At 45.1% G+C, this 72,089-nt stretch overlaps 1 protein-coding gene across 1 annotated transcript; it reads right to left on the bottom strand.

Moving 5' to 3' along the window:
• Window positions 1-18,973: 18,973 nt before the first annotated feature.
• On the bottom strand, window positions 18,974-51,415 carry LOC121591924 (polycomb group protein Psc). Its single transcript, XM_041913013.1, has 5 exons — window positions 48,908-51,415; window positions 47,511-47,601; window positions 27,351-27,551; window positions 24,345-24,558; window positions 18,974-24,209 (listed from the first exon to the last, which is right to left on the bottom strand). The coding sequence occupies exons 1-5, from the start codon at window positions 49,266-49,268 to the stop codon at window positions 19,920-19,922; spliced, it is 5,157 nt and encodes a 1,718-aa protein (XP_041768947.1). The 5' UTR covers window positions 49,269-51,415; the 3' UTR covers window positions 18,974-19,919.
• Between the last annotated feature and the right edge of the window lie 20,674 nt (window positions 51,416-72,089).

Genomic DNA, 72,089 nt, shown 5'->3' on the forward strand with positions numbered 1-72,089 from the left:
TGGCTTATGGAACGGAAAGTGCACGCTCGGAATGCGAAATGACACCCAAGGGGGGATGCCAGTTGCAAAAGAAAACCGACGGTGAACGGTGATTAGATTTGCTTCGAGTGAGAAAACATGCCGCCGCTTGCACCCGAGCAATGGGCATGGTGTTGAATGGATGTTTATCAGATTAACTATTGCATGCGCGGCGTTCTGTCTAACGATACAGTGTATCACTTTGAGATATTGAGAGTCACCCGAAAAGGAGCGTTAAATCTGTGACGGAGTGTGCCTGCAACTAATTAGTTGAATGGCGTCGTGCAGGGCTTTTTGGGGGTTTTGGTGAACGTTAATATCCATAATTCATGGTTCATGGCAATAAGATCTTAAAATGTCCCAAATGGGCTATTCAGCATGTCCTGAGTCCCTAAAGATTGGAATTAGCTCCAGGAAACGATGTTATTGAAATGAAATATATGTTTGAGATCGATGAGTTGGTGGACTACGAAAAATGTTCTTCATATCCTGTGTCATAGCTTCGTCTGGAGTTCCTTTGTAGTAGGTATACGTAGCCTATGTTAGTCCTTAAAAGTACTCCGAGAAGCAAAAGATGCGCAATGACGGGATAGAGCACACAGGTTAGGCTCTCAAATTTTATATATTTGAAGGAAATTCTAGAAATCTGACAATTATATACTGTATCACAATTTTTTAAAAATATTTTCAGTTTTTGGATACTTTCACAATGTCTTAAATGTTACACAATACATCTAAAGAAGAGTTATTGCACGACGGCTATACCTAATTTTTGGGAGTAGAATTCCACCCCATAGCAATCTCATTCCCTTCATTACAAAACGAGTTCAATATCAGATCATTCTGTCATGAAAAAGTGTTCAATTTCAAAGCCCTTGCAAGACGTGAAGCGCTTCTCCTTTTTCATCACCGTGAGATTTCCCCTTGATAGGGAGTTTAGAGATGTTGTTGAGGTTTAAGAAATGATATTAATCCCAAGTTATCACCTCGGCAACTAACGACTGAGGTAGTTACAAAAGAAATTATTTATTCTGCTATTTGGTCAGCAGAAGAGTTTTGTAAGATGTAATATGTAAGAAACTGGACAGCAAGATGATGTAATCGATTGTGGCAAGACTTGGTTCTATCCCTATCTCAACCATACGTTCGTGGGTAGAACTAATCTGTACAGTTAGGTGATACAAAAGAGAGTCCAAACTCTACTAGAGCTATCGTGGTAAATGAAACTTCAAAAGAGTGTTCTATGTCAAGTCAAGGACTAAGGCCAAACTATCTTCCGAGCATCTTTAACTGGTTCGGATGAGCATGACGAGGGAATTTCGCGATTCTTTGGTTACTAAGACGCTATGTCGTTGCGATGCTAACGCTTTCGATCGTTGTTCTAGACTACGAAATTAGATGTATATTTTTAGCTCTCCCTCAACTCGTAGATATAATTCAAATACGGTAGACAGTTAGATATTCATCGTCATTCTTTGGCACAACAATTGTTTTTGCTCAAGGCCTGCCTATACTACTAAAAAGGCCTGGCTTTCAGTGACTTATTTATTACCACATAGCAGTTCCCAATCGAGGCTTGAACCCATAACGAGCATGTTGTTAAGTCGTACGAGTTGACGACTGCACCACGAGACCAGTCCCGGATGTATTCTTTACCGGACAATTTAATCGAAATCTCGACTGTCCTGTGCTGCATTCAAGAGTTCAGCTGTAAGCCTGCTGGCTACCAGGAAACATCGTGCTCGGTCAATGTTGGCTATTGATATGCCTCGTACTTCTTTTGGCACCCATGAATCCATGCTGTACATGGGCCTCAGTATTAAACGTTTATTAAAATTTGGCGTCGTTATAAGAGTAGACTACTGGTTACTGGCTCGAAGAAATATGTAACAAACTGTTGCCAGTCACCGTTTGTTCTTTCTAAACCTACATCAAAGTATTAATCAAACGATAGGCCCGGCCCAATATCTGAATCTATACGAAAACTTTACGTATTGACATTCAACAAATGTTTGCTCTATGCTTGAAATGATACGAATCTTATCAACGATATGTTGCAGTGTGAGTCCTTTAAGACTTACCCGTTTAGTAGGCTAATAGACCATTGAAAAGCACATTACACTAGCTTAGTTCCATACTAAGAAGCTAGAATCATTTATGATGACTTAAGCGCTTGCAACATCGTCCTGATAGTAACAAATTTGATGCAAAACAACAAGATGGTCATTACACAAGAATACAACAAATACGAATCGTTTAATCGTATGTCAAACTCATGATAATAAAATAATAAAACAGAACATGTTATCCCAAGACAAGCTGCTTTTGTTGCCCAAGAACATCAGGAAAAGGTGCAGCTTTTTTTAAGCTTCATGTGAATTTAAGCCATTTCACCACAAGACGCAGTACCTCCCGGGGCAAGTGATCAGCTCCATTCTTGTATGCTAATATTGCTAAAAGTTTTCCACCACCACGGCAAAGCTTACAAACTAATGCACACGCAAACACACTCATTCACCACTACCAACCAGTGTGTGTTATGGGCAAAGATTTACCGAACCCCCATTATGTGGCAAGTGCTACATCCATTTGCCAAACCCCGGATGACGAAAATTGCCGATACCAATAACGATAACCGTACGAGCATGGTATTTATTTTTATCATTATGTCCCTCCCCAAGGGCTCCAATTCGCCCACAGAAAGGGCGACGCTGGTGGACGGCCCACCGAACCCGGGGCAGGGAAAATCATTATTTTGACCATAATTTCATTAATTTCCATTTCGACCACACAGCCACACAGCGTAGAGCTTGGATTGGAGCACGTGTGGACACTTTCTCTCTCTCTCTCTCTCTCTCACACACGCTTACGCTCTCTACGGGAGCTGCCGTTGGTAGGCAAAATGCTTTGAAATGTTGCCTCCACGGGGACGTGTGGACAGCCAAACGTGGAGCTGTCGTCTGGATCGGGATCTAGCTTTTTCTAACGAGCGATTTTATAGTTTAGATATTTCCCCTCACGTTGAAAGTATCGATTTTCTTCTACATAGTGCGTTGGGTTTTGGCGCTGGATTTACAATTAACCCGCGCAAAGAACGCACCTGGCCGTGCTAATGCTCATTCTGTCAGCGTGATTATAATTAAAGCTTTCGGGTAATGTATTTTCCACTTTTAATGACAACAGCCAACCAACCAGCAAGGGACACTGGGAGGGAAAATAGCACACTAATTAAATGTAACGCTCACCTATCCATTCCCTGAGCACGGTTTTGGAAGAGTCGCCACCGACGAACGGTGAAGACGACGAACCTTTTTGGGGACGATAATTTGCAAGAAATCTCCACCCCGCCTTCCTTTGCACGCGAGCCCAAAACTCGGCAGACGATTTAAATTCATTTGAATAAACACCGAAATTGAAGATATATTTTATTGCCACACACACACACACCCACAAACTCTCCCGTAAAGCATCACAAAAACCGTGCCGGTGTCGGGATCTCCCAGAACTTTTAGTCTTTTGCCCTTCAGCAACAACAAACCCGGGAGTTCGGAGGCATAAAAAACAGGTTCCCAACCACTACTCTCGGGCGCAAAGCTTTCGGCCCGGCTGCTGCGTTGGCCAGCAGCGTGGCCAGCGTAAATTTGCATGAATAATTTTCATCCATTTGCTGCAGCAGGTTTTTGCGCCGAGCAGCAGCACCAGCAGCAGCAGGGACACACTTGGCATCCCTACCAAGAGCAGCGCTACACGGACTGAGAAAAACTGCCCAGCAAAGCGAAGCTCTCAAGCTCCAGCGTTGTCCAGAGGCACGGCTTGCACCTTGCAGCGGCTTCCGATGGAGATGCGCGTCATGGACACCGGTGGTCCTTCGGGCAGGGACGGCCAGACTTGGACGGCCACACTCAATTGCCTTCTTTTCAGGCTTGTTGCGTTTGCGTTTGCTGGAGGCTGGAGGCGAGCGAGATTTTACTGCAGTCATAAACCATGCCAAGGTCCGGGCGAGCTGTACCTCTTGTGCCACTATATGTCCATACCATCACCATCCGTGTGTGTGTGTGTGTGTGTGTGTGTGTGTGTGTGTGTGTGTATGCGTTTGGGGCGCTCTCTGTTCGGTTCGCTGTGTTCGGTTCGGGCACGGGGAGTCAAATATTTGACACAGCTTCTAACCATTTCGCATCGCACTGCCCGGGGGGCGGGAAACTTTCGGACCGGCAGGTCTGAGTTGCTTAGGTTCCGCTCAGCAAGCTCAAGGTAGGAATGGGAACGGCGGGTTTGCTATCTGGCCGCTTGCAGACGCTTTGCACATCACGACCGGAACGGAGGTTGAGGATGATTTCCTTTCGGTTCGGTTGAAAGGGTTTTTTTGTTTTGTTTTTTCTATGCCTGACACGTACCTTTGCACAGATGTGTTGGCCGTGAAAGCGTTCACAGTGAAAGGTGGACAAAAATGTAAACTTGTCGTTGGGAAAATAAGTTTTAAATTATTTGAAATAGTAATTGAAAAATGCCATTCATAGTGTAGCAGCTGCCCAAGACATAATTCGTTGCTCGATAAGAAAGGAATAATGGAATGATAGAACTCTCATCTTGTTTTTATGTTTTTACTTCACACTTAGCATCTTTGAATAAAACGCCTAATGTTTTAGGTTCTCTTTAATTGCCAATATGATCATAAAAAGCCTTGTTTCAATCTACTTTACGTACAAACTCTCAACTTAATTTTACTTTAGCGAATGAATGGCTTCTTTATTCATTTCATTTTATTATTTTTCATAGTGTGTTTTTTTAACGTTCACGTTTCATTCAATTCATTGTTTTATTAATAATAAAAAAAAACAAATGAAAGGAAAAATAATAAATAATAATAATAACCATTATAATAGTAATAATAATAATAATAATAATAATAATAATAATAATAATAATAATAATAATAATAATAATAATAATAATAATAATAATAATAATAATATAATAATAATAATAATAATAATAATAATAATAATAATAATAATAATAATAATAATAATAATAATAATAATAATAATAATAATAATAATAATAATAATAATAATAATAATAATAATAATAATAATAATAATAATAATAATAATAATAATAATAATAATAATAATAATAATAATAATAATAATAATAATAATAATAATAATAATAACAATAATAATAATAATAATAAACAATAATAACAACAATAATAATAAAAATAATAATAATAATAATAATAATAATAATAATAATAATAATAATAATAATAATAACAACAACAATATAATAAAAATAATAATAATAATAATAATAATAATAATAATAATAATAATAATAATAATAATAATAATAATAGAAATTATAATAATAATAATAATAATAATAATAATAATAATAATAATAATAATAATAATAATAATAATAATAATAATAATAATAACAATAATAATAATAATAATAATAACGATAATAATAATGATAATAAATATATTAATAATAATAAAAATAATAATAACAATAATAAAAATAATAATAAAAATAATAATAACAATAATAAAAATAAGAATATAAATAATAATAATAATAATAATAATAATAATAATAATAATAATAATAATAACAACAACAATAATAATAATAAAAATAATAATAATAATAATAATAATAATAATAATAATAGAAATTATAATAATAATAATAATAATAATAATAATAATAATAATAATAATAATAATAATAATAATAATAATAATAATAATAATAATAATAATAATAATAATAATAATAATAATAATAATAATAACGATAATGATAATGATAATAAATATATTAATAATAATAAAAATAATAATAACAATAATAAAAATAATAATAAAAATAATAATAACAATAATAAAAATAATAATATAAATAATAATAATAAAAATAGTAATAATAATAAAAATAATAATAATAATTCTAATAATAATAATAATTATTATAACAATAATATTTAAAAGTAGTGATAACAATAATACAAGGAAAAATATAAGAATAAATAATTAAAATTAAAATAAAAATAAAGCAAAAATCACGCATGAAATAATAATCTTCATAAATAATTAAATGCAAAATAATGTTTAGATCAAGAACGGAAAAGTTACAAATTGAATAAAGAAGAGAAATGAAAAGAATTTTAGAAAGAGTTTAAATCAAAAAAATCGCTTTAGTAGTTCTGAAAATATCTGAAAAAGCAAATCATGTTTTTCTTTTTTTAATTTTATTTATGTGTTTATCCATTCATTTAACTGAATTGATTAAACAGTAGTTCCATAATGTTTTAAGTTTTTGCTCAGCTTCTTTGTACAATGCTTGTGGTATTTTATTTTTATAAATGATTGTTTGCTTTATGAATTTCGACATACTTTCGAATCGTCTTTGCCTACTTTTGTGTTTTTTCTACTTTATTATTATGAAGTTGTTGTTGTTGAGTTGTTTTGTTCCCAAATTGTTTCTAAATTTACATATTCAACACAAAATCGAAACACATAACCATAGCCATATTTACCCTTGCGAGTCACTTGTTCCTTGTCACCTTACCGAGCCCAAAAGTGAACGAGTGCCTGCATCTAATCTCCCCGAAAGCCCTGAAGATATCTTTCCCAAAAACCGTGATTTCCTACCCTCTGGATGTTGCAGGGTGGATGTTCGCTCTCGCTGAAGATTCCCAGATCAATTCCAGCCCTGAAACGGACAGCTATACCGCCTCTTGACCGACCGACGGTGGCCCGTCGGTAAAGACACTTCAAAGCGGTCAAAACCCAGCATTCACCGTGGCACTCTAGCAATAGGGATTAGAAACTGTGCGGTGGTGGACGTGGAGTTCAAAATTGGTGTGCTAAAAATTTCGTGCAACTCAACAAGAAAACCTTCAACTAAACAAATGGAGAAAGTGTGTCCAGGGGGATGATGCTGCGGACACATTCACAGAGGCGCTGGTCAAACGCATTAACGGTCGCATTTAGCCTTTTACCTTTCACCACTCCAGGTCCAGCTTTCCAGCCTGTCATTTGCATGTGTGTCTCTCGAAGGCTCTTGCTCTCTCTCTCCCTCCAATTCCCTTCAAGATTCGAACGTCATCATGGGAAGGGAGATTACCACGTGGCAAATCCTGTGCCGGCAAACGCCGAAAGGTCATCCCAAAAGGTATCCCAGGCAAGGAATGCATCTGGCAAAACCCCGGGTTGAAGTGCGAATAAAATTTCCTCTCGCAATCTCGCACGCAATTTCTTTGCCTTTTTTTTTGGGTGAACACTGCTTTGTTGTTTTACGTACAACACTTCCTGTCCCATTTGCCGGATGTGTTTCTGGCGTACCCCGGAATGGGCCGAAAGTCCTAAAGGGCGGGTGATTGCGCTCTCTTCCCACCGGGCCCAGTGGTCGGCGTGTGTGGTGTTCGTCGTCGTCGTCATCATTGCTGCTGCTGCTGCTGTGGGCAACGATGATGTGTGCTATCGGGTGTTGGTGCCGTTGTGCCTGTGCAAGAAGAAGCGCCGTGAATTATGGGTCCAGTCCCGTTTGGGGCATTCGCAGACGCAGCCCACACACACACACACACATACGCAGAGGCGCCCGTATTGCGTGCGACCAAATGGTGGCCGAGTGTGTGTGTGTGTGCATATGAAACGCATAAAAATAACGAGCATCACTTTACCACTTAGGTCCAGCCGGGCCAGCCGCCCCAGGTTGGACGAGGCGAACGACGAGAGCGAATGGATGTTGGGATTTTTCCTTCGGAGCAGAAAATGAAAAATTATTCGCCCCAGCCGGGAGTGATGTCCTCCGGGAGGCCCGGGGTTGAGTGTTTCCCCGCAGCAGGAAGGGGACCGGGGAAGAGCAGCATTTTCTTGTTCAAGTTTTTGCTCTGCGTAGTTTTTCCACACACACACACACAAATTCCATGTCAGCGGACGCAGCAGCGGCCCGAAGCGTACTTTAATCTGATACGGGTTTTGGATTTTAAGTTTGTAAGCAGCAGGGGGGGGGGGGGGGTTTGCTTTCTTTTTTTGTCTTTTCTTTTGTTTACTTTTTATTTCAGTACTCTGACGAAGGTATGAATTGTATCGTTGTTTTGCAGTTTTGGCGAAAGTTTTTCTTTTTTTTCTGAATATCTTCTGAATGCTATTTTACCTACGGGAGTGGGATGGCTTTAAAAATGGGGGTTTAAAGTAAAAGTGAGCATATTTACAAAGTAAAGTGTATTTTTGCGAGATCAACAAGGACGATTGTGATAGTAAAACAAGAATACAGGTTCGCCGTTTGTGGCCTTAAATAAATAAAGCCAACAAAAAAAACCATAAGGCTGAGAGCACTCCCTAGTGTATGCAGCATTGAAAAAAGTTTCCGAGCTGTAATAAATTTTCAAATATCACACAATGTTTGTCTTCTCATTCGTCTTCTTGCTCATCGTACCAACGGTATTGCGTCCTAAATAAACACTGCAGCTTTATACAAACTAACGAGACTTCCTCATGTAACCGGCAAGGAGACTTATTTGTTTCTCCTGTTTAATGTTACTAAGTAATATCTCTATACTTGTTATTATTTTCATAGAAAAGAGCCACTGCTTTGCTGTTCAAATCACATATACTGCCCGAAGTGATTGGTACTGCAGAATCAGATACTGGATCTGAAAGGGACTGTCTCATTACTGGCACAGGATCATTATTCGTTCCGGAGCTGTAGCAGGTTTTAGGAGGAATTACTGCTACATTTGGATTCAGCATCAATTCCAGGAGCAGTATGGGCTAAGGATCATTTTTAGGATCAGAATTGATTTGTAATCAGTTCCAGAACGGAAATGTATAATTTAGTGATATTTTCCTGACCCAGTATGAGATCGTTTATCAGTTCCACGACTATTGTAGGCTCCTGGTGAGTTCCAGAATAGATCCATAATCAGTTATAGCATTTGTTTGGATTCAGCGTTAGTTCCAAGAGTAATAAGAGCTCAGAATCAGTTCCTCTAACAAGTATAGATTAAGAATTAGTTGTAGCACCGGTTTGGGTTGGGAATCATATTTAAAATCGTATCAATTCTAAACCTGGAATGCGTTTGGTATCAGTTCCAGAACCGATATGGGTAAATGATCAGTGTCAGAACCAGTATAAGTTAGTGATCACATTCAGACCCAACTTCAAATTCTGCATAATACAATTACGGAACATTTGAAGTGTGTCTATGAAATAGGTATATGAATAATCTGAGAAACTAGCAGAGTGATGCAGGCTAGATCACTATCCAGATGATAACAGAAATGGGATATAAGATGAAATATATGTAGCCCGTTCGTTTCAACGATTGTTATCATTAGCATGATTTTGCTTTATCCATAAAGCGCTTTTGAAGAATGTATGTTACATTGGCTTTAGGAATTTTTCCCTTGTAAGTGTTCATAATTTGATTTTAAAGCTTATTTATTTTAACTTAGTAGATTTTCTTGTAAACGAGACAGCTTTTGAGACTTATTCTCACGAAATATAAGGAAATCCTATAGAACAAAGCCATAACTAACATATATGCGATAGAATAACATAGTAATACATATTAAAAGAGTTCCATGTGATCGTCTTTCTGTTCAAATCTTGCATTAACCACATTTCGGCAAAGGAAAATCGCAGCAAGATCGATCCTATCCTGTGGAATGGATAATAATGTGCAAATGATCGAAATCTTCACCACACTTATTGTCACACACACCACCACCATAGAAGGTTAGTACCCACATAGCCAGCTCGAACTCGATAGCTGATTTGGGGCTGTTTAACGAAAAATCGTTCCGATGTCGTACCAGTTGTGGGTGATTAAGAGATAGACGGTACTTGGTGGAATCATAAAGCTTTTTAACAAGCACACGGTACTCTTTCAAACTTTGCGGCCGATTAGCACTATGTATATGGTTCACGATGGAACTTGAAGGCTTGTTAAGAAAGCGTACCGAACTTGGTGGAACTTTACAGCTTGTTAATGCATGACATTGGTACAAGGTGGCTCTTGTCAAAGTGTCAAAGACTGACTGACGTCAATCATCTCATTGTTGCTGCACAAGTTAGATTCGTTAATTGAAGAAAGAATTTTGAGTGAAGTGACTATAATTGTACAGTAAATTACGTGAAATTTTGTGTAATTCATCAATACAAGGGATTTAATAATATACTTTTTTTTTCTTTTGGCTCAACAACCGTTGCCGGTCAAGGCCTGCCTGTACCACACTACTTGTGGGTTTGGCTTTCAGTGACTTATTGATCCCCCCATAGCAGGATAGTCAGTCCTACGTATGGCGGCACGGTCCATTTGGGGCTTGAACCCATGACGGGCATGTCGTTAAGTCGTACGAGTTGACGACTGTACTATGAGACCGGGTTTAATAATATACACTAGTGCATAAACGAAACAAATCTTGTTGTTTATTTCATCGATGACGCTTGCTTGAAACACAAAGACAAGCAATCCATGGCACCGTGGCATAAGGAAGCTGATTAGACGCTATTTAGAAGCACCACCTGGAACTTTGATGCTGTTTATCTACTACAAAAGGCGAATTCAAGCAGCAATCTTTGGCATGCCAAAATTAGTTGCTTAAGCAAATTTGGCTATTTGGGTAATCTATAAGTAGTATGTAGTAGCAGTAGTAATGAATGAAACTAGTAGATAGAAATAAAATGATACTGGTTATAAATATCAACGGTCAATTCGATCTTACGGCAGATATTCTACGAAAGTCGACTGAAAGCGCCTTAGATGAAGGTTAAGAAAGGGAGAGTGGCTAACTTTGATAATGTTTAGGATTCCCAAATGATATAATTATCTCTTCATTATCGATCGCAATGAAGGGCATATGACCTGACGCCAATCTTTCTCCTAATCCCTAGCTAGACAAGCGATAACATCTTAACTTCTTCTTCTTCTTTGGCTCAACAACCGATGCCGGTCAAGGCCTGCCAACACACTTATGGGGTTGGCTTTCAGTGACTTATTGATTTCTCCCCATAGCAGGATAGTCAGTCCTACATATGGCGGCACGGTCTATTTGGGGCTTGAACCCATGACGGGCATGTTGTTAAGTCGTACGAGTTGACGACTGTACCATGAGACCGGCTTAACATCTTAACAGATAGTGAAAATAATACATTGCTACATTATACACTATTTTGTTATAAACTAACTATTTTTCCTTTAGAAGCTTGTTAGGTTGCAAGGCCACAATATGCGCACGCATTTCTGTACAGAAACAAATAAACTAAAAACCACATTTTTCCCCCGAAAGCTTCCTACAATCTATTATTCCCACCCAAAAAAAAATTAACCAACCCAGCATGCAACAAGCAACTGCCAACAAAATAAAGAAGCATTTCAAACAACAACAAAGCCACACAGCCACAACAAAAAAAAGAATAGAAAATCGCTCAAAACACCGAAAGTGTTTTAATTTGCGCAAATCGACAAAAATTGTTCGCACACTTTTTGATTTCAAATGAAGCAGCCGTAAATGTGAAAGACATTCATCGTGTTGGAACATCGCCGAAAAAAAAAGCAAAAAACCAACCAAAAAAAACAACCAGCGATGAGCGTCCCCAAAACAAAACGAGAAAAACAAGAAGCGAGAGACAGACAACACACACCGAGACACCGGGACAAATGAACGCTTTTAACAGGCAAACATACGCGGGCGGAAGTGCAACATTGACACAAAACTTTTTGGCCACCGCGCGCGCTCACACACACCCACACACCCGCCACGGCCGGGCCAGCATGGTTGCTGTGGAGGGCAAAATGCTGGCTTTGCTATCGATTTCGGTTCCAACCACGTTCACTTCCCGTTTAAGGGTGTTTGTATGTGTATGTGTGGCCCCAAAAAGCGACACTGTCCTGCTGTCCGGTGCCGGGCGAAAAATGTTTAATGATCAAAAAATTCAAATAACTTTTTCCACCCCGCATCCCTTCGTGTCCGGTCATGCTGTACCCCCGGGGTCTTTGTGTGTGCCCCCAGCGTGTCAATGATTTCCACTGATGACGGGGGAGGGTTGGTGGGCGACTGCGATACTGCCGGCTGCTGATGATGATAATAGCAGTGTCGCTGTCGGAACACCAGTTGGCGGGAGAAAACTGTCGCACGGAGCAGTGACGGTGACCACCAGCCCGACGGGGAACGGGAATGATTGGGTAGTGATATTATTATGTATTTGTTTTATACGCGCACGCTGAGAATATGCTGTATGTTGCTCCAACAAATAGTGGCCAAAGTCCCGGACACATAGCCGTGTGTCTCGGACACATGCAAAAGGGAGTACTGACTGCGTGTGTCTGACGCTACACCGAAACACACTCTTGTCCTTGCTTTGCCTAACGACCTCGAAACGGGGACTGGGTAAAAGTTCGAGGTATTGATCTTTCGACAGCATAGCAAAACTACTATTGCGAGAAACGAGAGGGTTCTTTTTGCAAACAAGAAACAAAACAGGGCATCCAAACACTCACATACACACACATAAAGACCAAAACTTCCCTCCAGAAAGCAAGGGGAAGGACCATCATTTCCTCGGTTTCAGGGTTGTAGCGGTGGAGAAAATGGCTCAACTTTGCTAGTGCCGCTGTGCCCTCCGCCAAGTGCTAAATAGAATTTTGATACACGCCATAACAAGAGGCGGCAAAACCGCCCCATTTGATGGGAGAATGTGACTGGGAAGCACTGGTGGTGGAGTGGTTTGGTTCTGAATCGATTTTTATCGAAACATCAAATCGTCTCTGGAACTGGAACTGGGAATGGAGCGCAGGGATGGAAGGTGTCAAATAATAATGAAGAATTTTTCCTTCCCACTCGGCACTTTCGGCAAACGGGGTGAAAATGCTTCGTTTGCTTAAAGGAGTTGTTGCAAATTGTGCAAGAATGTGCTCACCGCCGCAGGGAAAACCCTTTCACCGGCTGGGCTGAAAATATTTGGGCTGAAGAGAGAGATTGGCTTGATGTTGGTGGTAGCAAAAAAAAGGTAGTATCGCTCGGTTCCCCCTCTTTTTTTCTATTCTACACGAGATTGGCTTCAAGAAATATTGCTTTCATAGAGCGTACTTTGTGAGGGGAACAAGAGTGATGAAAGTGCTGGCTGTGAATATTTCATGTTCGACAACCGGTTTAACTTTAACTTAACACTTTTGACCGAAGGGTTAAACCTGATAGCACTACACTACGGCCTTTTGCACCCAGAAACAGAATTGTGTAGCGTAACTGTCTACGAGTGACTCTTTTTGCTAAAAGAGTCAGACGTAGATGTACCAGCGCGCAGACAGATTGTGTGCCAATGAAATTGTTTAATTAAGTAATGTACATCACACACACTATGCGGCCATGCTTTTGATTTCTATTGGCGTCTAATACAGACGGTGAGATATCAATTATATTCTCGTTTAACGCTATAACTCATAACAAATTAAGCTCCAAAATCAAGGCAAACATAACGGTATAGTTGAAGTTGAATATTTAAAATAGAACGAATACAGCCAGTTACAGCATTTTAGGAAGGGAGTGTGTTATAGTAAAATATCGACATACAAATAAGGGTTTTCCAGAAAGATTTGAATGTTCCTAAAGCTGTTCATGATAACAATGATGAGGTCTGCTTGACAGTGGTGGCACTACGTGAACCTACCGGCCACGTCGGACTATAGCCGTAAGACCAGAAATAAATGGTTCAGCCCAAATACTCCAGCCATCGATCTCCACTCGATTCTTTAGCAAGTTCACTACCCTTAGACCGCTTAGAGCCTCATCCAGGCCCTAATGAGGCAAAGTCTTCATTGAAATATTATAAGATTCAGATGTTTAGTTTTTAAATCATACTTACTACCCGTAACCCATTACAGACACCAAGAGACCTGATAATTCTTTGCCAAGTGAAGGATGATCTAATATTTGATTAGCAAACTTCATCATACAAGACTCACCAGAGTTCTGAGTGAAATCTCATTAATTTTTTTAAAGATAATAATGTATAATGAAACTGTGAATTCATATTTAGAGCCAAACGAACAATCCTCTTCTTCTACGTCTTTGAAGATCATTGGTTTTATTTAGTATAATGTTGATGTAATGTAAGATTACTTACTTGTTTGCTTATCTGGAGTTACAATCGCTTTGCAGTCTGTGCAGATCTGCTGCAGGAGTATCCGAAACAGCTCACAGTCAAGCGCCTTCGTCTGTCCATTCCATTAATGTCGCTTCATTGTTCACCATTTGTGCTTCCACACATATACAGGGCAGGTAGCGAGAGGTTCTTCGAGGTGATCTGCTTCCATAGGCTGCAGAATGACTAGTTGGCAACCAGCTCAGCTTCCACACTGTTGTCGTCGATGACCTTTGACCCGAGTTGGGTCATATCTTGTTGGGTGACTTCATAAGTACAGGCGGTCCCCGAGATACACGGTACCTCTTATACGCGGATTCGGAGATACGCGGTCTTCCAAATTTGACAGTTCTTTGAGCAAATTGTACTGATTTGACACATCCACTGTGAAATACCAAATAATTGATCGATTGTGAAATACCATTTCATAAGGTTTAAAACTGTTCAATTCAGTAGAAACATATCAAATAATTAATTTGGTGGCTTAAACAACCCCCTACTTGCAAAATTGCACGAAAATTAGTGATATTTTGGCGGGAAATCACGAGATTCGACTTACGCGGAAATTCGAGATACGCGGTATTTTGCTGCCGTTTTCGGTCCCCATTAACCGTGTATCTCGGGGACCGCCTGTACACCTCTAAATCGATTTGGATTTGCTACTAAGATCACTGGTGGTGTCACCATCTGTTTTTTCTTAGCTTGTAAGGTTTCAAGGTTTATCGGCTAACAGAGGTGCTATTTCAGCTACATGCCGTAGACCAATGATGTCTAAATCATCATCGTATGCCAGGATCTGAGTTGACTTTTAGCAGATAGTATTCCCGATTAGCCGGTCTCATAGTACAGTCGTCAACTCGTACGACTTAACAACATGCCCGTCATGGGTTCAAGCGCCAAATGGACCGTGCCGCCATACGTAGGACTGACTATCCTGCTATGGGGGGATCAATAAGTCACTGAAAGCCAAACCCACAAGTAGTGTGGTACAGGCAGGCGTTGACCGGCAACGGTTGTTGAGCCAAAAGAAGAAGAAGAATTCCCGATATATCAACCCTCGTAAGGTCACGGAAGGTCCTCTCTAGCGCCAAGTTTTATAGAAGATAGGTGGCAGTGACAAAAGACCCTGAGAGTTTTCCATCCACCTTCACCCGATGCATGACGTTGGTCATAGTCATTGTGCTTGTAAGATGTAAGATATGTGCAATAATAAACATCTGAATTCCAATAATTCTTTCACGAGGAAGAAAGAACTCTGGGTAGACTAAAGTTAGGATTACCTTTCTCCTGAAAATCATTAAAATTTTGCGGAAAATCATTCAGATTCTTAGTCATTAATTTAGATAGGACATAAAAGACATTTCTAAACTAAACCATTCAAAAATCGCATCAATTTGTTATGGAGTCTCTAAGCCTGTTGGCCACATTCGCCTCTTCAATATCAAAATGCAAAATTGAAATGAAAATGGTTATGAAACTCTTCAAAATATACAACAAGACGCGCTTTACCCTACGTACATGATTTTCGCCTCATATTGAAGATTGTAAACCTGCACAAAATGAACTTATTACCATTCAGCACAAGTGGTACATCTTGAATCAAACAATTTCTTCCTTTACCTTAACCTCATAACCATTTTCCCCCAAAATTTCCACCACAAAGTTCGCAACCTTATTGCCTTATTGCACCTTTAAGCGAATTCAAAACTTTAAAATTTGTTGAGGGCAAACTTTAATATTAAAAAAGTATCGCCCAGCTGGGTGCGGTATATCGAAAGAAAAGCAGGTCCCGGTAAAGAACTCTACCTCAGCGCAACCGTACCAACCTTGTGGACAGTGTGGATGAAAGCAATACACCAACACACACCAACACACTGTGGGACTCCCCACCGACTTGGAACGGCGCCCGTTAGAAGCGTGATAAACTTCATTTTTCAAACGTTTCAAAAGAAAGAACGCCTCTCTTCTCACGCCTTTCCCGACCCTCTCTGCCAACACAGCCGTTTTCCGTTTTGCTTTCATTTATTCAATACATTTTCTCGGGGGTTTCCATCCACTTTCCCGGGATCGGGTGGAAGTGTTGTGAAAGGGGGGAAAAGAGGGGAGAGGGGGAAGCCACGGTAGTCAAGACAGTCCAATAAACAATGTTCCAATATTATTGCACACGCTCGGAATGATGCGCCGAGGCTGGGTGAAGAAGACACGGGAAGAGAGAGAGAGAGAGAGTGCAGGAAGGCTTACAGCTTCCGAGTCAAGTGGCCACCGGTCCCGCGCGAAGGTAATCACCGGTGCACTGATTACCGGTCGGTCGGTCGGTGGTCACCTTCCAACGGTAGCGCGTGTCGTCGAACGAATCAATCGAAGACGCGAGACGCGAGCTGTCGAAGACGATCCTCAAAGCTTGCGGACGCTTGCTCGGAAGTGCTGCAAGTTCGCGTGAATGAACCGGTGGACACACACAAGGAGGACAGCAGGAGGACGAGCACGAAGGCACGAAATGGAGCATAATACTGCCACCGCAGGATATTACCAGCGCGCAGCGTCGTCTTGCGCCGTCATCTTTCTCGAGTTCATTCGTTTATTCCTGTGCACACCAGGGGGGCGCCAAGGGGCAACGGAGAACGCACACGGAGTGACGGCAAAGCATCCTTCTTTCTTCTCCTCTTCAACGGCTACGAGCGCGAAACTTCAAAAGCTTCCGCAGCGCAACGTGACACGATGAAAGCGAAACCCCCGGCGCGAGCGCACCGTCCGGCGTGCATCATTTAATGAAATGAATGGGGAAGTAGGGTGTCGGAGGGGAGGCAGAAGAAGATAACTCCCCCCCCCCCCCCCCCCCGCACAGCAAGCAGCACACACACACACACACACAACGGGAAAAGGGAATGAGAAGCGGAGAACGCATTCAGCATAATGCTGCTACCGATGTTGCAAAAGATGAAAAGAAGCGAGCTGTTGGTGCATCATATAAAAAGGCTGGTGCGAAAATACCCGCAGCTACCCGAGGGGCCCCTCGGGCGTGTGTGCGAGAGACGGAGAGAGAGAGAGAGAGAGAGAGAGCGAGGGGTGCAACGTGAAATGGAAACCCGTTATTTGGTCGGTTTGTGTCGCGCAAAGCGGGCCAAAAGGGATGGATGGCAGGAAGAGATGTTACTCGCACGCGCGTCCTTCAACCGAAACCGCCCACGGGCCGCACACCACATTTCTGCACATTCGCACAGGCACAGAAAACACAAGCCAAATGATTAAAGCAAAAACAGCTAGTGGAAGAGAGAAGAAGGAGAGAGAAGGAGAGAGAGAACACTCAAAAGAATGGAAAAACGAGCGCTAGAGCTGTGGAGTATCTTGATGAGACCTTGCTCTCTCCAAAGACTGCAAAAATCCTTACTTTCCTAGGGGCAATTAACGGTTGGTCACTACTGTGCCCGCTCTTTCTTCGCCTCCTCTACCTGTCTTGAAAACTGGGCTGAAATGAAAATGACTATTCTACAGCACAAAAAAAAAAAACAAAAGCTTTCTTTCCTTCGGGCGATAGAACAAAACGCGCTTTACATTTCATTTTTAATAATAATAATAATATGTGCATTTATTTGCTGACTTTGCTGTGCGCAGTAAAGGGTGCGCCAGTACTTACACAAGAGATTTCGCGGGGTTTGGGGGGCGGGAAAGGGAGGGGTGTATTATTACGTGTATGAGCTATATTTACATTAATTTACACTCTGCTGCTAAAAAGCCCATATCTCCTGCCGGGTACTGGATGGGGGCGCGTACGACTTATTTGTGTAGATTATGGGTGACACTCACTTGTTCTTGTGAGAGATTATGCTAAAATACACACACACATACAGTCACAGTCACACACACACAGTACAAAACCACGTGTATATGTTGTTTAATGGTATACAAAACTTATGCGCATTAATAGTATACAATGAAATCGATTTTGACGGCATTTAGGATTCCGAATCCGTTTCCCTTTTGCATCTCTTCTACTAACATTACTTTCCTTTCTTTCTCTTTTTTTTTGTTGTTGCGAAAAACATAAGCGAGCTTTTAAACCTAGAACCCCGAAGCTGCTGCGTTCACACCTTCTTTGTGTGTTTCTTTTGCGAATAAGAATATGCCCAATATAGGGAGAGAGAGAGAGAGAGTGAAATGGATGACTTGCATTCGTCATAAATAATCATATAATTCCTCCGGCTACCTGCTCTAAATGCGCCCGGAATGGCCGGTCAACAATGAATCGTAAAACACAACAAGGCTTCTTCTTGCTGCAACAAGAAGAAGAAGAAGAAGAAGAAGAAGAAGAAGAAGCAAAAGCAAGGTTAAATGCCATTCTTCCCCTTCAAGGACGATTATTGATACAGTTCACTCCTATAGATCAGGGTTCTGTTTCTTTTGGAAACTTATTTCGTTACATACTTTTTATAACATTGAGTAATAAATATTGTTAAAATAATAATATTAATAAAAATGCAACTAAAATCGTAACAAAGAAGGGCGGCCTACCTCTTACCGGCTATGGCTTATTGCTAAGCAAAAAAAAGCATATTACTTCATTGATTGTTTTGCGTTCCCTCGCGTTCCTGATACGTTTCGTGTTTGTTTTTTTTTTACAATTCAATTCGATTATCTCTGCTATACGTTTGTGTAGGTTTTGCGTTTTCGTACTTCATTTTGCTTAAATTAAACACTTAATAGTTCACACTTTTCCACTGTCCTTCGCAATGCTTATGTTACATTTTTTTTCTTTTGCTGCTGCTATTTCTTCTTATTGCTACTATTTCTTTTCCTTGTGCCTTTTCGTACGCGATAAAGGCGACCGCTTTTGACCTTTCTTCTACTGCGGTGTTTCTCGTGTATGAATTGCTATAGGCCACTCTAGGCGCCGCGAGATATGATTTAGTGACACAAGGCGCACGCACGCTTCGTTGCAGCAGTTTCTACTAACATAGCTCTTTACCGAACGTAGACACATAGAACGGCACAGCGATAAAATTCGCGCAGCACTATAACACGAGCGACTTTTTAAAGGAATATTAAGGAAGGACGCGTGCTGAAACGAAAAGTACTGGCTTACACATAGGAAAACATCGACCTAGTGTCGAGATGGAGCAAGAGAGCTATTAGCTTTGTCCTTTTTTTTTCAGGGCAACAAACAGGTATGTGTCTCCTTAACATTGCTATTATTTACAGTGCCTGTTTTGTTTTAGCTTCAAAATTTCAAAAAAAAAAAGTAAAATATTGCCCAAACTATAGACTACAGACACATCGCGCGCAGGTAGGTGGGTGTGAAAGGCTTTAAAGTGTAAGGGTGGTAATCAACATTCACAGTGTAACACACACATTTAACAACGACAACTATGCATTCTTATACATCTTAAAAGCTTACTTCTAACAGTTGTTTTTTGGGGGTGACAATTCCACTGGGAATTGATCCTCCTGATCGTTTCTCTTTCGCACATGTGCGAAATACAACACACGCCTCTTCTCGTTTCATCCAAGTGTCCTTTGAAAGGCTTCGTTGTGTGTGTCTGTTACTATAGAAACAAACACACACCCCTGTAAACTGGCACTGTAGCCCGATGGCTGTAGAGCAGCTTGTCTGTTTGATGATGTGTGCACGAAAGGAGGAAGAAAATGAGCCAGCAAAGCCGCCCCATTTGCTTCCCACCTGCCCTGGCACTGCGCGGAAACCCGCATCATCCACAAGCACTCTACAGCTCGATCAGCACCACTCAGGAGGAGTTGCGTGAGGCCGGATTTGGACCACCGCCCCCAATACCGCCCCGCGGACCGTTCAGTCCACCACCTCCTCCTGAACCTCTTGCCCCGCTACCTCCCCCACCGCCACCCTGCTGGCCGGGCGGGATGGCAGTGACGGTGAGCGAGTTCTGCGACACGGCACCACGCGCCGCTCCCATCGGCGACGCCGTAATGGTGACCGAGTCCGAGCCGAGACCGCGCGAGCCCATGCCCGTGGCGCCCGGCTGATGGTGCGCGAACTGCTGCAGCAGGTACGGGAAGGGCAGATTGTTGAAGCACTGGCGGGCAAAGTTTTCGCTCAGTATCTGCGTGAGGGCGGCGTGCTGCTGCTGGTGCGGCGTGCCGAACAGCGGCCGCGAAGGCGGCGCTGAGGAGGAAACGGGCCCTTGCGGGTGTAGCGTGATGTAGTCGGAGTAGTTGCTGCCGAGCAGCTTCGAGCCGGCACCACCAGCGGCGGTACTGGGCGATGCCGCCACGGGTGACGTTTTGACCGGCACGAGCGAGGTCGAGTTGCTGGTGGGGACGATCTTGCGCCGCGGCACGGTGGCGGAGGTGAGCGTGGTGGAGGAGGTGGGCGGTTTCTTCGACGGTGTGGTACCACCGCTGGCCGCAGCCGCCGCTATGGCCGACTTCATCTGGATGTCAAACATCGGGCCCATGCTGGCCATGGAGGGCAGTTGGGAGGGCGGCGTCTTCGATTTCGGCTGCTGGTAGCCGCTGGTGGCGGTCGGGGAGCGCTGGATCGGTGGCGACATTGCCATCCGCCCGTTGGCGAACGATTGCAGCTGCGAGGAGGAGGGTTTCGGTGCGATCGGCACGATCGACTTGGAGCTGGCGGATGACGTCGGCGGTGGCATCGCGCGGGAAGACGCTCCCGAGGGCGGCGACGGGGCCGACTTTGGCCCGCTGGCAGCAGCCCCCTTCGGAATTAAATCAACTTCCCGATAGTTGTTCAGCTTGAGCGTTCCGTTCTCGTTCACGGTCGCGTTCGGCAGCTTAAACTTGTTACCGTTGTTCATCGCGGGAAAGCTGCCCGAGCCTCCACCCTTCGGTGTGCTGGGACGCGACACCGGTGGCATGCTGGGGGGCGGCTTTGATGACGTTTTCGCCGACGACGAAGGTGCAGGTTTGTCGATCAAATCGATAATTTTGCGCTGCAGCGCATCAGCTGGGCGGTTGGCGGGCGCTGGCGCCGCCGAGGACACACTCGTTTTGGGCGGCGCACTGGCCGCCACACTGTAGGTCGGTGCCGGAATGCTCGGTGAGCTCGATTTGCGTGGCATCGGCGATCCGGACAAAGTGGCCGGCGAGCCGGCGGCAGCCGCCCCCTTTCCCGGTGGCGTCCGGCGGCCCGGCTTCGACGCCGTCGTAGTTGTGCTGCTGGTCGGCAACGGCAGCGGCAGCTTCACCTCCGTAATCGGCACCTCCGGCAGGGCCCGTATCTCGATGAAGTTGTTCTTCAGCTGCTTGTTGACGTTCTTGATGCGGGCCGCATCGTCGTCGTCGGTCGCCAGCGTCACCGACAGCCCGTCCGGTATGCCCGACGGGAACTTGTCGGCCGGATTGGGGGCGGCCGACAGTAGGGCCGGCTGCTTCTCCGGCGGCTGTTGCTTTTTGTCGTCCGCGGTGGGACTGAGCGCTGAGGCGGGTCGCTTGTTGCCGGACGCGTTGGGAGTCGTCGTCGCCGCAGCCGGTCGGTCTTGCGGGGGCGAAGGCGATGAGGCTGGGATGGTGCTGGTGATGGAGCCGGGCGGCGAGGTGCTGCCCGTCCTGCGATCGTTCAGCATGTTCTGCAGGTGGCTGTTGTAGGCGAGCGGGTTCGCGTACTTGAACTGCTTGGAGGAGAAGTTCAGGTTCGGGCTGTACTGGGGCGAGTCGGGCGAGTAGCTCGGCGAGCTGGACGAGTAGGAGGGGATGGGCGTGCGGGACCCGGCCGCGGCCGCCTTGCTGTTTAGCAGCGCGTAGTTCAGATAGTTCACCGGGCGTGCCTTCGTCCCCTGGCCTGCTTGGGCCGAGCCGGAAGATTTTGTGGCATTGCCAGTGGGCGCCGCCGCTGCGGATGCGGACGGCTTGGGGGCGGCTTTCGGTCCCGGTACGGCAAAACTGGCGCCCGTCGCTTCCGTCGTCGTGTTGGGCTTCGGCGGCTGCTGCTGCTGTTCTGGCACTGGTTGAGGTCCGTACACCTTCTGGTTCTTCTTTAGATCCTCCGGCCGCAGCTTGCTGATCTCGGTGTCCCGCGGCACAGTTACGGGCGGGGCACTGCTCTGTGGTGGTGGAATGTTGATCGACGGGTTGCTCTGGGCACGCTTCAGCTCGAGCCCCTTCTGCTGCCTGTTGGCACCGGCCGCCACACTGTGGGTGGTCGCGTTCGAGGCCTGTTGCTGTTGGGAACCATTGCTGAGGGGCTGTTGGGCGGGCGGGCTGGCACTCTTTACACCGGCAGTTCCGGCAGCGGAGGTCGGCAGTTTGGTCGGTGCCGTCGGCTTGCGGATGTGCGTTTGCGGGACCTGAGGAACGGCTGGTTTCGGGGCGGTGGTGAGCGCCGGTCGGATCGGGACGGGCGCCGGTTTCTGCGGGACGGGGGCTGGTAGTACCTGCTGGGAGGGTTTCACCGCCGGGATGTTGTTGGCCGACACGATCGGGGGCGGCGGCGGCGGTGGAGGTGTTTTGAACACGAATGGCCGCGGCGAGTCACGCTTGGGCGAGGGGTCTTTCGCTTTGGTCGGCGCAGAAGCAGAGGGCAGCGGTGGTGACGGTTGGCCTGACGCTGCCGCTGCTGTCGTTGTTGGTGGCTTCGGTTTGAGAAAGATCGGCGGCACGATGTGTTCCGATGGGGAGCGAATGTTCTCTGCCACCGTTTTCTCCACGATCGCCTTGATCTCGTCGTTGGAGAGCTTTGGCTTCTTGGGACCGGAACGGGGCACACCACCGCCCGAGGACGCGTCCTTTGCCTTGCGCTTGGTCGTCGTGCCCGTGCCGTTGGAGGCTGGTGGTGACGTGTTATTCGTTGGAGCAGCCACCGGTGGGACACTGGGGGTGGAAGTGGGGGACTTCTTTCCAGCCGGCGCAACACTTTCCACCGCAGCCGGGGGTGTCGTCGTCGTCGCAGTAGTGGCGGCAGACGTTTTCGAAGGAGACGACGACTGTTCCGACGACCTTATCGGGGTCAGCTGGAACGAGTTCAGGAACTGGGACTTCTCGTCGGCAAACTTCTGCTTTGGGGAGGGCGGTGTCGGTGGAGATGGCGGCAGCGGAGGCGGGGAAGGCGTCATGCTTTTCTCCGACTTGCGCGGCATGCCAAACTTCAGCGTCGCCGTCGCCATCTCGGGGCTGCGCTGGTCGATCTTCAGCACAATCGGATGGTGGTGGTGGTGGTGCTGCTGCTGCTGCTGCTTGCCGTCCTCGGGGCTGCTCTTCTTTATCTTTAGCTTGCAGTAGGCAGGCGACGAACCCGACGCGCTGCTGTTCGAACCGTTCTTGGCGCTGTGCAGTCGCTTCGAGTCGGAGCGCTCGGGCTCGGGCACCGCCGACGACTGGGTAGGGCCGGCGCTCAGCTCCACCTTGTAGGGGACGAGGGCCAGCTGCTGATGCTGGTGGTGCTTGGCGCTGCTCTTGCCGCTCTTGCTCTTGCTGCCGACCAGCCCGGTATCCTTCATCTGCTCGATCTTGAACTTGAGCTCGCGCGAGTTCTCCTCCATCTGCTGCAGCGTTGCAAGCGCGTCCTTGCGCTTGCGCTTCGACTTTTCCGACTTGTGGGACGACGACGATTTGGCACCTTCGCTTCCCGGCGAGCTGGCGGAGGAAGAGGACGACGACGACGAAGACGACGAATGGGTACTCGGTTCGTCCGGCTGTGGGCTCTGCAGGATGCTCACGTACGTGTTCTTGTTCAGCCCAATCTTGAGCTTGATTGATTCGTTCTTGCGCGGTTGCGTCGGGGTGGCGGGCGATTCTGGCGCGGGCGTCACTTGCGCTGCCGTCGGCGGTTTGGGCGCATCGGCGCGGGGAGTAGTGTTGGCGATGGTGTTGCTACTGCTACTGCTACTGCTACTGCTATTGCTGTCACTTTCGTTCGATGTCGCCTCCGATACGATCCGATCGAGCCGCACCCGATTCTCCTTATCGTCCTCCTCGTCCACGGACGGTCGCTGCGCTGGCAGGGCAGTGACCAGACTAGGCGAACGGCGCAGCGCTACCTCGGGCAGCTCCACCGGGTTCGATTCCGTCGTGCGAATGCGATAGTAATACTTCATCGGTGCATCCTGCGAGCGCAAACAGAAAGGGGGACAAGAAGGAAACGAAAAACGGTTGGCAAAATGATGACATTTTCACATTGAAAAGGGACAAAAGGATATTAAACAAAAATGAACACAAGAACAAAAAATGAAAACACTTACCCGCTTCCAGGTGTAGATGTACGCCACGTCCATCAGCGTGTAGTAGTCGGGCAGGATGATCGTCTTCACCTTGTACATAATCTCCACGCAGAACTGGCGCTCCGAGATGCCGTACTTGTAGATGATAAACTTCTTCAGCAGCGCGATCGAAAACACCGCCGGGCAGAGCAGATACTTGGCCTTCAGCAGCTCCTCGTTGTCTTCCGCCAGCTCCCTGCACAACGACAAAACGAAGAGAGAGAGATACGTTAAGGACATTCTCTTAATATAATTGTTGGCGAATTTGTGGACAATTTTCTCCCGCCCGCCAAAGCAGAACTTTCAGACCAGTTGGTAAGCAGAGATGCTATTTCTAATTTCCTTCCTCTCTCACTCTCTCTCTCGGCTTCTTCCCTCTGAGCTTCCTCAACTACTAAGAAGGAAGCTGGCGGTATAAATTATCGTTGGCAATAATTTTCGCGTTTTCCAGACATTCCTTTGGATGATATGCTTTTGGAGGTGCTTCGGCGGGATGCGGTAAGATGTCTGGGGAGAGCATCGGCGAGCCGCTTTAAGCAAGCAAAACCTCGGGACGGGAATTTTGCACGTACTACCTCCTACTCCGTCCCCATCCAAACACATCCCTTTCTCTCTACACACACACGGGTGAGAAAATTTTCTGTAAATGTTCATGCCGGGAAAGGTTTATCTTCGTTGGAAGAAGGTTTCCTGAAGGCGGGAAGCAACAACCGAACCGAGGGGGACGTCGGAGGTGGCTAATAGTTATTGTCGGTATAGTCCGCCCTCCTCCTGGTCGGTGGTCCCAGCTCCCAGCCTCGGAGCTCGGAGTGATTCATTGGTATTTACCGAACGTGAAGAGGAAACTCAAATTAAGGAAAATACCGTGTTGAAGACACGTCCAGCGCGTCTAGCGTCCGCCAGGGCGTGTGTCTGGTGGGAGTCTTTGGGGAGGAACGTCTGCCACACTACAAAGAACAACACAACCAAGCGATCAACGGACCAAGGCAGCTCGAGACAGAGCCACAGAGAGAGCGTCGTCGTGTGAATTCTTCTTCCCAAGCAAAACGACCCCAAGGAAATGGCAGCTAACGAGAGCTTCCAGAATCATTTGGTCCGATAAGGAAACCCACACACACCCGCCGTAAGCGAAAAGGGAAAGGAAAATGGGTTTTGATTGTCTGTGTTTGTCTGTGATGTCTTTTCTAGTGGTGGGAGTTCGGAATCGGACCTACCCGATTCCGTGTTCAGCGGATTCAGGTTCCGATTACGGAGTCGATTTCGGATTCGATTCTGGAGCCGATTCCGGCGCCAATTCCGAAGCCGATTCTGGAGCCTATTCCGGAATTGACTTCAGAGCCGATTCCAGAGTTGACTCCAGAGCCGATTCCGAAGTTGACTCCGAAGCCGATTCCGAAGTTGACTCCGGAGCCGATTCCGAAGTTGAATCCGGAGCTGATTCCCGAGTCGGTTCTGGAATCGATTCCGTGATCAGAATCGGCTCAGGAATCGGAATTGACCTGGGAATCGCAATTACTACAATTGAATCGCCCCGATAACGGAATCATAATGAACTCCAGAATTAGAATTAGCTCCGGAATGTGAATTAGTTCTTGAATTCCAAACAATACGTAGTATGATTGAACCCAAACGTCTATTTTTATGACGAAGCCGAAACTGACTCCGTTTGAATCCGATTCTAATTTAGGAGCCAATTTCGATTCCAGAACCGATTCCAGAACCGATTTCGATTCCGGAACCGATTCTGATTCCGGAGCCGATTCTGGAGCCGATTCCGATTCTGGAGACGATTCCGGAACCAATTCCAGAGTTGATTCCAATTCTGGAGCCGATTCCGGAATCGATTCCGAAAACTGATTCCGGACCTACTATCCGGAATCGATTCCAGAAAACTGCGGACCTAGCCAGAATCGATTCCAACAAAAACTTAATTTTTCCCATCACTAGTCCTTTCCTTACCAACTGAGGAGGGTGGTTTCAACACCGCTCAAATTGTGCTCTAAAATATCGATTCGAAATTCCGTGTGTTGAAAATTGAACAGGGAGAAAGGGAAGCGATACAAAGTCTTCAAAAATCATCGGTAACGTTACATCCGCCGCTGATCATGCAAGCTCAATTGCGAGAGACGTAATCAAAATAATCAAACAATCCGACCACCACCAAGGGCGTGTTGTTAGGGTGACGCGCGAGGAATCGTTTCTTTCTTTCCAGTTTTTTCCAATATTTTTTTTTGCCTCCAATTGACAATCCCTCATGAATTATTCGACATCTTTATCATTTTGCTGAAGAAGCAGGAGAATGTTTGTCGTCGCTCCCAAACTGTTCCAACCAAAAACAAGCGAAGAAGAGCAGACGACCCTGCTGCACACTACAGTGGGCGAATTAAATAAACAATTAAATCACCCACCGCAACAACAACAGACAAAAACCCTCCGTAAGCGTATCTTTTTCCATCTTTTTCTCCTTCTTGCGGGGGTGTATCAAAGATCAGGGATCCGTAGATTATATTTTGATACAGCAACGAGGGAGAGAGCGAGCGATGGATCCTAAAATCATAAATAGATCCTTTCTTGCTACATCAGCTCACTACTCCGCGCCAGATGGAGGACACGTACGAAAATCAAAACACTCACACACGTACGACGTAGAAATGCTATTCCTCAGTCCCGCCAGAATGCAATTATCTCCTCTCCTCCGCACAAGGAAGGAGACATTGGAAGCCAAAACCCACGAAAGCGGAACGGCGTGCGACAACAAGACGCGGTAATGATGCTCCGTCTCTCTCCTCGGGTTGCACAAACACAAAAATTAATGAGATGAAAATTGATTCTCAAGCTGTTTTGACGATCTTGCCGCTTCCCTTCCTTGGGGGGATTTTGCTTGCTTGTCTGTATGTATGTGTGTATCACAATATCGACGGTTGCATGCACAGCATCCAGAGCAAAGGCAAAAGGGCATGAAAGTTTGGTGGCGCTGAGGGCACTTACTTTTCCGCGTACTCGAGCGATAGTGAGATCTTCTCGTTCGGGCTGAAGATGAGATACTCGGTGTCCTCGCCGCGCTGCTCCGGCGTCGCGACGGTGGCCATTTCCGGGTGCAGCCGGTAGAAGGCACGCCGCCGGCGCAGCTCATTTTCGTACAGCCGCGGCACCAGCTTGTACACGATCGCCTGCAGCGTTGCATCCGGTCTGAAAGTAGAGAGAGAGCGGGAAGAAAGGAAGATGAAAAAACACAGTTAAATGAGACTGGTGAAAACTGTCGTTGGGTGGGTGTTAAGAAGCGAGAGGAGGAGGAGGAGGAGGACATTTTCAATCTCAGCGAGGGTGATGACGCGTGATGCGGTTGACACACGGACGGATGAAGATGATGATTTTGGTCGTCTTTGAAAGCGTTTGTGGAATGTCTCGCAAGAAGGAGCTCTGCTCTGATCGTGGCTTTGGCATTGGAATGAAATGGAAACGAATTTATCCCGACGCTTCCAACACACACACAAAAACACAGCGCACCAAAGAGAGATAAATGAGACCGACGCTACACACCTTTCGGGGTTTCGGGAATAGCTTCCCCGTCAGCTTATTTCGGGAAGGCGAAATACGGAAGGAACGAAATTAAGAAGTTTTTCCAACCCATTTCCAAACACTACACACTTCGCCCCACCGTTGCTTCCAGTCCACTATCCCAGGAGAAGTAGAGGAACAGGGAAAAAAGGGAACCGAACTGACCAGAAACTAACATGACCTGGGATTGAATGGAAGGCGAAAGCCCCAAACCCACAGCTCTGTAAACGTCGTGGTTCTTCGTCCACAGTGCAAACATGGTGCAAAAAGAAGAAGGAAAAAAGAGCAAAAGAAGTCATCCGGACAGACACTGCCAAACGATTTTGGGCAGAAACAAGACCGAGAGAGAGAGGGAGCGCTCCTGCAAAACCCAAAGAAACTAATTACAGTAGTGGAATAATGAGACAGTGGGGAGCACTAAAAACCATCCGAACGTCAACAATCTCCTTCACTAGGGGACAGAAAGGGTGGCCAACTAGCAGGAGGTGCAGAGCGAAAGTGTTGCGTTCCGGTTGGAAGGATTTGGCTTTTTTCGCTCTCGCTTCTTACTTTCTTACTGCCACCAAGGAAAGGTCGTCGTCGTGATTGCATTTAGGAAGCAAGCCAGCAAGCGCCGTCAGGATAAAGCATCTTCTCTTCCACAAACACACTCCCCAGACAGGCACAGAGGAGCGCCGAAAATTGCAAACCCACATTAAAACAGACCTCATAAACAGCGGGTTTCATGTCCCTGCAGTACAACTTTCGGACAAATTAAATAGGACTTCGCTCGCGTTGGACTGCAGAAAAGATGCGCCAAAGGGCGCTTTTTGCTTCAAGGCGAAGGACTTCAAAGACACACAGGGCAGGGCAGGGCAGGATTGTATTCCGGTGTCGGGGTTTGAGTTTTAAGTCGAAAAGTTTGAATCATTTGCGTAAAAAAAAGAAAAGCCGACAGTAAGCAGGAACGGGAGGGGGAAATTGTTTAATTTTGAAGCAAAATTAGAATGATCGCTGTAAAATAAGATAAGCACAAAATTAGGATACTTGCAGCTGCAATTTGCAGAAGGTAAGAGCAGATCCCAGGATAGTATCATTTCCGAATTGTACATTTTAATTGGCTTTTAAATTTGATTTTACCATTCAAATTCAAGCGTAAAGCCATCAGACTAATAAATCACTGCTGTCTGTGCTGTTTTATGATATGCTACATAGAGACAAAAAATGAGTAAACCCCTTTTGCAACAGTAAAACGACTGATGCAGGGTTTGTCGATACATGAGCTGCGCTATCTATCGCCCACGAAGTGCATTATTGCTAATGATATGCACTCGTACTGCCCTAAAATAAGTTTTTACCCCATCGAATATGAGTTTTGACACGTCCCAAGAGGATTGCAAAACAACAGCGCAAAACATGAATATATGATCACGTGCTATTGTTGAGATTTCGACCACAAAAACAGAAATGGGGAAAAAATAAATATTTTACAAAAGTTGACATTTGGTAAATTAACTCAAAAAACTTCATCTTTCTGTCTTCTAAAAATAGTTATGTATACTTATAACTATGCAAACGTTTCATTAAACTAAACTAAAACGGAAAGTAAATGAACCAGTTTAGAGGAGACTTTCAAGCATACACAATGTAGTAAATGAGTCGATTTAGTAGTTGAACGGTAAATTGAAGTAAAACATGACTCTTCTTCTTCAAATTTATCATAAAAACTTGCTTCAAAATACGTAAATGAAATCAGAAGGTGTCAAAAATGTACTGCAAACATATGTTAGGACGGCTACAATTCCTTAAATTTATGTAAAATAAAGCAAAAAGCATAAAATTATCAAAAATAACTAACATTGTAAAGTGACCCAGTAAACCCTGTATAAGACTACACCCTACAAAGAACACACAAAAAATGCACGGTTATTGCTTATTTCCCATCCCCAGGGCGCACACACAGTCGGATGGTTCAATTAAAAATTTATCCACGTAACGTCAAAACGCAATCATACGCATCATCGTTGTCGGCCCGGCGGCATGGCCCTGGGAAGGGAATGTTAGAACACTCATCCATCATCGCACCACCCTACTACAACCACCCCCGCGATACAGCATAAACGGCGACCAGCAGCAGCAACATACTGGCCATGTTCCCCGGGAGCGACGAGATCGAGAGAGCGCTGGCGGCTTCTTTTGTGCGTTCATTTCTAAAAACCCCCCCATCCAGCGCGAGGCTTTTGAATGGAGAAAACGTACGGAAAATTCGGCACGGATTTCCCTATCATTGTCATTGTCAGTGGGACTCATCCCAACCAGTGCAGACGACAGCCGTGCAGCCAGTGGAAATAGAAGAAATTTATCGGCCTCAAAGCTCTCGCTGGGATGGGCGAGATGAGATTGTGTCATCTCGCGTAGTAGTTGCAAGCATCACAATAGGTAGAGAGAAGAGTAAGCTTTCTTTGAGCACAGGACCGACCTTTTGCGACAAATGATGACGCTCTGCTGGATGGATGACCTGGCTGCGCGCGGATTCACGTATGCAATCCATTCATTTACTGACTCAAGGGAGGACACGACGCTGGCGCCCAAACATGGTCGTCGTGGTCGTCTTTCGCTGATCAGCGATTTATTTCGCGGCGCGATGGATGGGTTTCGGGAGCTTCTGACACACATGATGATGGGTTTTGTGGAACACACTCACACACACACACACACGGAATGTGTCCGTCGGCAGTAGCATCACACCCATTTGGAGGAGGACAAATTTCACCCCCGGGACAACCAAGCTCCAAACGATCACCACACGACCATACCATGTTGGTTGCTCTCTTGTTTTCCTTGTTTTTAATTTTCATTTTCGCGATAAGGACCTACCGTTCCATTCGTTTTGGATACACCGAAACTCCCGATGGCCACCTCATCCACACGTCCAATTATGATCGCAAGGTTTGCCCGCTCGCTCCAAAAACCGGTTCTTCGAGGGGGATGGTTTTTGTTCCTTTTCTGTGCCCTCTGGACCCGACGAAAAAAAAAACCGTCGCCCATCGGGGTGCGGTCGAGGTGTCAGAAGGTGTAAAGAGGCGTCTCACACTCATAACCTTCTGTCCGGGGGTCTCGTCCGGTAAGGTTGGGATGGAATTTATGGCGCTCGCACACACGAAGAGCACGCGAAAACCCGATGACACAAACGGTTGGCGTCGTTGGTTGGTTCCTGTTCGTTTCTTTTTTTTTTTTTGGGAACAGAGACATGCTGCGAGGATATACAGTGATAACAACAGTGGAGATGAGGTTGGGATAAAAGGTTACGATGCCCTGTGTGTGTGTGTTTGTGTCCATGGTTGGTGATATAAAACTGAACCATTCAGCTCCAAAGACTCCACACGCTCCACAGTACAGTGAATTCTGAGCTTAGAGAGCTTCACTAGGAGAAGACCTTGTCCGTCGTTGTTGGATATCATCGAGAGCAGTTCTTTTTTATGCTCTGCACTAACTCTACGTCTAAACCTCTGCCATAAAATGGTTCTTTAAAAATGATAATTACACACACAAAAAAAAGGAAACTTGCAGGAACAAAGAGAAGACTCTAGGCCACAGCGCGGCGCTCTGGTGTAAGTCTGGGTAAGTCTCGCACGGGATGAAGCGCTTTCTTTTATCACGAATTTGTCCCATCCGGGTGGAAAATATTAATCTAAAGCAGCAGTAGCAGTAGAAACAGAAGCACCACTGCAACTAACCATCTAACCATTCTGGGGAAGACCGCTACTAACTTCCCTGACGGTAGCAGCGCACAGCAGGGAGTAGTAGACACAGACGGGACACACTCCACAAGTCCCCAACTGCCACAGAAGACTACCGTGACATAAAGCGATCTGTCTCCCGACAATTAGCCGTTGCGTCTGGGAGTGGTTGCGAGCTGAGGAGATGAAAAGTGGGTTTCGCAAGCATTGAAAGAGAACGGAGGAGAACACAAAAAAAAACTTACAACAAAAAATGCAGAATGATGAATCGCATGATGTACAAACCACAGTGAGGAGTTAGTCTATGCTCTCCTCTCTTCTCATCACTTACCAAAAGGGATAAGAATGGGGAACTGTTATTGTTTTACGAAATGTTTCAAACCTCCCCTCGCTGTCATTGTGTGACCACGCTTTTTAAGCCCGTTTCGCTTAAAATTTGCATAGAAATGGGTTGTGTTGTGGGGGACGCATAGCACACATAATAAAGCACCACCGTCCAACGCTGGGATGGGATATAATTTTCTATTTTCCTTTCTAATGAACTTTAATGCGACGCGTAACAAAGGACGGGAGGGATTAAGTTTAATAGCAACAACATGCCAGCATCATATCTTTCGCTTTTTTGTGTGTGTTCTTTTTCAGAGATGTATTTAAAACATTTTACTTCTTGACATCCTTGTTGTAATCCACATGCCAGCCACGTGCGTTACACAAGCGCCAGTAAAGCGCCTTACATGACCTCAAAATCCAGGCTTTTCGTTCAAAAAAAGTAAATCCTTTTCGTTTGCTGTTTTTGGAAGAAGAGTAATAAAACCTTACTCGAACAGGATATAAATTCCAATCTCCAACGCACCCGTCTGAGAAAGGCTTGATATGATGGGGAGGTCAGCCCAATTAAAAATGACCAGGATCAAGCCGTTTCATTTTTATGACCACACACGCCAAGTATGGGAAAGGATGAGGAGTCACGAATTTCTTGCACCAACACTCTCATCTCCTTTATTACCCTTATGTGAGGATATTTTTGTTCAAGGAGTTTTTTTTCTTTTATTTTTATTTAGCGGGAGTCAGACATTAAGAGTCAAATAACAACGATACTCCACACACACACCCCCACAGAAACACACCACAAGTCATAAATCTGACGTATGTTTAATCCGTTCTTTTTCGTGTGTTTTGATTAGTGATGGGTGAAGTTGAGCAAAAATCCGGAGTTGACTCCGATCCGACTCTGAAAATTTCTGAACCTACTCTGGAAGGTTGGTCCGCCCAGCATTATCCGGAGCCGTCCAGAATCGCCCGGAGTCGTCCGGAGTCATCCGGAGTAGCCTGGAGTCGTCCAGAGTTGCAGTCATACGCAGTCGTCCGGAGACGGCCTGAATTGGAGTTGACCGGAGTTGGAGTTGACCGGAGTTGGAGTCGTCCGGAGTTGGAGTTGACCAGAGTTGGAGTTGTCCGGATTTGGAGTCGTCCGGAGTTGGAGTCGTCTGGAGTTGGAGTCATCCGGAGTTGGAGTCGCCCGAAGATCGTCCAGAGTCGTCCAGAGTCATCCAGTGTCATCCAGAGTCATCAAGAGTCATCCAGAGACATCCAGAGTCATCCAGAGTCATTCAGAGTTATCCAGAGTCATCCAGAGTCATCCAGTGTCATCCAGAGTCATTCAGAGTCATTTAGAGTCATCCAGAATCATCCAGAGGCGCCAGGAGTCACCCAGAGTCGGAGCGGAACTAGTGGTTCCGATTTTGTCGTAGTCTGTATCCGAGTCCCAATAGTCGAAGTTTAATTGGAGTCGTCGGTACGCTCCAGAGAGCCACACCGCTAATTCCGATGCTCTCAAATCATGCAAATATTCAATATAAAAAAGCGATAGCAGTAAAACCCAACGTTGTTGGAGCGACTCTGGATTTACAACCAGTCACCGGTTAAGATCATCAACGATCGACGCATACATGCTTTAACCGCACAGTAAACCCCTTGCTGAGCGTGCGAGCACAAGCGAATCTCAAGCCACATGATGTGTTATTATGACCAAAACATGCCCATAAACACGTATACCGAAATTCCCTCCCCACCGTCAGCTCTGCGAGATCAAGTGATCGGTTATGATGAGCGGATTTGTATGCCTGTGCGTGTTTTGTATTCCTTTCTGCGAGGGTTGCGGTATGCCTACAGTCACAGAAATAGAACATAGAACGATGCTGCTGTCTAGGAGAGCGGAAATCGAATCCAAACACAAACCCCTAACCATATGGAGCAGCACAGAGCGCTGTGTTGGGTTGTGGTAAGCGTTTCGAGTGCTCCAAGTGTCTTGCAGCCGGTCACCGTCAAGCTTCATGATCTTTCTTTTTTGTGAACCAAAAGGCACCAGAGGGTATGGGTTTCGCACTAAAACCCTCTCCTTAAGCTGCCGCCCTTTTCCCCCCAGCAAACGGCACCAACAGAGAGAACACCATCCGTGCACAATCCGTTCGTCGGCCAGCGGAAGGACGCAGGCAGAGGGTTGAGTTTTATTGATTTTTTGTCTGCAACCTACGCCGGGCCGGGGAGGTCTCGTCGGTCAGCCGGACGACGGTTGTTGGCTGTTGTCTCTAGACTAAGCAGGAGAAAGCGAGCGCGCCTGTACTCGGTGCAGCAGCGCGCACAGCCAGTTTAACCATAAAATGCAATTGTGCATTGTGCACACCAGCGTACCACCTTTCCGAAGAGGTTTTTTTTCTCCTGACAATCCCTAACTCCTTTCCGAACACAGAGAGAGAGAGAAGGAGGGAGAGTCACACACTAACAAAACATTCCCAAAATAGTTCTCGTCGCTGGTGGACGGGTCGGTCGCGTTTTGGGAAGGAATTCGCGAAAAGGGACGGGAGACGCAGCGAAAGATTGAGAATCGGGAGGTCACACCGTAAGAGAGCGCGAGAGTGTGAGTGGAGGCAGGCGTAGATAGGCAAACTGCACAAATAAAACATTGAGAAGAAAAAAAAAACAACAAGTGCACACAGGAAGCGGGAGACTCCGGCTCCGACGATTCGTTTTTGCAAGCGCACAAACCGTGTGTTTTATGCCCGGCCCGGAATGGGGACGTCTCTTTTGGGTAGGGAAGGATGGGGGCATTTTTCGTTGTTGTTGTGTGTTTTTTTTTTTATTGTTGTTTCCCAATCGCATCCCCAAAAAGAGAGAGCGAGTAAAGGGAGGGAGAGAGTTGAAGAGAAGGAGATTTGGATTTTCGATTTCATTTCCCCCGCGCGTCGGTTTCTAGGGGGATTGTGAATGAAATCCAATAGAGAGCCCAGTGTGGGCGGGACGTTAAAGGGCGTTGGAGGCAGAAACTCGAACCTCTCGGACAAGAGAGATGAAGGTAATCCGCAAAATGTCGATGGGCGAGTTGCTATGGCGCGCGCGCGGGAGGGTTTTTGGAGAAGAGACAGAATCGGAATCGTATTGCGGGCGCAATTGAAACATGATTATGCTCTCTGGACTCTGTGCCACAGTGCCTCCGATACTGATGGCTATTACCCCTTCTCACGGCAGCAGCAGCAGCATCACACTGCAAAACTTCCTCCGGGTTCTTCATGTCTCCTGTCCTTGGGTCCGCCCGTGTGACGACGATTGGTGAAAGAGCATCATCCGTATTTCGTTTCGGTATTTTCGATGTTATTTTTTCCGTTTTGCCCTGAACCCCTTCTCCCCACAGAGTGCACCTTGTGTTTATGTCTCTGTGTGTCTGTGTGTGTTTGGCCGCATCCGATCCGGATGGATGTGCGATTTCCGATGCGATTAAAGTGCACGGTGGAACACAAGCGACGAAAGCGGCTGGCTGCGACAAAGGGAGCGCGCGCGCGCACGCCTTTCAATGAAACCGGATAAAACCGGACAAACTGGAGGCCTCCGGGGCGCGACACACACACACACACACACACACACACACACACACACACACACACACTCGTTGAACCCACCACCCGACAAACACGGTGTCCAAAAAAGCAGGCACTCTCCTCCTCGCACGCTGGAGTCTATTGGCAGGACTCGCTCAACCAATCAGCTCTTCCAGTCCTTCCGCCCCGTTCCATCCCTGCACGGGACCCCAAAGCATCGTGTTGTTCTCCACCTCCACATCAGCAGCAGGCAGGCAGCACGGGATGAAATTTAAGGACGAATCAGTAGTCGCATTTTTTACTATTTTTCTGTTGGCCTGTTTTAAATATAATCTTGTGTTTTGAGTTTTGCTTTCGCTGTGGAGGACACACACACACAAAAATGAAGAAAAATAACCCAAAAATAACCGGGCGGTCTCTGTCTGCCGCCACCCCCCCCCCCCCCCCCTGAATTTGCTCAAAATGTCGAAAGCGCAACAAGGCAATTTTCAAACAGGCGCTGATCGCGGAAAAGCCAAATGGAAAGAAATAAACAAAACGAAACAAAAAAAAACGCGCTCCAACCCCATTGCGGACTATTTATGTATGTTCATCATAACACACAGGGAATATTTCAGCAGGATATTAATAATGGAGGCAGCAGGCTGCGTACCGAACTACACACCGACTGTTTCATTATGATTACGTGGTGATGTGTGTTTGTTGGCGCTTTTTTCGCGCACTCACTGTTGCCATTTTTTTGTGGTATTTTTTCGAGCCTTCATTTAGGATGAAATTGGGAGGCCAAAAATTGCTTTTTTGACTAAAAAAGAATATACACAAGCTGCTCCTCTCCACACCAAAAAAAAAAGGCGCCAGTCGAGTGTAATTTTTCATATCCCTCAAACACTGGAAAAGCCCTGTCAAAAATGAACCGCTTTCAATCAATCGGTGAGCTGTTGTTTTTTTGTTTGTCCTTCTTTTAGTTTTCCACATTAAAAAAGATGCAGACGCGGTGCATACAAAAACAACAGACACACACACCAAAATCCATCCGGCGGCGCAAGAGCTGTGGTGGAAAAGAACGGAACTTACTTACTACCTCTCTTCGGCGGAATTCGATGAAGGGATCATGATTAATGCATGATTGAATGAGTTGTCAACTTTGGCATCCCTTTCCTACCTACTGCTGCTGCACGGAGCACAGCACAAAGCCACAAAGCCTTTCCAAGGGGTCTTAAAGGGACTGGCAATGTGTTTTTGCCAATGCACCGCTTTTGGTGTGTTAGTGCAAATCCTCGGGACCCCACGGAACGCAAGCATTTTTGAATGAATTCAATTTGCTTTTGTCAAAACCGTTTGTCTCTGCCAGTGTGTGTGTCTGTGCCTTATGGTTTGAGAGGGGCTAGTAGCAGAGACCCCTTGGACCCCTTGGTGACCTCACTAATCGAGAGTCCTCCGGTACACGCGGGTCTTAATCTTTCTTGCCCGACGGAAGGGCTTCTTTTCGAAACAACCCCTTTTTGGGATTCATTTACATTCCGAGGCGAAGAAACTTACGAGTTCTTACACACTTGGATGTGTGTGTGTGTGTGTGAGAGAGAGAGAGAGAGAGAGAGAGAGAAGAGGAACGTGTTTTTTATGGTTTGTTCATAAATACAGCGCAAAGCGCAGAGTTTCACAGCTCATTTTAGGCCAGTTAATTATTTTAATCCGCCCGAGCGACGGTGTTTTCGGGTGCCGTAACATTTGTCAGCTCATAATTCATTCCACTCTTTCGTAATCCAATTAATAGGGAGGGTTAGGATTTGGCTTGAATTCCACGCTGCGTTGAGGTCCGAAAAATCCGTGCACGTAATTGATTTGGAAGAAGCTCAAACAAAACTGCTTTTATTTACAAAATATTTGCTATTTAAATACGATGGAACGGGCAATCGAGGATAAAACAGACTTGGCGACATTAGCACGTCCATAACGTTACGGGAATGGTTGTAAAATCTTTATTGGTAATACTTCCATTAGCAGTTTGTGTAAGTTATTAAGTAGTTTTTGATATTAAGTCGTGTATTTTGAAATATTTCTTCAATTTGTTTAACTTCACACATAATTAATGTATTTCTTAAAAATATTTATCTTTATTTATCTACCAACTTTCTATTATCTATTATTTATTATTGCTATGATTTATCAACAAAAATCTATTAATAACAATAAATGGGACATTTAGAAATGTTATTTTTTAATTTTTCTAATTCCTTTTTCCTTAATTTTCTCCATTTATAATACCTACCGAGAAAGCATTCGTTAATTTTTAATTCCCTTCTATGCCACAAAACAAAAGAAGAACAAAAAACAACCCTCCTCCCATAAGCTGGGACAACCTTCCGTACTTGGAGAGTGTAACGGCCGCCTCTGGCCATGCGTATCGGGCGGGTCGATCGGTCCAGAGGCCGATCGATTGACAAATGTTTGTCGTCCTACACACACACACACACACACACACAGGCGCAAATGGTTTGCTCGTTCCGCTGCGGTGGCGACGCGCACAGCTGGAAAAGGGCACGAGGAAAAGGTCTCCGCGACCGCCGCCTGGGAGTAGAGTAGCAGAGGCGAGAGGAGCAGCGGTGCACACAACAGCCCTCGACACACCGGTTCAAGAGAAACAAAAAAAACTTCAAAAGAGAGAAAGAGAGAGGGAGAGAGAGAAAAACAATACTCGATCTACTGATCGTACACAGCAAGCGAAACAGAGCGGGAAAGAGCGATCGTCAAGGGCTGTCGGCTGACAATCAGTGGAAGAAACCTCACGAGAACAGGGAAGAAGCACAGAAATCTTGTACGGGGCCTGTGTGTAAATGTGAGTGTGCACGTGTGTGACACATCTCACCCAGCCAACACAACACACTAATGCAAGCAGCGGGGCTACAAGGTTCGTTAAAAGCGCGATTTTTATCGCGTCTTCTTTTGTTCGGGGTTCGTTTCCTTCGTTTCGGTCCCTTTTTTTTCCTCAAATTTAAGGACAAAAACACGGCCTTCTTATGCGCTTCTGTTCTGTGCTGTTGTAGCTACACACAGACACAAACATCTGACACAACAGTCAGCTACCGTGAGCACAGGCACACAAGATGCCACAACGATCATAACGAGCCAAGAAGAACCAAAAAGGGCAGATACAACACAATACAGGCGGCTGCTAAAGGGGATCTCGACTGCTTTTGATCGTTTGGCGCAAAATTAAGTCACATAGCAAGGGGATAGAGAAGACAAGAGCTAGAAATGGGATGAAAATTAAGGAAAACTATTTTTCCGCCACTCCCTTCGCAGCTGCTCTATCGAAACGCAAAAAGTTATTAATTATTTCTAAGCAAACGACGTAGCGGTGTGGTAAGGAACGATCGCATTTGTCTTTTCTTTTTTACATATGCCACATTTAATCACGTTTCAACACCACACACACACACAGACAGCGTCCCGGTTTATTTCAATTCCGTTAACTGAAGCCCGACCCTCAACAACACATATTTGTTCAGGAGGAATGTATGTGTGTGTGTGTGTGTGTTTGTTCCGTTCCCGTTGATGGAAAAGCGCCCGTGGTTCTCGATTTTAGTTTTCTCTTATGTATTTTTCCCGATCCCGGCTCACTTTTATTTACCACACCCCACACACCCGGACCTGTCAAATGCCGTGGTCCTGGCCCGATTTTGACGTCCCTTCGCTTTTTGCCCTTCCCAACAGAGAGAGAGGGAGAGAGACAGAACGAGAGCGGCGGCAAAACCATTATGTGTAGGGAACATAATAGCAATGATAATGATGGAATACACACGCACACGCACACACACATACACACACGGTTACAACCTTTCCAGAATAGGGCATAAACAACCCGATGTTTAAGCCGGCTAGACACGTGATTGAAGAGGAAAGGAAAGGCAGCACACTACGTCTTTCCTCCTCGTTCATCCTACAGTGCCCCCCCCTGTTTATGTGTAGTAAAAGGCGGTATATTTTTGCAATTTATTTCACTTCATGATGGAAGAAGATTTCGTTCCCCTCCTTCCCGTGTGCTCGCATAACTACCCTTTCCTTCCCTTCTAGCGCCCTTCTGCCACAGTTGATGATGGCGGTATGGGGTATTAACCAGATGAGGAATTCTGTTTTTGACAGTTTTTGCGTTTTGCCAGAGAAGGTTGCTCCGGCGGGGTTGCACAGAAAAGATTCCGGCGGGATTGCACAATTGTAACCACCCGTGTTCCGTCCCGTTCCCTCCTCCCTTGCAGGCTCTACAATTGCGATGTTTACAACATAATATTCAACGAGTGCGCTCTGCACCTTTGTGAGCAAGCAGAAGGAACAGGAGCAAAAACAAATAGGACGAAATAAAGGCTTGCCTAGTAGGTGCTATGGTCGTCGTTAGAAAGCAATACCGGTCTGCAGAGTTGAGTGTTTGGCTAAGGCGTTGTTTGACGGTGGATTTCAATTTTCTGACCACTACACCACTATCTGCCTTTTGGTGTAGTGGTGGGAGCTCGGAATCGGACCTACCCGATTCCGATTCCGTGTTTGTAATCAATTCCGGAGGCGATTCCGATGCTGGAATCGATTTCGATTCCGGAGTCGATTCCGGAGCCGATTCCGGAGTTGGTTTCGGAGCCGATTCCGGAGTTGAATCCGGAGCCGATTCCGGAGCCGAAACCGGAATCGATTCCAGGATCGGAATCGGCTCCGGAATCCATTCCAGGATCGGAATCGGCTCCGTAATCAGAACTTGACTCCAGAAATGGAATGGTTTGAATTGAAATAAGAAGTGTGGGAAGCGAAATAAGTCCGCGAATCTCCATGTGAATAGATCATTTACAAGTAAATTTTGATCCTTTGCCGCTATCAACACATAGCATCATTGGACCCAAACGCCTATTCCTATGAAGATGCCGAAATCGACTCCGTTTCGAAGCCAACTCTGATTTCGGAGTCAATTCCGATGTCGGAACCGGTTTTGCTTCCGGAGCCAATTACGGAACCGATTCCTATTCCGAAGCTGATTCTGATTCCGGAGCCAATTCCGATTCCGGAGCCGATTCCGATTCCGGAGCCGATTCCGGAATCAAATCCGGATCCAATTCCGATTCCGTAGCCAATTCCGGAACTAATTCCGGAGCCGATTCCGAAGCCGATTCCGAAGCCGATTCCGGAGCCGAAATCCGAAATTTGTTCCGAAATCGATTCCGGAAACTGATTCCGAACCTACTATCCGGAATCGATTCCAGAAAACTTCGGAGCTAGCCGGAATCGATTCCGACGAAATCTTCATTTTCCCCATCACTATTTTGGTGAAGTTTGTATGTTTGTATGCGGCAGGAAGCAAGCATTCGACTCCCAAAAAACATTTCCCCGATTAAACTTAGAACAACCCCACACTGCTGTCCATTTGGCTTCTTCTGGTGGTGGGATAGTGAAGAATCCTTTTGTTTAGCGAGACACACACACACACACACTAACAGACACACGATTTAGAGAGACACGACGCCAAAGGCTCGCGAGAAAAACAGGAAACGCCGCAAAAACAGGACATAAAACGGACCCCCGATTTTTTGTTACGTGTGTTTGGTCAAACAGACGGGGAAAAAACAAGAGCCACACCGAGACAAGACACAGGCCAGCAGAGTACTCCTCCTCTTCACCCCACACACGACGAACTGGGGATGGAGAGTGTTTTTTTGTTCGGTCTTTTTCGGCAAGGGTGCAGGATTTTGTTATTTCTTTGGATTCCAAGGACCAAAAACAAGTCTCGGTTGGAACCACCGCACGCGGTCCACAGAGCTTTAGTGCCGCGGTTGTGGACTCACATGCGCCGTTCCTGGGAAGGCTAACTCTCCAGAAGTCTAGCGCCGTGTCTGTACGCTGTACAAGCCAACCACAAGCGACGTAAGACTTAAGCTGCTGGCTAAAAGACACCGAACTCCGGGGTTCAGTGCGATTCCCCCAAAATCCCTCCTACTGGACCGACTCCTGTGGCCCCGTTATGTGTCCCCTACCACAGCTGTGGGATGAGTAGGGATTAGATAAGTCCACTAGAAAACAGTTCCGACTTCTCTTCAGGGCAGGCAGGAGCGGTTACGAAAGCAAGAAAATACAAGCAAAAAAAGGCGAATATATGGCATATCCTCTCTTCCCATATATACATCATCCCCGTTACGCCTTATGTACGCCTGGAAGGAATATTAGGTAAGCGAGCGAAACAGACGACGAGCTGGAACTTGCATTTCAATAAAAAAAAAAACCTACAGAAAAGGCATTGAAAGGGAGAAAGGCATTGAAATGCTCTCCAAAACGGAGCTCTTGGTCGAACAAACATGACACACGTACCATATCTTCCCGTGCCCAGAAAGGCGGCCGTAAGAAGCACGGGGAATTGGGCTCGTAAAACGGAAGAATGATGAAGTATTGAAATGTAAGAAAAATTGTTCTTCGCCCTTGTTCCTCCCGCCCGCGGAACCTATCCGTATGCCTATTATCAGTTCTTCCGGCCGGTCGGAGATCCCTGTCTTATTGGCCCGGGGTTGTTTTTTTTTTTTTTGGCTGCTCTGCTCCCAAAACGTTAGGTAAGAAAAAATTAAGGACGAAAAATGAAACCCCTGTGTGCTCGAGACGATGATGAAAGTGCGCGCCTCTCGCACAAGGGTGATTTTGTAGATTATTTTCGCTCATAATTCCTTTGCAGTGGCGAATTGGGAAGCGAAGCAAAAAAACCCCTGAAGCCTTAATCCTTGACAGAATGTCGGACCGGATGCAACACACTGACTCCTCTTAACGCCACGCACACGCACACACCCTTCCTTGGACAGCAAGTTTTTTGGTTTGGTTTTCTTGCTTGTAACTTTAACATAAAACGAACGAGAAGGAACAGAGGCAGATAAGTATTACGCCATTGCCATGGACGACGGGAAAACCGCACCGCAAAAAGGCCATTAGAATGGTATGGATATTTTAAGCTTAGTTCCTTTCCAGGCAAAGGTTTAAAGGTTGGGAGGGAGCGGGAAATAATATACAGTTCCAGAATTGCATTTTAACCTGAGGTTAATAAAAATATGGCGGTTAAAAGCTAGCTAGCTTCTGAGGTATGCGCCACCATCCCCAAGGGTACGATTTTGCTCGCATGGATGGGTGTGGAGTGTTTTGGTAGAAGGTGGAATGAGGATATAATATTTGGTGCAGCAGGCTTAAACTTTTCGGTGGTCATACTTATTTCGGTTGGTCAATTGGGGTGAAGTTGTGTGTTGAAAGTTATGCATACAAATGGCTGTTGAAATGAAATTTCTTTTCATCGTTAGAAAGTGTTCCCAAAGGAATAATTGATAATACAGACACATCATTCTTCTTTTATGTCTTCTTTTTGAGCATACCACACCCCTATGGCATTAAATCTAATAAGCCCGTCTTTGTAAGCAAACAGCAACTCAAACTGATATCAATGGTGCTTATCGCCGCATATTTGTAGGCAAATTAAATTTGAGGTTTTATTGGTTCCCACCGGGATTTCAATCCGGTACCTTACATGTGATAGACCAAGCGCTTGACACGATGCTGTGGAAGCACGATGCCTCACCTCAGTTAAATTGCCATATATACAAACGGTTGGAGGCGTGCAATAGCTTTAAACAATACTTTTTGATACTTTTTAGAAGATTTTCAGTTTTCTGTAACAAAATTGCTTATTATTATACATAACTCAATAATAATACAGCATCCATAAGATAAATCACGTACAGATCTGCAGCTTAGAGAGTCTTTGAAAAACTGCTATGGACCAACCAAGAACAAAAGTGCCAAAATGTGGCCAAAACGTCATACACAGTTTAGAGGAATTGCTCTCAGAGAGACATCTTTATTCGAAACAACCATTTGCAAATGCATATCAGACAAACAATTCATCTCGGAGAGAGTAAATATTAGAAGGAAATGTTTTCATTTAAATACCTTCAATGCATATGTTTATCACCCCCATTCAGACAAAGTAATTAAAAGCAAGCAAATTTATTACAAATGTAACAGATAAACCTCACCACTATTTGCAGCATCAACATACACCGATCCCAGACACTCGATTTGTGTGTATGCGTTCTCTTAACCCCTCTTCTCTTAACCAAATTCCCATTCCCGTTGACCAAATAGTATCCCACCCATCGAAAAAAACCGAGCGCCCAGAAAAACCTGGAACGACCTGGTCACAAGTTGGTGCAGTACCGAAAATGAAAATGAATTGTTCCGCAACTGGAAAAACTCAAGTGCCAGCAGCAGCAGCAGCAGCAGCAGAAGGAAACGAGGCGAACATTGGAGAGTTTGGTTGGAGTGGTGTTGCAAGTGTCTTGTGCAGTGGTGTTATTAATTGCTGCAATGCTTCAACCGGTTCGCACTCGCACACATATTTTGGCATAGCTTGAGAGAGGTCGTCTGGAGGACACCATCTCTTTCTGGCAACCCGTCTCTTAGCTAGAGCGGTTGTTGTTTTTTTTTTTTTCGGAAGAAAAGTTTAGGAATTTACGACACTAGGTGCAGCTAAGCATAACAAGTTTTGTGCTTTTCTGCTTTTTCGGGTATCAGTTTTTCCCAACCATCCAGACACATAATGTACAAATTGCAAAACGGGCCAGCCAAATGGACCACCTTTCCACGTTTCATAACGCAGAACCTTGTTCACCAATACAGAGCATTTTACATTTCAAAGCCCTTTAGCTCATCTCATTATAAATGATGAAAGTGTGAAGGAAAGCGGATCTGCTGGGAGAATAATGGAATGGAGAGTATTCGGCAACAGTTATTATCATTCCGCAATACCTTCCTTCCCCCAACTCTTTATACAAAATAGCCTTATCGATTACTACCAGCAACAGCGGCATCATCATCAGCAGCAGTAGCAGCATCAGAAGCGGATATCGACAAAGGTGTCATAATTAAGCGCGCGCGCGCGCGCCAATAATAGGAACGGGATAGGAAGGGAAGCCGTCGGCGCCCTCAAGGGCAAAAGGGCTCATCATCGGGGTGACATTCGCGCGCATCCAATGCATTCCATTTCCCGCTGCACTGGCCCCATGCCACCAAGAATGCCACCGCCACCGAGATTGGCGTCGACGTTCGCGTCAGTGACAGCGCCCCGGGTATGGTCGTCAATCGGTCGGAGCCTGCACGGGTTGGGCCCCGTCCTCGGTCCTCGCAGCGGCGGGCGGATCGATGAAATGTTTGGCGATATGTTGTGTGTTTCCTCCTCCCCCCTTCCACTCTACCTGTTCCTTTTGGCTCCTGTGGCTCTCGTCATATCAGCCCGGCCGGCTTGCTCGAGGTATGGAAATTATGATTCGGTATTTTTGTCCATGTTGCTCGTTTTCAACATCATCTGCTCCATTATTAATTCTTAATTAAGTGCTTAAACTCTCACACTCCATTGTGTGTGTGTGTGTGTGTGGTGTGCGAAAAAGTCCCCGCTTTGGTGCATGCACGGTGGGTTACAAGGTGGACAAAATAAAGTGCAAAAGAGATGATTTATAAAGACTTGATATTTCTTAGCACAATAATATAAAATGAACATCAACTAGAGAGGAATTACATATTAAAATAAATTTACAAAAATGAGACTAAAATTATTAGTTTCAAATAAATCCACATAAAAAAAAAACAACCTGAGACTTTCCCACAGTGCATTGTATAATGAATACAAAAACAGTCCTGAAAAGGGAATCCGAGGGTGGAGAGGGCAAATTGTTGCCCTGGTCGGCTCAATTATGGTTCACAATTGTGTGGGTTTTAAATTTAAATCGTATCGTGAAATTGTATTATTGTTTAATTCAATTCCCATTTCAGCAAACACGACCAGCGCAAAGGGGAGGCAGTGTGTGTGTGTAAAATTCCACCCAAAATTCCTGTTTTGTTCAAACGGTTTGTTGTTCCCCTTGTTCCCTTTTGAAGAACACACTTGCCAGATTTATGAATTTATTAGCAAGAACCCATATTATTACAACATTTGCGATTGCACAACCCGCCCAGGTGGACGTAATGGTTCACTCCATTCCACGCCAAACCTATGTTGATGTATGTGTTTCTTTTCTTAAAAACGTTTCACACTTCCCGCTGAATCGCAGTGAAAGGGAGGTGAGAAGAAGTACCGAAACAACCTAACTAACAAACGTCTTCATACATTCCGGCGAGGCCCAATCCTACGCGCGAGACCGCGCACTGTACCGAAAAAATAGAACAACACCAACACGTGTGAGTGTGTGTGTACACCCATGTAGCCAACCGGTAAGGGTCTCCTTTTCTTGGCTTGCCATAAAATGCAGCCTTTGCCACGGATCGTAAAGCCCACTCCTCCAACTCCCTTCTTCAAATTGGTGTGCCGCCAGCAGAAAAACACTCCCGCCGCCGTAAAGTCATAAAACCGGGCGGCACACACGAACGCTGAAGTCACACAACACACGGAGGCGCAAGCAGACGGAAAAATGTCCCACAAACACACACACACACGCCGTTTGCGACACACCGAGAAAGAGGCGCGAAAAGCAAAACACACACACAACGGGCGGACGCGTTGTTTGGTCGCGCAAGGGTGTCGCAGAAGGTGTCACGCGGGCGGGTGTTTCTTTTCCCTTTGAAGTCGCAGCCCCCGCGGAACGACGACGGCCTCTCGGGCCGAAGAAAATGCCGAAGAAAATCGGGAAAAACACGCAATGCTGCAGAGGAAGCGGGGCACGGAACTGGAACTGTCCCTAAGGATCCTGTCAGCACTTTTTCGAGTGTTTTCGTGTGGAAGGAAAAAAAGGAAGCCCGGGACAAGGCACACTCTAGCCGACAAGCGAGAAGAAACGGTGGAAAAGATGAAGACCCAAGACAGCTGTAAAATCTGCCCAAAAATGGAAACACCCGGCAACGGTAGGGGGAACTGACACGAGAGCACGAGAGAGCTGCAGCAGCAGCAGCATTCCGAGGTTTGTTTGTTCCGAGAGCATCGCGCTACGTTTTGTTTGTCACGGAAGCGTATCCGGGTGTGAAACCCCCACCATCGCGGCCCTCCCTCTCGAAAGATCCATCATTACACTTTTGTTTTAAGGTATGCAGTTTGGTGCAGTGTGTGAGGATGCTTTCAGGGGTGTATTATTTCAAGGTGAGTGAGAAATGTGGCGTACCAATAAACATAAAACAAAATATTTTAGCCATTGTAAGTTAAGGAATTTCAAATATGATTCCCAGCGAGAAATAAAGCAATTTTTTTTAAAAAGTGTCTTAATCATAATTGGTATAAAGTATGCAAAAAACGTAGAAGCAAAGGAAGCGATATTCGAACACATGTAACGACACAACACCAACACAATACGACCAACGTTGCAACAAGAACGACGACCAATAATAATGAAACGACTTCAACAATTTGAACAAATGAAAAACAGAAGATGATAAACAATGCAAAAAAAGTGTGAATAAAATTTTTAAAAAATACACCGACGTAAATTGCTTTCATTAAGAAGCACTCAAAATTCCACCCTAATGCATTCGCTTCCCCATAAAAATTTCAAACAAGCTAATATAAATTTAAATTAAATTAAATCACACACTCGTGTGCAACAAGAGTTGATTGGGCCAGTTCGCCGAGTTTCGCCGACTGGTTTAATCAGCTTCGCTTCACAGCGTGCTATCATTATCATCACCATCATCATCATCAACATCGCCATCATTATTATTATTGTTTTTATTGCCAATCGTTGCCAAAAACGGAAATGTTCAAATTTAATTCATCGAAAGGCGTCCGTGTACGTGCTCGGCACGCATGCACTCACGCACGCACGCACAGCTGCTGGGCACGGGAGAGAGCGTGTGGGAGGGGTAGGTGTGTGGTATTATTATGCTTTCATCCTAAATAATTAAAAGCGGCTCACACCGCCGCGTGGTGTTTTTGCGTGAATTTGGAAGAAAATTATTGTGCAAAGCTGAATAACTAAAACAAAAAGGAAGACATGAAGCCATATGTTTGTACTCACTTGATGTTGGGTTTCGCCTTGTTGATCATCATTTCGCACTGGGGGCAGTACTGTTCCGTGCGCAAGTGTTTCATAATGCAGCTGTGGCAAACTGCGGCAGCAGCGTTGTCAAACACCGGAGCGAGGCGAGCAGTAGCATTCCCCGAGGAGAAGGGAAGAGAAGAAAAAAAAACACAGACAGAGTTGATTAGCGTTAGTGAACTGAGAGAGAGAGAGAGAGAGAGAGAGAGAGAGAGACATGGGGAAGAGTAATCGAAGGGACCAAGTATGGCGAAGAACACACACTGCAGCAGCTCCACAACGCTGTAAACATTAATAACGCACCGAGTTTATTTTGCTCCAAAACACACTCACACACGCGTACAGAGACTGCGGTGCAACACATTCCTTCCATTAATTCATTCGGCAGTGCCCCGTTCCTGCTCCACCTTTATGATGGTTTTCTACGTCATCCTAATTAGAAGCCTACCAATTACGCTGTGAGAGAGTGAGGGAGAGAAAGAGTGCATAGGGAGAGAGAGAGGTCCATCTTCATAAAACCTATCATCATCGTCGTCGTCATCATCATCATTCACCTAGCCCAGCTGTCATGCCGAAAAATGTGTCATCCCGTAAAATGACAGATGGTGGTGGATGAAGGTCGAAAAAGGGAGTAGGGAGAGCCGTCATCATTTTTCGTCTATTCCGGGACCGTTCCCCTGTCCCTCTCTCTCTGTCTCATGCTCTCTAAAACCAGTCGGATGTTGTTGGTTGGTTGGTAGTTGATAGTGTTTTAGTTTTGTGGTTACCCGTGCAAAGCCCGTCGACCCGTTCCAGGAAAGGTTTCTATTACTTTTACTCGTTGTTTTGATATAGTGTGTGTGCGTGTGTGCGTGTGTTTTATGCCTCTTTGTTGCACTCTGTGTGGGTATGGGTGGGATGGTGATGGGCAGAGCGGAACTTCTAAGCCCAAAATGCGTTTCTCGTGCTCTCTCCCTCCACACACCTTCCCCGTTTCTATTCAGTGCGTGTGTTAGCGGTTTGTGTGACATGACGTGAGTTCGCTTCCCGCAGCCGCTGCCGCTGCTGCTGCTGTATTGTAAACAAACGCGCGCTCGAGCTGTCAACTCGATTCCGCTGACAGTTGCCGGTTGGAGCACACACACACACAGACAGAGACCGCGCTCACAACGCTCGCTTACTTTGTGTCTGCTCGACTGCTGTTGTGTACCTTGGTGGTGTGGTGATGGTGGGGCGTTTGAACTGATTTTGCTCTTGTGTAGCTGCGTGTGTGCGTGTGTAGCTCAATGGGTTGTTTATTACGGTAGCGCGCGCGGAAATCAAATCCCGCTCAAGCGTATCTAATTGGAAAGAGTTTGGCAGCAAAACGGGGGTTGGGAATTGCACAGCATACTTACAGGAATGCAAACACTCGACGATCGTGGTCGCATCGATCAGATAGCCCTTGCACAGGTGGCAGGTGATGCACGGGTGGACCGAGCCGAGCTTGACCCGGCTCGGCCGGTACGGCGACAGTGGCCCCGCGCTGCCAAACATTGCCTTCGCTGTGACGTCATCGGCGTTTGCTGCCGTCGCCGTGGAGATGCTGATTGTCAGTGAGGGTGGTGCTGGTGGTGATGCCGTCGTATCGGTGGTGTTGGTGGTATCGGCCACCGCGGGTGGTGGTGGCGGCACGGAGGACACCTTCGCCGGCGTTCCCTCGCTGGCCATTTCCGTGCTGGCGCCCGACAGGACGTCGTTGTGCGGCAGGAGCACCATTGGTGACAGTGGGGTGAGTTATGTGTGTGTGTGTGTAGTTAGGTTAACGGGAAATTGTGTGATATGGTGTGTATGGTGGGGGGATGGGAGTATGATATTGCTTTTTAATCCTTTCGAAATTGACAACGAACGTCGATGGTCGCCGGCAGCATGTTGAATGGAGAGGGGTTGTTTTTCTCCCTCCTTTTGAACACTCACACTCTCACTCGCTTCTTGAACTTTTAATCCAAAACACGACAGCGATGACGACGACAACGGTGGTGAGATTTCACTCGATTTTCCATACACACACACTTACTTACTTACACACTGGGCACTGTTTGCCCTCGTTTGAGGAGCCCAGAAGAAATTGCAAGCAGTGCAAGAAGAAGCAGAAGACAGAAAACAATCACTTCTTCTCACAATTTTTGTTTTCTTTTTTTTTGCATTAGCTGTTTACAGCTATCTTATTCCTTTTTTCACCACACACTCAAACTCACACACACTTTCTTTAGCACATTTCCAATGCTGCTTTTTAACAGCTCACTCCAGGGCTTGCTTCGTGTGCGCCGTACACTTAAAATGCTTTTTCTTTTCCCAGCCTCAGCGGGAACAATACAGCTTTTTTGTTATTTTTTTTTCTCGCTTCCACTTTTGCTTCTTTTCTTTGCTTACACATAGATCTGTGTGTGTGCGAGTGAGTGTATTTACACTTCACTTTCCCACAGCACGTTTCCTTCGCTGCTGCTGCACAAGCTTAAAATGCAGGCACACATTTCTTCTTTCTCGAATGCAATTTATCACCTTTTTGCACTTAGCTACATGCGCGCAAACACACTCACACACGCACAACGTACTGAGGTTGGCGAAGGCCACACCACACGCACGCATACACAGACTCTCGGGGACGCAAAAACCACCTATGTTGCTATGTGTGTATAGTGTGGTGCAGCGCCGACTTTGGTTGAACTGTGCGCGCACATATACACACGCCCAACCTTAAGCACACAGGCGCACAGGGCACAGGGTAGCTATGTGTGTGTAGTGAGAACACTTTAAAATTGGAATATTCACCTCAACAGCACGATTTCACTTATTCCTTTCTGTGTGCGAAATCAGCTTACAAGACACTTGCTTTTTGTATCGCTTTTCTTTGTAAATTCACGTTCACTATTAAATCGCTCTTTATTTCTGCACACACAACCTTTCGTTTTACCTAAAACACACGCCGATTGCGCGCGCGCATTTGTCACACACTGCCCCGCTCACTTACACCAGCTTAGCGCACCAGCGTGTAAGATCGTACACGGAACGACACAACCGGCTCAATGTAGGGTTGTGTAGGAAAAAATAACACGCACCAACACAGGCTCACTTCTTATCGTGTGGAGTTGCTGCTTCTTGTTGTTTTGCTCTACCGCTGTTTGCCGCACACACTGTAGAGGGCGCTAGCGGTTGTACCGGTGTGGTGTTAGGAAGCACACACTCTTTCTCTCTCTGGCACACGCACGCACACACACACAGTTAAGTTTGCGCGAATTTGCCAATACACTGTTGAGCTGCGGGTAGAAGCTCTCGCTTGGTTAATCGAGCAACGCACATCCGAACTGCACGGCGGTTCCCGTAACTCTGACCGGTTCTTATTCGTTTGCTCGCTGCCAAGCCGTCGAATTTGGGCCCATCGATGTATGGGTGTACCGTGCCGCGCGCAAGTATATAGCACATACGGTGCTCACGCTGGCGAGCTGCCGGTACTCACCACTATTTACCGCGCTGCGTGCGCTCTATGTTCGGTGAGTTTCGGTTACCCAGCCGACAAGCCGCGAACGGACGGCGCACAAATTGAAACGACGCAACAAGAGGGCCCACTGCTTGCTACTGCTCTACGGTTTCGGGATGTATTTACGCGCTGGCAGTGATCACATTGAACTGACCTTTCCTGCTTACGATGTGCTAGTTTTCTACTAAAAGTACTCTTTTAATACGTAGTCACTGAAATTTGTTCACTTTACTTAAAGAGGTCTCTTGCACTTGTTATGCATTACTTGTAACAACGAAACTGTGCTCCTTTTAGGTCTAATTGTTCCTTTGCTTCTGCTTCAAAGACAGTTGGAGAGCTCCGTGTGCGACCGACTCGATCGAAGCAACCAGGAAAACTGATACGTTTTTAGCAAACTATGTACATCGCACCGGGAACGTAACTCCAACAAATACACACGCATATACAGCTATCGTCAGTGCACTGCACGCGTCATCACCTTCCCTTCCTTCTTTCACACACTGGCTCTGCTTGCACTCACTCGCCAGTGCTCACGTTTTCTAAAACGTTCATATTTATTATTCCATCAGCAGTGCGAGTTCAAGCCGCGCTCCACGTGTGAGAGTGAAAGAAAAAGAGAGCTTCCTTTCCAACTCACACTCTCTAGCATGCGCCGCTGTGTTGCTGCACTCCAGCACCGAGTATATAATGGTACGGGCAAATATAAGTGCTCTCTTGGGGATGCTTACGCCTTGCTGGCCATTCCATCTCCCATCCGTCTTCCCTTTTCATTCCCATAAAAACGAACTCATATGACATACGCACTCACCGTGCACAGCTTTATGTACAGCCACGCGTGGTACTCGCATTTGTGCTCGCATTTCGGATACATAAATGGAAGCATCTCACTCAGCAGTTTTCAGTGTAAATATGTAGCTACAACCACCAGTGGCAAACGCAAAAGGCTCCCGCGAGTGCCCGTCGGTTGCCTCTATATAGCAAATGTGCATCCGTATGTGTGAGAGAGAGTGAGTAAGAGAGAGAGAGAGAGAGAGAGAGAGAGAGAGAGTGAAAGAAAGAGGGGTTCAACATTATACTAATAAATTAGAAACAGTTGGAATAGCATTTTTTTGTAAATTCGCTTTTGCTTCCACACGGCAACCGGGAAACGAGAAATTGAGCGTGCGGACGGGCGAGTGAGCTGAGTGACGGTGGCACATGGGCCACCGGGTCGGTACGGCTTTAAATGTTGGGTACGATTTTCTTTTTTCACTCTCTGCGTGTTGGTTCGCTCCGCATTTTGGGGCCGAACTGTTTGAAGCATATTTATGACTCGTTTGTTTGTGTGTTTGTATGTGTTTATTTTATTTTTTTCCCTCTGCTTTGTCGGCACCCCGTGCGCGCAGTATCGATAAGCTTGTCATTTGGATCATTTATTTTAAGTCTATGTACTCGTTAGCGCTGTTATCTTGCTGCTGCTACCTCCCCGGGGGGTAGGGCACATGCTACATTGTATTGTAAACAGTTTGCTATTTGTTTAATCGAGTGTACCGATAGATAATACCCCCATGCCGTTGCTCACCTACTCCTTGCCCTTCTCCTCCACACTCCCGCACTTTGTAATGTAATTTGATTCGTTCGCTCATTAGCAATGAACGTAGCGGGCGGCACAGTTGCTGGAATTCGATAAATTAATCAACATAGTATTGAGAGGCTCATGTACGTCAGTTTACTCTCATTCCGTATTCACCACCACCACCACTACCACCACTCGACAACATCATCATCATCATCGTCAGCGCTACAACCACACTCGCAATCCCAATTCGTCGTTAGGCCTGGAAAACGCCACGCGGGCCACAGCTGCTCCGTGTCTGTTGTTTGGCTTTCATCTTCCTTTTTTCGTGTTGTTGCTGTTGCTGCTGTGTTCCTTATTTTGTTGCACACACTCACACACACTGACGCGCTACAAATCAAACACACGGTACGGTACGCTTTACATAACAAGTCACCCGTAACCGTCAGTTTGGCCACCACCACCACCCTACGTGGCCCCGTTTCCCGCTCTGTGTTCAATAATATTGGTTGAAACGGTTTTATACGGGACTCCAGGACACTCGGGACTTTTGGCGCCCTATTAACGTGAAATGTTTTCGCTTCACATACCCACCCGCCTCGCCATTCAAAGCCAGAGCGAGCCATCCTGTCATCAGCTGCTGAAATCTAAAATTCAGCCTCACCAACCAAAGCCGCTCAGCAAACAAAAATGCAAAAAATAGCAATGGGAATCGCGCGCAAAAAAAATCGGAGCCCCCTTGTTTACGCGATACCCGTTATACAGGCGAACAAAAAAAATCTTCATCATTACACACACTTCCCCCCGTCTGTTCGTCGGTGCGTGTGATTGTGTATGCGCGGTAGAAGAAACGGTGGTATATAATAACATATCTGGTGAGCGGTTGCTTTTTTTACTCCTCTTTCAATTATTCCTTCCAAGCGATGCGAGGAACTCTTATAAAAGTGAGAAAGAGATGGGACAATTAGTGTGCAAAAAGAGAGCGAGAGGGAGAGAGAAGAAAATCTCCGTTTGAGGCACAGCGAAGGCAAGCGAGAAAAATACAATCAAAGCAACACCGAGCGCGGCCGCGTTGAAAGGAGCTTTGGTGAATTTCTCGACACTCGCGGCGACACTCAGCTCCTTATTCACCACTGACACAAATAGGCGAGCTCCCACTGAGCGGCTGCGGCGGGTTCGTTTGCAATCGGAAACCTACATAAGCGGGAGAGGAAATTTTGAATCAAACATCTGTTTTGGAGGTATTTTGGTAGATTTATTAAATAGTTTGACATTTTTATTTTGTAAGACAATTTCTAGAAATTGTATAATAGCAACACACATTCTCACTTTTTTCCCCTTTTATGTAATATGTTGTATATGAATAAGAAAAACAACACTTCTACTTAAATTGAGGAACAAAACTAAGAAATTAGAAACAAGCAGCTTCTTTCGCTCTTCCCCGTCCCATACCCTGCCCTAAAATCCACTCACCAGCATTCGCCACTCACTCAACCTTTCATCGGACATTATTCCCCCTTCCCTCGTTCGCTGGCCTCTTTCCACACTGGCATTAACAAACCAAACCAACAAAAAAACCAACCCCTCGTCCACGATCCAGCTGCTTATATCAAAATGTGCGTACAATTTAAGGTGAGTGCCGTGGTTGAGTGTCACTCAAACGGTGCGATGGTGAGTTCGGACGCGCGCACGTCTGTGTGTGTTGATGGACCCACATTTGGAAAGTAAATAAGCAGAGCAAGTGAGGGAAAGCAAGCAAGAGTACAATTTAAACAAAAAAAAAAAAGCAGACACTCACACACCAATAAAATTGTGCTCCGTAAAACATATAACGTTTTTGGACCGAAAGCGGGTGCCGTACACCGTCAAGACGGTTTTGGAAATGTAGCATCAGCAGGGAGAGGCAGGGCGCAAGTTTCAACAACAAACAAAACACACAAAATAAGATGAAGAGGAAGGTATTTACCATCTCGATTTGTCATTTCACGTTGAAGTTGAAGGAGCGCGGCGGCAATGTATTTACCGATGGGTGACCGATTTTCTTGTGTACCGCCGCCACTACACCATTACGTTGCCTTTTCTTTCCTTTACCCTCGAATCGTTCAATTTCAGTCGTCAAAGTAAGGCTGATTTCTCGAGGGGTTCCAATACTTAGTGCTGCTTAGTCTGTCCTCCGCCCTACAACCGTCACTCTCTTTCAGGCATCGTAGATATTCACAATTCCTCACCCTCATACACACACACACACACACACACACTCATACTGACGGCCCTCCCTCTTCGCAGGCGTACAGTGCCGGATGTAAAAATTCTCTAGAACTGTCAAACGCAAAACGTGAACGAATGGAAATGGAAGGAAAAAAAGCGCGTGAGCACACACACACACACTCACAAAAACACAGCCATAGAAAGACTTTTATTGAGGTTTTGCCCTAAAGCTTAGGAAATAAATCTAAAAAAACCTGCCCTAAAGCGCTCTGGGTTCAAATTGATCGAAACGTTAGGATTTGCTCTTTTAATTTAATTTATTTCATCGTTCTGTTGCTGCGTCTCCGCGCATCTCGCCCGTTGCAAAATGCGCCGGAAAATACATTTAGCTTATAGATAAAATAAAACCAAAACATAAATAACGGCCCCCCACAAGTGCAAAAAACCTCTCCCACCCACCCGAGCGTGTGTGCGTGAACACCGCTTCACCAGAAGACCTTTCGTGCAAAAGGTGAAAGTCATTGCGGGGGGGGGGGGGGGGGGGAACCATCCCAAACTATCGCGCCAAACCACGCGCGCGAGAAACACGCGCGTCGGCGGCCCGTTGCGCTTCGGTTGGAACGTAGCGCACAGCCGGTGGCGTTCGCGCGCGCGGTTTCTCACCCGATGACATGCTTTATGGGGCTTGGAAGGAAGGCACTGCACAGCCATGTCCTTCAACCGGTAGGATGTGTAGGGCCCCCCCGAAACAAAAGGGCCCCTTTCTACGTGCCGGAATCGAAAAACCGTTTGACACCACGTGCCCAGTTCCACCGGGGGCTGCGTCCTTTTTGGTTGCAGCCTGGCCCTGGCACAACTAAACGGTGCGGAAACATGTCTAAATCTATTCACGAGCCACACTGGGCCACATGCCCCGATGGCACGGAAAACCACAAATGTCCGCCAAAAAAGGGGGAGGGGGCCAAAACCCGCCACCACACGCGCGACAACTAATGCCAGTCCGAGCGAAAAGGTTGAATAAAAGTCGCCCGTCTGCGAAGCGGTTTCGAGCGATGTGGGGAACGGGTCAAGGGGGTTGTCCCCCAAAAACAACAACAATAACAAGAGGGAGACGTGAGGACCTAAAAAAAAAAAGAAAACACCAAAAACATAGTACCCCTCCGCTTGCTCCTTTCCCAGACACACGTGCACACAGCCTCCTTTGATCGCAGAGTGCATCTACGTCACAGTGTACGGAAAAGTGCACGCAGAACATGGCACCACGATGGCAGGCAATTGTTTCGCTCCGGCCAAAACTGCACCGACCGACCGGGGCACACACACACACACACACACCAATCACCGTCACAGGTGCAACCGTGGTCGACCGTTCGCGCGCATCGCGCTGGGATGGATCGATTGCCGGTGGCCAACCCGTACCCGGTGGCTCACACTATTCATGATCCCTGGTTTTGGGGACGTGGGGTACCCGGGCTTAAAGGCTGGACCCCCTTTTGGGACGATTATTTTGGGGACGGATCGCGGAAAACCCGGAAGGGGTTCCTTCTCGCTTGCCACGCAATTCCCACGTCCCACTGCACTGCACTTGCCGGGCTTTAGCTTTTGTGTCAATTTTGCGCCAACTGCACTGCAGGTGTTTAACAATGGCAATCCAAGCGTCACTGCCACCCGGCCAGACACAGAACCAAGCCAGAGAGTCCGTTCCGTGCGTCGTCATCGATGGCGCTCGATAAAGACCATCAAGCGTCTGCATTGCTGTGTGTGTGTGTGTGCTGTATGTCTGTCTATCGCAGCTATAGCCGCCGGCAGCCGTCAATACGAGATCGGGAGCGATTGCATCAAAACTCAAACCCTTTCCCGGGTTTTGGTACCGACAGAGAGCTTCCGAGTTCCGAGTTGAAGTTGAGCTTCTTTTTTGATATAGTGTGGCCTGGGCAGAGAGGCTAGCAGAGCAGTAGCTGGCAGTCGCCTTCCCAGGTCGCCTAAGAGCCCGGCACAAGCACAGGCAGAGGACGCACACTCGCGCTATTATTTTGAAAGCAAATTGACTGAAGAGCTTATCGTGAGAGTGTGTGTCCGCGCGCGTTTTTGTGCCGTGGGACCTGTCCGTATGTGTCCGCGGTGTACCGACGATCCCAACACGACGAATTGCATCTGGGGGTGGGAGGGCAGTGCAGAGTGTGTTTTTTTGCTTCTTCGATCTCTTCGACCTTCTCGTCCAACAGTTTTCGGACGCTGAAGGCCAATTTTCGGTCGCACACCGGAAGCGCATCCGTGATGCTTGGGAAATGTTTGAAGCCCCCCCGCCCCCCTGGTTTAATTCAGCCCGGGTAAGTGACTTCATTATCGCATCGGTGATCCTGCCGGACTGATGATGATGATGATGATGGCTGACGTTGGTCCGCCGGTGGATCAATTATGAAAACGCATGCAACAAGGTGGTATGACATTTCTCGGTTTGCTTAACCGAAAAGCTGTGTGGGATGTCGGGCCGTGACACCGTGGAAAGCCCTCCGAGGGCTCATTTTTGGGAAGGGCCACGCATTGAAAGGCGTTTATTCTTTTAGTCAGTTGGCCGGCGCTTGAAATGGATGGTTGGGTTGAGCAAAAGGACAGTGGAGATAATGAGCTCAAGTGATGTTCATTAAAGCCATTCAGGAGTAGAGGTTGAATGGTGGATTTAAATGTTGAAACACTATCTCTCCTGATTCCACCCAGTTTTCCAATGGAATCAGGATGAACAAAAAGGCATTTTACAATATACTTGTCATGAAGTATTTCGAATTGTAGGATTTGATAATATTCATGGATTTTGCTGGTATGTTTTCTCTTCTAGCAAAACATCGTTGTAGTTAGTTCTTATGGTGCCTAATACCTTAGGTTATCACGCTCTCCTCGTCCTCATGATCTTGTAAGTGTGGAATGAAATCCTAAATGCATGCCGCAAAAAGGTTGAAAACCACTGCTCTAAAACGATCGAAATAGTTCTATCGAGAAAAGCCGGGTTTTACTCCATCGTCAAGAACTAACTAATGGATCTCGGGCACCACTTATCAGGTCATAACTGCGACATGCATATGGCTTGTTCCGCTGGTACTATGTCTGTTACATAGGAGAGGGCAAGCGTCCTCATTTACAAGACTGTTAGCCTGTTAATATACAGTAAAGCAACTATCATCACTCAATCGCTTTAGCATTAATGTTGTGTCCTATTAATTTCTACAAGAAGTAGTTGATAATTGACTGTTTTTTAGGGATTCATGATTCATTTCTTCATTTAAACTGACTCAATAATTGAATTTTCTTCTCTTTTAAAGACTTTAATCGAGTTTTATCCAAACTTGGTTCGGCAAGTACACAAAAGACCCCTTTCTGAATGCAAAATCTCACTGCAACAGTCTCCCATAATAGACCTGATCTAATCATTGAGTCTTCAACAACAGTATTGTGTATTTTGAAATAACATTTTGTTGGATACATTTTTATGTTGTATATCAGCTTATGTGCAACCATTTGTAGGCTCTATTTTAAAATATTGTAGTATTGAGTATTAGTAATTGGTTTGTATGTCGTCCTTATACTATGCTCTCGTGGGTTCAAATCCTATACGAAATGAACCCATAGAACCTGCAAAACTGATTATACTCATTATCTCATTTACTAGTTACAGAGGGACAAACGACCTTGGTCAGTTATTAGCAGTTAATACCGAAGTTTGACAAATAACGATTTAAGGAGGTATAAGGCATTAAACATGAATAGGAATAGATTGGAGCATTTTTATAGAGTTTTTATCAATTTTACAATATTTTAGTTGCATGGCAAAAACATTTCATACGATCGCGAGTGCATATTGGCGCAAATCATTCATACTCTATTCATATCAAACCCATCATTGCTATCCCCTGCTGTATTATCGAAACAATGTGTGCTATTTTGCTTACCATCACACTCATCTACCACACTCTTCCAGCACCCAATCAACCGATTAGACAGGAAGAAATGCAAACATTTCAAATTAAACATCCCACCGCGTGGCGAACGCACAACTTCCACCACGCAAAACGGGAACCACGCTTGCCAGCCAATTGCCCACACTCGAATCACTCGCCAAATGTTTGCAATAGCAAGCACGCATTCTGTCCGTGGTACTAGATTCTCTGCGATATAATTTAATTTATTATGCTTCCAAATCTTCAACACGACTCACTTCCTCATACCACCAGCAGTGCCACACAGCGGCGGGGATGAAAACTTTGCCCCCGTCAGAATAGCTTTTCCTTCCCCGCTCGCTGAAGAGCTACTATTTCTTTTGCAAACTATTTCTATTTATAGTGCCGTGCGGTTGTCCCTCCCCCAAACGGAGGTGGAAAGTTTTACCAAAAGCCCGCTATGCGACTAATGAGATATGCCAACATTGCGCTGGAAGTCAGTGCAGTCGTTGTCGTCGTCGTTGGTGCATTTGCTTTGTCAGCCCCCACCCCATGTCAGCTGACACGTTCAATTAAAGTCGCCCCGGGAGCAAGACGTTTGACGGTGTGTGTGTGTGTGTGTGTGTGTATGTTGTGGCCCCAAGCCGGCCGGACGTTCATTAGTCAAAATGCTGGGCAAATTTTCGCACAACTAGGGTGGGCGGCCTTCCGGTTAGTGGAATTTATGCATACAATTTCCAAGATTTCCTCGTCTCGTTAGTTTCGTGTCCCGCTTTGCGCTTGATCGATGGACGATGGCCCGATGGTTATGTATTTAGCGGGCAGGCGACAGCCACTGCTCACGTTAATTACGTACCTTGCTCCGACCTTGAATTGGTACACATCCTTGGATGGTTTGGAAGTTTATGTATATTCACGATGGCTGTGATGTATACTGTAATCAGCAGCATGCGCGTAAACCCCTCGTGGCAATTGTACGGAACGGAAGTAGCTGGACACAGCCCTTTGAAGATTGTGTTGTACACTTACACAGACCAACACACACACACACACACGCACACACTTACTACTTGCTTAAAATGATTAGCTTCCGGTTAATGGTACATAATTCTACCGCCGAAAGCCACCACACTGAGGCCTTTAGGTGGGGCGGGCAGTACATTGTCAGCTTGTCAGATTTAACTGCTTTGCTAGAAATCAAACACTACACTGCACCTTGCTCATGTACCACCACCACCGGTTCCCGTTCTCTCCTTCCCTTCCTTACCCTCTGCTGCCTCTCAGCACTATCGGAATGGTTGGAATTTATAGTGGAGATCCTTAAATTCCCTCGAGTACTGGCCGATGCCGGTGGCTGAAGTGCACTGGGAGCGAGAGTGCAAAAGCCATCATATTTGCATACGCCACCGAGGTAATAGAATAGAAAAGCTGCCTTAAAACGCTCAAACTCCTTTCGTGTCTCCACAAAACTCCTGAAGCAGCAGCAGCAGCAGCAGCACACATTGTGTTTCCTGAACAAAACATTCGATGTAGTTCTTGGCAATTCCATTCCGCTTCCATTCTGCTTGCAAGAAGGCAGGGCAGCAAACAGAGAAAGATTATTTGTGCGCTCTGTTGCTTCCAAACCTGCTGCTGCTGTTACCGCCTTAAGGCTTAAGAAGGCAGATTACAGACGTATCCATTTCACGTTGCGAAAACGTCTTCATTGCATGGCAGCGTCTGGGCGCTGTACTGTACTTCTTCACTTGTTTTAGAAAAGGGCGAGCAGGGGGGGGGGCGCTTCGGTTACGTCTTCTACCCCTTGCGCCGAAGGGTTCGCAGACAGCGACATGTCTTTGCAGGAACAAGACACTGGAAAGTGACTGGGATGGTAAGATGTCCTCACAAACTTCCCAGTCTTCAACACACACAGAGAGACAGGCAGGATGTGACCGGAAGAACGAATGGGGCGGGCAACTGCACGCTTCGATGCCTTTTCTTGGCGCAAACCTCGAACACAGGGCCTGGGAAACGTGTTACGTTCGTGTGTCGCTTTTGCACCTTCCTGTGTGCTGCAGCTTTCGAATCGTACGATGACGAATGCCCCCTTAGCTGCCCCTCTGCTCCATTGCACCAAAACCTTAAGAGTTTGGTTGTTAAAGTATCGCCCATCGTGCATCATCATTAGTTTGCCTGGGTCCGGGGTTTTTCCGTTCTAATTTCATTGTTTAATTATTCTGTCTAGTTTAACCAGAGGCAGCTTCTAGGAGGCAGACGTGTCATTGCGCTTGGGCTGGCTGAGGCGCAGAAACAATGCAACGAATGGAATTTGCAAGTCGGATGCATCTTTGCTTCGGTGGATTAAGAACATTCAATTGTCGATTGCTTTCTTGATGCGTACGGTAAGGTGCTTGGTTGGTTGGACGTGCCTTAGCAGAGCTACCATCGTTTGGGAGGGGCTGTAATGATCTTGAAAGGTTAAGAATAAAGCCTTAACCACATGGTGGAAGGTTTTCTTGAGCGTGTAATCTATGTATATTCCTCTGTGTATTGCTGGACGAACCAGTTATTACGCATTGAAGGACGATATTGTTTATGTGGGTACATATCATTCTGCATAGAATCACAAGGTGAGACTTTCCAAGATTGTTGAAAATGGAGAAGAGCTGTGAAAGTTACGGGTACTTTATAAACTGATGTTGCTTTGTTCTTTCAATAGGTGTTTTTAGTCATTTTGAATCAATTTAGTTCTTCAGAAGAGAAATAGTGATATATAAATAAGCGTTATCGTAGATATCTTCAGCTTTAACATAAAATAAATGTTTGAATAATTTCAATATTGGATCTATCCTAAAGTCAATTTCAATTCAGTCTTATCAATTCTTGTCCTTCGGCATCAGCTTATAATTGTACATTAATTTATTAATAAAGCTTGAAGGATTTATTTTGTTTTTGAAGACGTGTTTCCAAACTTTTGTAATGTATGACAGCATAATTATTAAGTTAATGAATGGTAGTAAAATATTACAAATAATATACTAAATTTCTTAACTAACATCTTTGGACAATTTTCTACATGATATGGGATTTATAATGACATCTACTATGAAGCAATACACCATAGTTGTGTAAATTGAAGACTAAATTTAACGGCAAAGGCAGCGGGAAAGGTAATTTCTGTTATTTATACTACTGTTGGTCCTTCGAACCGGATCTGCAATAATACTGCAATAATAATGAATTTTTGAAGGAAGGAACGCATTAAATATTTGATACATACAATAAAACTCACAAGCGTTGTTGCTCTCCATTACGAGTTAAATACACAAACGTTAGATTAAACGAACACAGTCACGACCACTACAACCACACAAACTTACCCTTTACAACGTTACTCTCTACCGGGCAAGATTGAGCGAGCTGTTGAACGTTTCATCTCAGCCCCAGTTCATTGACGCCCGTTATTGTGTTTCACCGGCATCAATTATGAAAGGTGAGTTTAATACATAGCAAATAACCACATCCCATGGTGCCAGCTAGCTCATCCACCACCGGGTCCGGGTCAGCTTATCTTACCGGGTTCGCATACGCGACCAGTGCCCACCATCGACAAGTGCTTCAGTTCGTTTTCCTACATCCCGCCCGTGCATAACCGGGCGTTTGTCTCCACTACCTCGCCTGTTAGCAAATTCTCCATAAATCAACTAAGATATTAATTTTGCGCACCCAGACTGACGACGTGATCCATCACGGGACGGGACAGAGACAGAGAGACCTTCGTAAAGGATGCTGCTGCCGCTGCCGGAGCGGGAAAGACGCCGAGCGCACTCACACAAAAGGCGCTTTGGTCGGAAAACGGAAAAGGTCTTTGACGGTCCAAGGATTGGTGGCCAGAGGCCGATGGGGGGAAAGTTCCAATAAATAACGGAACGGAATAACGAGACCAACACCCGCAACTACACCCCCAGCTCCCCAAAATACCCCTGAGCAAGTGTTTGTGGTTGACCAAGGTTCTTGAAGAGTTGCTGCTCCGGGTTTTATGCTAAAACCCCCAATGTGCCGGTGTGTGTGTTTGGGCACGTGGAGAAAAACTTTCCCAACCTACTATCACACACACACACACACAAACACGCACACACACTAGATGATGAGAGGCTGGACATGAACATTCGGTGCAAAACTTCATCATTTGTCTATAAATCATCCGCCTGCAGCCCTTTTCAGACCTGCTGCCGGATAAAAAGGTTTGATGATGATCATCGTTCGCCGTCATAAGGAGAGCGTCATCGTTGGCCACCTGTCATACTGTTTCATTTTTTTCCATTACTTTATGGAGAGGAATAGGAAGCAGAAACCGGAGCAATTTCCTCCTCCTCCTCCAACTACCCTTCCACGAGCAGCCAATGAAAGTTTTCCAATGATTTATGAGATATCGTCGTCACCTAGGGTGGAACGGGTGATAACTTAACGCTTTGAACGCTGGCGAAGGCGACAAGAACGTCTGGGCGTTTCTTTTGATGGCAGTCCAATCAGGGCCAGAAGTTGGCAGGGACCTTAACCCCCGGACTGGAAAGGATTAGCTCCCAAGAAGGGCAAAGAAGCAAAGGATCATTTCTCAACAAGTTTCTCTTCGGTGTACTCTAGTGTTTCACGAAAATCGACACCGTTGGGACGCGTTGCGTAGCGCGTAGTTTTCATTCGCGTGAATGGGCTCGCGGTTTTCGCACCATAAGCAGAGTTACTATATAACACTTTTGTATAGTGAAAATTAAATTCCACTCACAAAGGAACCTTGCTAAAATGCACAACCAAGGCTTAATTCGTAGCCGCAACACCCTGAAGACCGCGCGCTAGTGTACTACAAACGACACAAAAGAAATTCTATTGGAGTGTTGCGAGCGGGTCCGGAGTCCGGAAGCCCACTTAAGTGGTGTATTCTGACACAAAGCATTGAAGGACAACGGTATGGTAAATGGGGTACACACCCTTAAACAACCAAGTGTTGAAAGAATTTCCCCAAAGTGCGTCGTCGTTCGTAGTTGTTGTTGTTGTTGAAACGAGCAACGAGCGGCACTTGCAGCGTCTTTAGAACTTGCCGAACGATTACACTCCCACTCCCAGCCCAGACGACCAACGGCACGAGTTATGAGTTTTAATATGTTGCAAAAAGTTGGCACACTGGTTGGCCATTCTTCCAATTTTCTCTTTTAGTAGCGTTGCGGATACATACGAGCATGTCTTCAGAGTTCTGATCTTAATTCTTAACGCTTGCTGGCAAAGAAAAGCCATCGCCAAGGCAATTCCCTGGCGTCAGCTGTCCTGCTTGCTGGCAAGAATCGCCCGATCCTGGTCGCCATCACATCCTCCTCTATATACTCGTCTAGTGTCTCGTGTGTTTCGGTCTCGTGCACTATGGCCACAGTTTCAGGCCACAAAAATGTGCTTTAATAAAATCATTCTCCCAGTCCGCTGGTACGGGTCGACATGAGTAGCAGATTTTAGGCGGTAGTCCCGTGATTCCGGGGGAAAACATTACCTTGCCCTTCCCTCCCCCCCTAGCAAATGGGGCAGGTGGGAGTGAAATTAACAGCACGAACAAAAAAATCGTACGAAAAACACTTTATGCATAACAGCGAAGCCAAACCGGATACATTAGATCCATAAAGCAAATGTTGGCAAATAATCCTCCGCTTCCCCGGGTGCTCTCTCTGGTGAGGTGAATAATTGAGCACTTCCGTAAGCCGTGGTGCCGCCGTCACTGTTTGCTACTATTTCCCGCTTTATGCACGCTTTTTCCCTTCGGTATCACATTGTGTGTTTTTATACATTTTTTTTATACATTTCACATTGCTCTCCTTCTCTCTCTATCTTACTGTCTTTATGAGTTTTGTTTCAGCTTCTCCTTGCAATTGCAATCAAATTTTATGAACTGCATTAGCTGGCTGTTGGATAGGTTGTATGAGGGTACATCCATCGTATCTACTGTTTTTTGTTGTTGCTACTACTCTCACTGTTTTGCTGAGAGTGTACTTCACTTACCATGTCCTCCCGTCAGTCCACCAGGGATGGGGGCCATCGTTTGGCCAGGGTTTTCCTGGACAATTTATTATTGATGCGACAACCTTTCTCGGCGCTTTCGGGTCCACCATCTCGCTCACCCGGATATCCCTGTACCTTTTGCTTTGTGCGGTACCGGTAGCGCGAAGTGGTTGAAATTGGGATTTATTTGTATTTATTACTTTGGCTAACTGCTTTTGTCCGTTTCACTTAACGCCGGTGTTTGTTTGTTTGTTTGTTTGCGCCGGTCCAGGCGCTCTTGCTGTGTGTCATTCGAGGCAATTCAAGGGAGAGCGTTATATTGTTAAGGATGATTTTAACACTTTATTATTATTGCAGCAATTTCGGGAACACATTGTGTTGTGGATCTTCTTTTGTGCGTTTTTTTTTTATTGGTTTTGTGGAAAAATAATGAGTATGCAAAAGGACAAAAAGATGAACATTATGTTTTATGTTGTGTGTTTGTGGTTGGACTTTTTTTATGAGAAAAAAATAGTGTCAAAAGAGGCAGGGGTACTTTGGACCTTTTATAATGCCGTAATGACTTGAACAGACTGTGGAGATTTGTGGAGGAGATCCTTTAACGAGGATATCATCTGCGGGTATTGCAGTGTATTTTTTAAGATTTGTTCTTTAAGAATTATTTAATAATAGATACCTTTTTGATCGGTTTTAGATGTATTTTTTTTTACTTGTAAATTTGTTAATTTTAATAGGCAATCTCTTACAGCTTATTTTATTTTTTACTATAGAATACAAAATTACATTAAACAGTTAACAATGTTGGTGCAAGACCGAAGGACAACACATTTGTCTTTTTTTTTGACAAAGTACATAGCAAAATATATCAAAATGCCAAAAAGTATGTTGCCACTCCACATCAAAGAAAGATCGAGATAAATACGGAAAACCATGTATTGAGGTTCAAGGTAGCTAAATAAAGGAAAGTATGGATAATTATACTTCAAGGGCATTAGAAATTTTAGACATAAGAGCCCATCAAAGGATGGTGAAGAAGACAAAGAGAATGAAGTAAAAACAGAACCTACTTCAGGGAAGGCAAATATAGAATAAAAAACACTATATAGAAATAAAGCACGTAGAAATGTTAGAGTCTGTTACTTATATCAAAACTCAATCTATAGATGAAACAATAACTTTGATAGAACATAGCAATAGACTCAATCTTTGTAGTTTCTAAGTGATTTAAAATGTTTCAAATTCTGTTTCAATTTCTCTCCGAATTTATTGCTTAAAGAAGAAGTTGAGCTCATTTCGTTTGTCCTTACTATGATGGAAAAAGGTTAGATTGTAACCAAATTTGTAACTGTGGCCTTGAAAAACCTAAGGAAGTGTCACAACCATTAACTGAAATATTCTTATTATATCATGGTTTCATGGTCTTGCTGCAAAATGAAAATGAACTAAATGATAATATTAGAACTAATAAGTGTTCAAACTGTTCACAAAGAGTTGAGTGAATGCATTTTTGTCCACAGAGGGTACCATTCACACCAAAACAAAGCACATAATTTATAAATTATTTGAACCAACCTAAGAAAATATATGAAAATAGTAAGGTTATTTATTTGCCTTTTGATTTATACTCCACTGCACGGCCAATTGCATGTTTTGCACTGTGCGCGTATTATTTTGACACAATATTGTGCACCTATAGCCGTCAAACCCATCGATGCACTTATTCTGCCTAACCACCACACACGCAGGGTGGAGAGAAATACATTCAACAAATAAACTACACGCTTTAGATGATTTATCGTACGGTAATGGCTATTGACAGGCAATGTTACTATACTAACAGCACCCACCTGTACAATTGCCCAACAACGCCTCCCCTCCCCGAGACAGCCTTCATCGACGCATTTTACGCTCCAATAAAGCATCCGTTTGGCTCTTGTTTTTTTTTTTGTGTGTTTCACCTCCCAGGCTGAAGTCTGAGTTTGTGCTTTCGTCAGCAGTTCTCGCATTGTACGATTAAATATTCATCTTGTTGCCACGCGATAACGAAACGGCAGTGAGCATACAGCATGCAGGCGAAAATAGCAAAAAATATCCCCCCAAACACACACGCAAAACAAACACACACATATTCCGTGTGTCTGCACGCTAAACGAAGCATAAACTCCAACCAAACTCAAAATCAATAATGCAACATACACCACAAACAACCACACGCAGCGACTTGGTTGAACCGCGGGATACTGTTGGGGAGGAGCGTGGGACATTGCGCGTGTGTGGCCAGGCATCCCAACCAGGCAGTGCATCTTCCCGTCAGGTCTGGTCTGGAGTTTCTTTACCTTACTGCACCCCTTTTACAGTTGGTATGCGCCAAACTTTTCCCATTTTGCATGTCGCATAATTAGACAGCAAGACGAGTGCCACCCGAGCGGCTGCAAATCTGGCAACAGCCATCAACCACCAAATAGACACGTCATAATTGTGCTCAAACAAAACTTTCTATCCCAGCTGGTGGCTGTTTTCGGGGTGGATTTCCATCCACACATACACACACGCGCGGTCACTAAAAGGGGTGGGGGGCTGGTGTAAGGAGGGCAAAGCCACAATCAGCACAAGTAGGGAAAGGCCTCTTCTCCTCCATGGAGCGACATGTGGAGTGGATGACGATGCAGCGTAAGGACAAAGTTGCAAATGCTTTAACCGGGTTGGGTGTTACGTTGCAAATATTGAAATGCCTGCAAAGTTTTTAATATATTCCCGGGGACTAACAACACACCAGGGTGCTCCCGTCGTCGGCATGCCAATGTGTCTGTAAAAGTGTACAGACAGTGAGGGCGAGCTTTCTCGTGCCGGAGTTGCATAGAGTAAACTGCATGATTAAAGCTATCCGGGATCCGGATTGCAATGTCTGAGGTTTTTGGGGTTTTGCATGATCACCAAGTTTGGGAGAGCGGAAGATGATTCGCGTGCAAAAAATAACAATTTGCACATCAAATGCATGCCCGTACGCTGGTCTCGAAAGGGAAAATAAGACAAAAACAGGCGCTCGTTGCAGGACATGTTTTTTTTAATGTGCTTTGACTTCCCATTGTTTGATGGTTAGTTGTTTTTGTGTGGTTACGCTTACAACTCCTAATTCATCTCCCCCATCAATTCACATTTTTTATTTATGTTTTAGCAAATCTTTCTTATACAAACAGAAAGTTCTTACAAGTCTTCAAAGATTCTTCTAAATTCTTCGAAATTTCAGTAATATTTGAAATCATACAATTATGAAACATATAATTTTGAGATGTTATAGAAATACAAGGGTTTGAATCATATAGGGGATGACTCCATATCATATAAGTTCAGAGTTCAATCACTTAGGAGAATGTTGCAAATCGATAGTGGAATGTTTCTAGCATACTGTGGAACTGCGTTTGCAATTATATAATGACGTGTTGCAGCCGAATAGTGGAGTAAGAACTAACATGATGAATCAGTAAAATTAACTAAGATGTGTTGGGATGTTTACAGCGGCACCCCACAGTCTGATGACAGATCCAGATCAGGGAAATTCATCATGATGAAACTCCCCAAATAAATTTGCTGAAGAAATATCAGATGCTAATGTTTTATGCAATCTAAGTCTAACTAAATAAGTGTACTACTAAATTTAAGCAATGTAAAACATAAAGAAGTGGGGCAATTGATCAAGAACAACAGAATAAATAATAGATAAATGAACCATAACACGTGTAAAATAAAGAACTATAAAAAAATATGAAATCGATGATGCTTTGCCTAAGATAATACAGTTAAATTGATTTATTCAATCTTTGGAACATGTAAAGCATAGAGCTTTGAATAAAAATATAACGAAACCAACCATTTCTGTAACTAAATCTGATTAACAAAACTAGAGCATAATAAACAGTAGGGGAAGGTAGGTAAAGACGGAAACGTTAAGGGAAATGGTAAAAATCTAAGGATATAAAGGTGCAACGACCATGAAAATGTGCATATATTATCTTACACTAATGTTTTATCAGAAGATGTTTTTAAACTTTTAAGTTTCCATCGATTTTTGCGTTTTTTTTTTCATGAATGAAAAATATGATTTTTCGTACAGTTTTGAAATGTTCGGGTAAGACAGAACTGATATGGGAAAGATGGACACCATGAAGGCTAAGATGGACACCTTTAGAAAACGTAGAAAATTGAAGAGTTTTACAGTACTTTCGTTCAGACGTGGTTTTAGGAATTGTAAGCACCGCTTCTAATATAGCGTAGAATGCAGAATCTAAGGCATCTTTTTTTAATATCGGGCACTAACAGTAGACGTTGCACCAGCTTACAGAATAACAATTTAAATCTTCGCTTTAAGAAATTATTTCGCGGATAGTCCGCGACCACAGCATATTTGAGGAACTTGTTAATAGGTCCAGCCATTTTTTACGTTGAAGATTGAACTTTTTGATACCTGTAAACCCATAGAATCTCTCATCTATTCCTGAACGATTTGATATCAATACTTTATCTTTTTTTTTTGTTATAGTTGTCCAAGTCGTGACAAAATATTGGATTTCGTGAAAAACCTCATCAGCGTCGAGCGAGTAATATCATGATGCATGACTGCTATTTTTACCGGTGTTTCATTTCTCGCTTATTGATTACTTTTTCTAGTTGCATAATTGTTTATATCTTCAAAATATCCTTATTTAATGTGTGTTGAAGAAATATAATCTTCTCCAATTGATATAAGAAGTAAAATAAATCTACAAATTCGGTGTACATCTTTCCCTATGACAAAGTGTCAGTCTTTCCCGCTTTAGTGTCAGGATGTGCAAACCACCAGAAAACAATATTTTATATTGTTTCCATCCCCGTTCTTTCGCCAGTTTTTTTCATTAATGATCACGACAACTCATTCAAGAAATAAAACTTCCGGAAATATAAACAATACAAGTTGTAGAGCTTAAGATCCGTAGTAGTCAAATTAGATCCACAAGGGTGCGCACGATTGAAAATTTGTTTTGTTCGTGGATTTAACCAATTTTGCATATATTATGTCAAAAATGTTCTCAAATGTGTTGTTTTACCTTCAGTTTGGATTCTACATTGTTGAATTACTCGAAAATTACCTTTTTCATGCATTTATGAGAAGTGTCCATCTTACCGGCAGTGTCCGTCTTTACCTACCTTCCCCTAAATAATAAAGATGGATTGGATACTCGAAAATTACCTTTTTCATGCATTTATGAGAAGTGTCCATCTTACCGGCAGTGTCCGTCTTTACCTACCTTCCCCTAAATAATGAAGATGGATTTCTTGGGATTGATTTTTGCCTCGACAACAATCAACAACATTACTTATCACAAGTAAGAGAAGCAAGCTATAGGCAAGGGTAATAGTATTCAATTGTAATAGAACGATTTCAGTTATTTATGACTACAAATTAGAACTTTTAGTTTAGAAAACTGAGTAACTAACAATATTTTCTCATTTTTCGGTTAGTTTTAAACGCATGATGCACATCCAGTACAAAATGCTTCCAAAAAACGACAAATTCCGAGTAAATCATAAAGGAAGCTTAACCTGATCCTTTATAGTGTTGTCGTCAGGAAATGTAAAACTGTGAACGCTTCGACAAATTTTCGAATTTTCTTACCTACAAACAACAACACAGCAATTTCGTTTGCATTGGCGCCGAAGAAGTAAAAAAAAATCGTATCTAGAGTGTGTCTACAGTTCCTGGCACAGATGCGACATTGTAGGACGCCATTTCCTGAGTACAGAAGAACCAAACACAGGTTCTACCTTTTCCTCAAGCTCTCCAGGTTGGTAAAGGTCGGTAAAAGGAGATGGGTGGACAAACAAAGCATCCTGTTATGTGAAAAAATACATCCCGCCACACAAAAAAATGCCAAATTTTTTAACATTTTTTATACCAAAAACACAAAACTCCAGCAAAGCAGACGTAAAGCAAAAACTGAGTGAGTTTTGCGTACTCCAAAACTGCAATGTTCTTGTGCGAGCTTGAGAGTGAACAATTTTGCAGCAAGAAAGTTTCCTGGTCCCCCCCCCCCACTCATGGGTCTTTTTTGTTTGCTAGTTGAAGTCTTTCTTGCATTCATTTTAGGTTGTCCCGCACCCCTGAAAACCTTCCACCATATGGCACCGGCGTGGTGACAAATCGCGAAAAGTGAGATAGAAACTACACCCACACTCGGGAAAAAGGCACTCCGTCACCCAGACGCGCGTAGTGTGGTCGAAGAGTTTTCCGGTCACAAGGCACAAGATTTGCCGCGTTTTTCCTTGTTTTTTTTTGTGATGTGTTGTTCTGTCACTCCATTTCCACTACCATTACGCGCCCGGAAAACTCGTTACCGGGTGCCATGTTTTCGCGTTTTTTGGAGGCTTCTGTTTGTGTGTGTGTGTCGCGGCCTTTGGTGTTCGTTTTCCGGTCGCGAATGTGGCGGCGTGTGGCTTATGAATAATGAATTCATGATCACTCTCTCTCTCTCTCTCTCTCTCTCTCTCTCTCCCGCGCCCAGTAGACAGTGTAGTGGGCAGTGTTTGGGCGACACAAAAACGCTCCAGCCAGCGAAAAAAAACGCAACAAAACGGTACGATCGTGCTGCTGACGGAGCCAGCCGTTGCACCGGAGGCTTCTGACAGGTCGTGCGTTAATTTGAGTCATAACTATGTTTACATTGTAGGCAGCAGGCGGCTGTGCATACGCAGCAGGCTGACACTATTGCATGTTTCGTTTCCACGCTGTTTTCCAGCTCAATGGACGGCAAGGAGAACGGCAAATGAGAAACAAACAAACAAAAAGCAAAAATGCAATCAAAGCGAAACACCCTGAGCGGGTGTGGGGAGTGTGAGCTGTGAGTGAGGTCCCGATTCGAAGCATCTCAGAATGAAAATGGATTTATGGCGTACAAAAACGGGCAGAGGAAATTAAATGGAACTCACAGCCACGCACTCTGAACACAAAAAACCGGACCGCATTCGAAACTGCTTGCTGAGGGTTTTGGTAATTTTCCATTTCCAATTCACTCGTGAAGATAGGGAAGCGTTCTCACCACCGCTCACCACAAGAGCAAAGCCCCTGGCAAAGCCTGCCAGGATCCTCACAAATGCTGCACCCTTCAAAAGGCGAGTTTGTAAGAGGGAGAAACTATTGAGCAATCATACATCAGAGTGAAAGAGCTGGAAAGGGAGGAACAACAAAACCTAAAAAGAGTTTTTTTATTCTGTTTGTGGATGGATTTATCTTTGCGTCGGTTTTGAGTTCTCTCTTCACTTTACCTTTCGTTCGGCTTGTCGTTTGTGGGCTCTGCTTTATGTGTGTGTCCTTGGCT

Source organism: Anopheles merus, chromosome 2L (genome assembly GCF_017562075.2).
Source record: "Anopheles merus strain MAF chromosome 2L, AmerM5.1, whole genome shotgun sequence".
Lineage (NCBI taxonomy): Eukaryota > Metazoa > Arthropoda > Insecta > Diptera > Culicidae > Anopheles > Anopheles merus.

Coding starts and splice junctions, on each gene's coding strand:
- LOC121591924 (XM_041913013.1), bottom strand. CDS start 49,268: ATGGTGCTCCTGCCGCACAACGACGTCCTGTCGGGCGCCAGCACGGAA. Junction 47,602..48,907: donor CGTCGAGTGTTTGCATTCCT/GTAAGTATGCTG, acceptor CTGCTGCCGCAG/TTTGCCACAGCTGCATTATG. Junction 27,552..47,510: donor AAGGCGAAACCCAACATCAA/GTGAGTACAAAC, acceptor CTCTACTTTCAG/ACCGGATGCAACGCTGCAGG.